The 72,089-nt window shown below is 33.8% G+C and overlaps 3 protein-coding genes across 4 annotated transcripts; 1 reads left to right on the top strand and 2 right to left on the bottom strand.

Moving 5' to 3' along the window:
- Positions 1-17,983: 17,983 nt before the first annotated feature.
- On the bottom strand, positions 17,984-19,360 carry LOC139904044 (spermidine hydroxycinnamoyl transferase-like). The gene has a single exon (XM_071885975.1). It carries the CDS (start codon positions 19,358-19,360, stop codon positions 17,984-17,986), a length of 1,377 nt encoding a protein of 458 aa, XP_071742076.1.
- A 379-nt stretch (positions 19,361-19,739) lies between these two features.
- Positions 19,740-24,572, bottom strand: LOC139904045 (omega-amidase, chloroplastic-like). The gene is made up of 10 exons (XM_071885976.1): positions 24,225-24,572; positions 23,438-23,554; positions 23,109-23,333; positions 22,530-22,623; positions 22,277-22,351; positions 21,845-21,923; positions 21,521-21,536; positions 20,619-20,699; positions 20,445-20,527; positions 19,740-20,008 (listed from the first exon to the last, which is right to left on the bottom strand). The coding sequence occupies exons 1-10, from the start codon at positions 24,531-24,533 to the stop codon at positions 19,936-19,938; spliced, it is 1,152 nt and encodes a 383-aa protein (XP_071742077.1). The 5' UTR covers positions 24,534-24,572; the 3' UTR covers positions 19,740-19,935.
- An 11,285-nt stretch (positions 24,573-35,857) lies between these two features.
- Positions 35,858-39,255, top strand: LOC139904046 (pentatricopeptide repeat-containing protein At4g19191, mitochondrial-like). Of its 2 annotated transcripts, none has more exons than XM_071885977.1 (2): positions 35,858-38,243; positions 38,659-39,255. In XM_071885977.1, exon 1 carries the CDS (start codon positions 35,868-35,870, stop codon positions 37,818-37,820), a length of 1,953 nt encoding a protein of 650 aa, XP_071742078.1. In that variant the 5' UTR covers positions 35,858-35,867; the 3' UTR covers positions 37,821-38,243; positions 38,659-39,255. The 2 variants fall into 2 exon arrangements, with proteins under 2 accessions (XP_071742078.1, XP_071742079.1); XM_071885978.1 differs by having other exon boundaries at positions 38,748-39,255.
- The last annotated feature ends 32,834 nt before the right edge of the window (positions 39,256-72,089 follow it).

Below are 72,089 nucleotides of genomic sequence, written 5' to 3' on the forward strand. Positions count from 1 at the left end.
CATCACCACCTTTGTTAAAACCCATTTAACCACTCAATACTACCACTTCTTTCTTGTACCTCTGTTGCTCTTCTTTCTATGGATTTAAATGCCACCGATCTTCCTGTTACCATCTTATTGTCGACTAAAACAACTCCCATCAACCAACCCATAGGTGAGTTAGTGTAAAACCGCTGCTTATATTCTGTTTCTTTTGTGCTTGAACACCACAAACATCCTTCTCATTTTAAATATCTGCAGCTACCTTCTTTTAATACCCCGTATTCATTTATCCCCAACTTGAAATAGGTAATATACATAAAACATAATAAAGGCAAGTAGATTTCTCCTTCTTGAATTTATGGCAGACACACGTTCACCAAATAACCCCACTCGAAAATTCCCATCGAATTATTCAAAGTGCTGCTTCCATTTTTTTTATACTATCAACCACTTGACCCACTAAAAGAGACAAAAGGATTTGGGGTTATATGAATTACGTAATTATCAAATGTTGTGGTGACTTCTTTTCCACTATCACATAAAATAATGAAATGACACATGCAAATTTGAAATAAATTATGGGTTATGATGTTGACAAGGAGGGCTGCGTTTTTTTTACCACTTCGGACGAACCCCACCACCCATTTCCTTTATACTAATTGACGGGCTAATTGAGAAAAAAAGGGATGAAGTGGAAACATTTTTTCCTTTCTTTTCAACTGCATTATTATGTGGGACAACCAATTATTTATAGCAAGTATGATTATGGATTTTGGGAAGGGACGTGGCATTAATACATGATAAAATTGGGACATGATGATGTCCTAATTACTACATGCTTCTTCGGATCCGAAATTTATATGTTATCAAGATTGAGCCAGTTAATAGAGAGGGTGATTAGATAATGAATTGATGTATTAAAGTTGATGATAAAGTTAATGAAAGAATGTTGATGATGATGCGCGGTTATTGCCTCCAGACGAAAACCCACAAAACATCAATTTAATTGAAACATGCTAGTGGGCTTTTGGATCCATATCATCATATAAATGGGTTATTGAATTGGACTTGGTTTGGTTATCAGACGAGCCCTACATACACAATCCTCGAACAAATTTTGATCATGCTATAGGGTTAGTTAGTTGGTCTAAGACAAAGGCAAATGGGTTAGTAAAACTGTTATCGGGTTAGCGGGACGTCGCGGGTTCAAACCCGGACTTGAGCATTTTATTTAAGGGACTACTTAATGAGGTAGTTTACTTATTACTTTATTGTTGTTATTATTATTATTATTTTTATTATTATTATTATCATTATTATTATTATTATTATTATTATTAGGAAAATAAGTATTATTATTAATTAAAATTACCATGTTATTAAGATTAACATTATTAGTTAAGTTATTATTTTTATCATTATTATCATAATTAGTATTATTATTACTCATTATTAGTATTAGGTATTATTAACAATATTATTGTTTTCATTATAAAAATAAAATAACTTATTAGTATTATTATTAAAGATTATCATTTATTATTAGTATTATCATTACTAAACTTATTATTACTATTAGTACTATTATCATTGTATTATTATTGATAGTATTATTATTATTATTATAAATATTGTCATTTATATTTAATATGAGTTTTCAATATTAGTATTGCCACTACTAAAAGTATTATCATTAATAGTAATTTTTACTAAAGTTATCTTTTTGTAATACTTAAAAACTATCATTTTTATTATTATCAATAATATCTATATTATTACTATTAAGATAATTATAATCATGAAAATAAGAGTTTAAAAGACATGGTTAAAGTTATAAGTATAAATTGAATGTTATATATATAAAAATACATTCAATATATACAACTTAATTATAATAATATTATTATGTACAAAAATGAAAATATATAAATAGATAATGAAACCTATAAACTAATAAATATAACAATTGCATCATTAATAATAGTATATAGATTTATAAGAGTACAAGAATATGTTTTAATATATGTACAAATGATATAGGATCGTGAATCCGAGGCCAACCCTGCATTGTTCAGTTTCGTCGTATGAATATTTTTACTACAAAATATTGTAGAGTGGGTTTCATTTGCCCTTTTACTCTTTAAGTTTTTGGGCTGAGAATACATGAAAATGCTTTATTAACTGTTTTACAATATTTATATGCGTGAGTTTCATTTGCCCTTTTACACTTTAAGTTTTTGGGCTGAGAATACATGAAAATGCTTTATTAACTGTTTTACAATATTTATATGCGTGAGTTTCATTTGCCCTTTTACTCTTTAAGTTTTTGTGCTGAGAATACATGAAAATGCTTTATTAACTGTTTTACAATATTTATATGCGTGAGTTTCATTTGCTCCCTTTTAAAATGCTTTTGCAATATATATTTTTGGGACTGAGAATACATGCGCTGCTTTTATAACTGTTTTACAAAATGGACACAAGTAATCGAAACTACATTCTATGGTTGAATTATTAAACCGAATATGCCCCTTTTTATTAAGTCTGGTAATCTAAGAATTAGGGAACAGACACCCTAATTGACGCGAACTCTAAAGATAGATCTATCGGGCCCAACAAGCCCCATCCAAAGTACCTGATGCTTTAGTACTTCGAAATTTTATATCATGTCCGAAGGAGGATCCCGGAATGATGGGGATATTCTTATATGCATATTGTGAATGTCGGTTACCAGGTGTTCAATCCATATGAATGATATTTTTGTCTCTATGCATGGGACGTATGTTTACGAGAATTGGAAATATGAAATCTTGTGGTCTATTAAAATTATGAAATGATTATTTAAGTTAAACTAATGAACTCACCAACCTTTTGGTTGACACTTTAAAGCATGTTTATTCTCAGGTATGAAAGAAATCTTCCGCTGTGCATTTGCTCATATTACAGACATTACTTGGAGTCATTCATGACATATTTCAAAAGACGTTGCATTCGAGTCGTCGAGTTCATCAAGATTATTATTAAGTCAATTATAATTAGATATATTATGAAATGGTATGCATGCCGTCAACTTGCGATGTAATGAAAGATTGTCTTTTCAAAAACGAATGCAATGTTTGTAAAATGTATCATATAGAGGTCAAGTACCTCGCGATGTAATCAACTGCTGTGAATCGTTTATAATCGATATGGACTTCGTCCGGATGGATTAGGACGGGTCTTCACAGCGACCGCATGGAAAGGTCTGACACGCCAGGTACCTTAAAGCATTAATTACGGAGTAAGTTTTATTATTAATTATTATTATTAAACCTAATTAGGGTTTAGTTATTTAATATTTAGTTTTAGTTTTTAATTAAATTTGTATTTTTAAGTTTTAATTAGTTTTATTAATTATATAGATTAATATTTTTATATAAATAATATAAAAATAATATTTTTTATATAAAATTGTATTTTTATAACTTTAAATTTTATCTTTATATTTTGTATCTTTTTATTCGTTAATTTCGTAATTTGTATATTTATCGTTCGTAATTAGTTTTAAACTTAGTTTTTGTCGTAGTATTTTATATTTCTAGATTTATAGGCTTTGTCGTAAAATCCCTTAAGTGCTTTTTCTTTAGATTAAGATTTAGGCGCTTTAGAATTTTACGACGTCACTTATCGTTTTAGTTTTAAATAAATTTTAGTGCCTTTTAAGTTAATTACCGTTTTGGATATAGAATTCTTTTAAGCTTTAATACCTTTAGACGCAAGTTTTAATATTTAGTTTTTAGACTTTTAAGTTTCGACGCTTTACTTTCTTATTATTATTTTTTGATCTTTTTATTTTTCGACATTTTTCGACGCGCTTTTTCTTTCTCATTTCTACGCTCTAGGTTTTAGGACATAGACTTTTTATTTTCTTTAAACTTCGACCGAAAAATTATTTTAAGCGGTTAAATTGATAGACATCCAAAATTTTCTGCTTCGTAGTAATAGTTGGATTTGTTAGTGGCTGAGTTGTGGATTTTCCGACTTAAAGGATCCTGGCTCCCTGCCGCATCTTTTGGCTATTCGAAACGTGGGCAAAAGCAGAAAAGTCAATTAATTTGATAACTTATATAATTTTTATCTTTATAACTAATAGGATATTCAGTGAATGTACCGAGCAAAACGTTCACCACCTTTCATACTTTCATCTCCTGTAACTCGATCAAGACATCTAGCTAATATTGCCGCTGTTGATTTTTCTTTAGAATCATCATCTAGCCGAACAAGTACTCCAATTCAAATTTCCGATAATCCATTTTTTGAACCCGACTTCACAATTGAGAACCCTGAGGATATTCAAGGACAATTCCAAGATCCTGAACCACTAATCATTCCTCCTGAACTACAAACCGTTAAATCAGAATGCTCTAGTGATTCGTATTCAACAAATTCAATTATGGAAGTAACAGAACCTCTAAGTATGGAAGACCGAATGAGAGCCACACGCACGGGCCAAGGTCACGCCATTATTAAGCTAGACATTAATGCGACAGATTATGAAATCAAAGGACAAATCCTACACATGGTAACTAATCAATGCCAATATAGTGGTACGCCAAAAGAAGATCCAAACGAACATCTTCGAACCTTTAATAGGATCTGTACTCTATTCAAAATCAGAGAAGTTGAGGATGAACAGATCTATCTCATGTTGTTTCCCTGGACTTTAAAGAGAGAAGCCAAAGATTGGTTAGAATCGTTACCCGAAGGAGCGATTGACACATAGGATGTTTTAGTTGAGAAATTTTTTAAAAGATTCTTTCCTGCATCTAAAGCAGAAATGTCCCATTCTTATTGATTAAAAACGTTCCATATTAATTGATTTCGTTGCGAGGTTTTGACCTCTATATGAGACGTTTTTCAAAGACTGCATTCATTTTTAAAACAAACCATAACCTTTATTTCATAAATAAAGGTTTAAAAAGCTTTACGTAGATTATCAAATAATGATAATCTAAAATATCCTGCTTACACACGACCATTACATAATGGTTTACAATACAAATATGTTACATCGAAATCAGTTTCTTGAATGCAGTTTTTACACAATATCATACAAACATGGACTCCAAATCTTGTCCTTATTTTAGTATGCAACAGCGGAAGCTCTTAGTATTCACCTGAGAATAAACATGATTTAAACGTCAACAAAAATGTTGGTGAGTTATAGGTTTAACCTATATATATCAAATCGTAATAATAGACGACAAGATTTCATATTTCAATACACATCCCATACATAGAGATAAAAATCATTCATATGGTGAACACCTGGTAACCGACATTAACAAGATGCATATATAAGAATATCCCCATCATTCCGGGACACCCTTCAGATATGATATAAATTTCGAAGTACTAAAGCATCCGGTACTTTGGATGGGGTTTGTTAGGCCCAATAGATCTATCTTTAGGATTCGCGTCAATTAGGGTGTCTGTTCCCTAATTCTTAGATTACCAGACTTAATAAAAAGGGGCATATTCGATTTCGATAATTCAACCATAGAATGTAGTTTCACGTACTTGTATCTATTTTGTAAATCATTTATAAAACCTGCATGTATTCTCATCCCAAAAATATTAGATTTTAAAAGTGGGACTATAACTCACTTTCACAGATTTTTACTTCGTCGGGAAGTAAGACTTGGCCACTGGTTGATTCACGAACCTATAACAATATATACATATATATCAAAGTATGTTCAAAATATATTTACAACACTTTTAATATATTTTGATGTTTTAAGTTTATTAAGTCAGCTGTCCTCGTTAGTAACCTACAACTAGTTGTCCACAGTTAGATGTACAGAAATAAATCGATAAATATTATCTTGAATCAATCCACGACCCAGTGTATACGTATCTCAGTATTGATCACAACTCAAACTATATATATTTTGGAATCAACCTCAACCCTGTATAGCTAACTCCAACATTCACATATAGAGTGTCTATGGTTGTTTCGAAATATATATAGATGTGTCGACATGATAGGTCGAAACATTGTATACGTGTATATGGTATCTCAAGATTACATAATATACAATACAAGTTGATTAAGTTATGGTTGGAATAGATTTGTTACCAATTTTCACGTAGCTAAAATGAGAAAAATTATCCAATATTGTTTTACCCATAACTTCTTCATTTTAAATCCGTTTTGAGTGAATCAAATTGCTATGGTTTCATATTGAACTATATTTTATGAATCTAAACAGATAAAGTATAGGTTTATAGTCAGAAAAATAAGTTACAAGTCGTTTTTGTAAAGGTAGTCATTTCAGTCGAAAGAACGACGTCTAGATGACCATTTTAGAAAACATACTTCCACTTTGAGTTTAACCATAATTTTTAGATATAGTTTCATGTTCATAATAAAAATCATTTTCCCAGAATAACAACTTTTAAATCAAAGTTTATCATAGTTTTTAATTAACTAACCCAAAACAGCCCGCGGTGTTACTACGACGGCGTAAATCCGGTTTTACGGTGTTTTTCGTGTTTCCAGGTTTTAAATCATTAAGTTAGCGTATCATATAGATATAGAACATGTGTTTAGTTGATTTTAAAAGTCAAGTTAGAAGGATTAACTTTTATTTGCGAACAAGTTTAGAATTAACTAAACTATGTTCTAGTGATTACAAGTTTAAACCTTCGAATAAGATAACTTTATATGTATGAATCGAATGATGTTATGAACATCATTACTACCTCAAGTTTCTTGGATAAACCTACTGAAAATGAGAAAAATAGATCTAGCTTCAAAGGATCCTTGGATGGCATGAAAGTTCTTGAAGCAGAATCATGACACGAAAACAATTTCAAGTAAGATTTCCACTCGAAATAAGATTGTTATAGTTATAGAAATTGAATTAAAGTTTGAATATGATTATTACCTTGTATTAGAAAGATAACCTACTGTAAGTAACAAAGGTTTCTTGATCTTGGATTATTACTTGGAATGGATTTAGAAAACTCGAAATAAGATTGTTATAGTTATAGAAATTGAATTAAAGTTTGAATATGATTATTACCTTGTATTAGAAAGATAACCTACTGTAAGTAACAAAGGTTTCTTGATCTTGGATGATTACTTGGAATGGATTTAGAAAACTTGGAAGTAAACTTGCAATCTTGGAAGTATTCTTGATTTTATGAATCTAGAATTTTTGGAATTTATGAACAACACTTAGAACTTGAAGATAGAACTTGAGAGAGATCAATTAGATGAAGAAAATTGAAGAATGAAAGTGTTTGTAGGTGTTTTTGGTCGTTGGTGTATGGATTAGATATAAAGGATATGTAATTTTGTTTTCATGTAAATAAGTCATGAATGATTACTCATATTTTTGTAATTTTATAAGATATTTCATGCTAGTTGCCAAATGATGGTTCCCACATGTGTTAGGTGACTCACATGAGCTGATAAGAGCTGATCATTGGAGTGTATATACCAATAGTACATACATCTAAAAGCTGTGTATTGTACGAGTACGAATACGGGTGCATACGAGTAGAATTGTTGATGAAACTGAACGAGGATGTAATTGTAAGCATTTTTGTTAAGTAGAAGTATTTTGATAAGTGTCTTGAAGTCTTTCAAAAGTGTATGAATACATATTAAAACACTACATGTATATACATTTTAACTGAGTCGTTAAGTCATCGTTAGTCGTTACATGTAAATGTTGTTTTGAAACCTTTAGGTTAACGATCTTGTTGAATGTTGTTAACCCATTGTTTATTATAACAAATGAGATGTTAAATTGTTATATTATCATGATATTATGATATATAATATATCTTAGTATGATATATATACAGTTAAATGTCGTTACAACGATAATCGTTACATATATGTCTCGTTTCTAAATCATTAAGTTAGTAGTCTTATTTTTACATATGTATTTCATTGTTAATACACTTAATAATATATTTACTTATCATTTAACATAATTAACCAAGTGTATCAATATTTTAATATGATTCATATGTACCTAGTAAGACGTTGTTATAACGATAATCGTTATATATATCGTTTTCGAGTTTCTTAAATTAATAGTCTCATTTTTATGTATATAACTCATTGTTAAAATACCTAATGAGATACATACTTATAATAAAATCATGTTAACTATATATATAACCATATATATGTCATCGTATAGTTTTTACAAGTTTTAACGTTCGTGAATCACCGGTCAACATGGGTGGTCAATTGTCTATATGAAACCTATTTCAATTAATCAAGTCTTAACAAGTTTGATTGCTTAACATGTTGGAAACACTTAATCATGTAAATAACAATTTCATTTAATATATATATAAACGTGAAAAAGTTCGGGTCACTACAGTACCTACCCGTTAAATAAATTTCGTCCCGAAATTTTAAGCAGTTGGAGGTGTTGACGTATCTTCTGGAAATAAATACGGGTATTTCTTCTTCATCTTATATTCACGCTCCCAGGTGAACTTGGGTCCTCTACGAGCATTCCATCGAACCTTAACAATCGGTATCTTGTTTTGTTTAAGTCTCTTAACCTCACGATCCATTATTTCGACGGGTTCTTCAATGAATTGAAGTTTTTCATTGATTTGGATTTTGTCCAACGGAATAGTGAGATCTTCTTTAGCAAAACATTTCTTCAAATTTGAAACGTGGAAAGTGTTATGTACAGCCGCGAGTTGTTGAGGTAGCTTCAGTTGGTAAGCTACTGGTCCGATACGATCTATAATCTTAAATGGTCCAATGTACCTTGGATTTAGTTTCCCCCGTTTACCAAATCGAGCAACGCCTTTCCAAGGTGAAACCTTAAGCTTGACCATTTCTCCAATTTCAAACTCTATATCTTTTCTTTTACTGACCGCGTAGCACTTTTGTCGACTCTGGGCGGTTTTCAATCTTTGTTGAATTTGGATGATTTTCTCGGTAGTTTCTTGTATTATCTCCGGACCCGTAATTTGTCTATCCCCCACTTCACTCCAACAAATCAGAGACATGTACTTTCTACCATAAAGTGCTTCAAACGGCGCCATCTCAATGCTTGAATGGTAGCTGTTGTTGTAGGAAAATTCTGCTAATGGTAGATGTCGATCCCAACTGTTTTCGAAATCAATAACACAAGCTCGTAGCATGTCTTCAAGTGTTTGTATCGTCCTTTTGCTCTGCCCATCAGTTTGTGGATGATAGGCAGTACTCATGTCTAGACGAGTTCCCAATGCTTGCTGTAATGTCTGCCAGAATCTTGAAATAAATCTGCCATCCCTATCAGAGATAATAGAGATTGGTATTCCATGTCTGGAGACGACTTCCTTCAAATACAGTCGTGCTAACTTCTCCATCTTGTCATCTTCTCTTATTGGCAGGAAGTGTGCTGACTTGGTGAGACGATCAACTATTACCCAAATAGTATCATAACCACTTGCAGTCCTTGGCAATTTAGTAATGAAATCCATGGTAATGTTTTCCCATTTCCATTCCGGGATTTCATGTTGTTGTAGTAGACCTGATGGTTTCTGATGTTCAGCTTTGACCTTAGAATACGTCAAACATTCTCCTACATATTTAGCAATATCGGCTTTCATACATGGCCACCAAAAATGTTTCTTAAGATCCTTGTACATCTTCCCCGTTCCAGGATGTATTGAGTATCTGGTTTTATGAGCTTCTCTAAGTACCATTTCTCTCATATCTCCAAATTTTGGTACCCAAATTCTTTCAGCCCTATACATGCTTCCGTCTTCCCGAATATTAAGATGCTTCTCCGATCCTTTGGGTATTTCATCCTTTAAATTTCCCTCTTTTAAAACTCCTTGTTGCGCCTCATTTATTTGAGTAGTAAGGTTAGTGTGAATCATTATATTCATAGATTTTACTCGAATGGGTTCTCTGTCCTTTCTGCTCAAGGCGTCGGCTACCACATTTGCCTTCCCCGGGTGGTAACGAATCTCAAAGTCGTAATCATTCAATAATTCAATCCACCTACGCTGCCTCATATTCAGTTGTTTCTGATTAAATATGTGTTGAAGACTTTTGTGGTCGGTATATATAATACTTTTGACCCCATATAAGTAGTGCCTCCAAGTCTTTAATGCAAAAACAACCGCGCCTAATTCCAAATCATGCGTCGTATAATTTTGCTCGTGAATCTTCAATTGTCTAGACGCATAAGCAATCACCTTCGTCCGTTGCATTAATACACAACCGAGACCTTGCTTTGATGCGTCACAATAAATCACAAAATCATCATTCCCTTCAGGCAATGACAATATAGGTGCCGTAGTTAGCTTTTTCTTCAATAATTGAAACGCCTTCTCTTGTTCATCCTTCCATTCAAATTTCTTCCCTTTATGCGTTAATGCAGTCAAGGGTTTTGCTATTTTGGAGAAATCTTGGATGAATCTTCTGTAGTAACCAGCCAATCCTAAAAATTGACGTATATGCTTCAGAGTTTTTGGGGTTTCCCACTTTTCAACGGTTTCGATCTTTGCCGGGTCCACCTGGATACCTTCTTTGTTCACTATGTGACCGAGGAATTGAACTTCTTCCAACCAAAATGCACACTTTGAAAACTTAGCGTACAGTTTTTCTTTCCTCAATACTTCTAGCACTTTTCTCAAATGTTCTTCGTGCTCTTGATCATTCTTTGAGTAAATAAGTATGTCATCGATGAAAACAATGACAAACTTGTCAAGATATGGCCCACACACTCGGTTCATACGGTCCATGAACACAGCTGGTGCGTTAGTCAATCCAAACGGCATAACCATAAACTCGTAATGACCATAACGCGTCCTAAAAGCAGTTTTTGGAATATCATCCTCCTTTACTCGCATTTGATGATATCCAGAACGTAAATCGATCTTCGAATAAACTGACGAGCCTTGTAGTTGATCAAATAAGTCGTCAATTCTCGGTAGTGGATAACGGTTTTTGATAAGTTTGTTCAACTCTCTGTAGTCAATACACAACCTAAATGTACCATCCTTCTTCTTGACAAACAAAACAGGAGCTCCCCATAGTGATGTGCTTGGTCGAATGAAACCACGTTCTAATAGTTCTTGCAGTTGGCTTTGCAGTTCTTTCATCTCGCTGGGTACGAGTCTATAAGGAGCACGAGCTATTGGTGCAGCTCCTGGTACAAGATCTATTTGAAATTCAACAGATCAATGTGGAGGTAGTCCCGGTAATTCTTTCGAAAATACATCGGGAAATTCTTTTGCGACGGGAACATCATTGATGCTCTTTTCTTCAGTTTGTACTTTCTCGACGTGTGCTAGAATAGCATGGCAACCTTTTCTTATTAGTTTTTGTGCCTTCAAATTACTAATAAGATGTAGCTTCATGTTGCCCTTTTCTCCGTACACCATTAAGGGTTCTCCTTCTTCTCGTACAATGCGAATTGCATTTTTATAACATACGATTTCTGCTTTCACCTTCTTCAGCCAGTCCATGCCAACTATTACATCAAAACTCCCTAACTCTACTGGTATCAAATCAATCTTAAATATTTCGCTACCCAGTTTAATTTCTCGATTCCGGCATATATTATCTGCTGAAATTAATTTACCGTTTGCTAATTCGAGTAAAAATTTACTATCCAATGGCGTCAATGGACAACTTAATTTAGCACAAAAATCTCTACTCATATAGCTTCTATCCGCACCCGAATTAAATAAAACGTAAGCAGATTTATTGTCAATAAGAAACGTACCCGTAACAAGCTCCGGGTCTTCCTGTGCCTCTGCCGCATTAATATTGAAAACTCTTCTGCGGCCTTGTCCATTCGTGTTCTCCTGGTTCGGGCAATTTCTAATAATGTGGCCCGGTTTTCCACATTTATAACAAACTACATTGGCATAACTTGCTCCGACACTACTTGCTCTGCCATTACTCGTTCCGACACCATTTGTTCCTTTCGTTCTGTTAACCTCTGGTCCGTAGACCTCACACTTCACCGCGCTATGACCATTTCTTTTACACTTGTTGCAAAATTTGGTGCAGAATCCCGAGTGATACTTTTCACACCTTTGGCATAGCTTCTTCTGATTGTTATTGTTGTTGCGGTTGTTATTGTTGTTGGGATGATTGTTGTAGTTGCTGTTGTTGTTGTTGTTGTTGTTGTTGTTGTTGTTGTTGTTGTTGTTGTTGTTGTTGTTGTTGTTGTTGGGCCGTTTGTTGTAGTTGCGATTGATGTTGCGATTGTTGGGATAATTGTTGCGATTATTATTGTAATTGCTGTTGTTGTTGTATTGGTGATTCTTATCACCGTTTTCCTCCCACTTTCTTTTGACTTGCTTTACATTGGCCTCTTCAGCCGTCTGTTCTTTAATTCTTTCCTCAATCTGGTTCACTAGTTTGTGAGCCATTCTACATGCCTGTTGTATGGAGGCGGGCTCGTGTGAACTTATATCTTCTTGGATTCTTTCCGGTAATCCTTTCACAAACGCGTCGATCTTCTCTTCCTCATCTTCGAATGCTCCCGGACACAATAGGCACAATTCTGTGAATCGTCTTTCGTACGTGGTAATATCAAATCCTTGGGTTCGTAACCCTCTAAGTTCTGTCTTGAGCTTATTGACCTCGGTTCTGGGACGGTACTTCTCGTTCATCAAGTGCTTGAATGCTGACCACGGTAGTGCGTACGCATCATCTTGTCCCACTTGCTCTAGATAGGTATTCCACCATGTTAACGCAGAACCTGTGAAGGTATGCGTAGCGTACTTCACTTTGTCCTCTTCAGTACACTTACTTATGGCAAACACCGATTCGACATTCTCGGTCCACCGTTTCAATCCGATCGGTCCTTCGATTCCATCAAATTCCAAAGGTTTGCAGGCAGTGAATTCTTTGTAGGTGCATCCTACACGATTTCCTGTACTGCTAGATCCAAGGTTATTGTTCTCCCTACCTTGTGCTAAAAATTAGTTCTCCCTACCTTGTGCTAATGACATGGAAAGTCAGAGCCGGACCTAGGGTAGGACACGAAATGAAGCCGAATTGGACATCACAAAATTAGGGGCATCAAATTATTCAAGGTCGATTTACTGAATTTTTTTAAAAGAAAAAAATAATTTAAGATGTTAGAGTAAGGTTTAATGGCAGTTAGAGGTGAGAAGAAGAAGATGATTCAGTAAGGAGAGATGTTGGTAATTGTAAGAGTAGGCCTACTAATTTCTTTCCAATCGTTTTATGTATTCTTTAAAATCATACGGAGTATGTTATTGTCATGGATGACAGGTCACTCGAGCCTCACAAGTATCTCGATGGATTATTATTTTTATTTTTATTTTTATTTTTATAATTATCATAACAAGATTTAAAACAACAGTCGTACATTTAATCCGTACATTATTATTACTACATATTTATTTATATTTATAATTTATAATTATAATGAAATTTGCTCGATAATAGGTGTTCACTTTTGAATTACTCCTAGTATAGAGTTATTATTATTATTATTATTATTATTATTATTATTATTATTATTATTATTATTATTATTATTATTATTATTTATTATTATAACGATAATTATTATTATATTATATTTACTTATCAATTATTTATTAATCAAAGAAATTCATTACTCAATATATTTTTTACTAACTTTAGAAGTATAACTACTTTTTTCCACCCGCATTTCACCGCGGGAAAAAAAGGTACTGTAGAGCTACAATGTCGGATCAGGATTCGGGTCGGACCGGGTCGATACGTTTCGAGTTCGCTTTCTACGGTGAAATTGGGTGATGTGGCGAGTTGCTATTGGTACCAAGAATACAACAATTAGAATCTATATATAATATATAATGAGGAAAATAAATATGAAACACTTGTGAAATCTTATACATACAAGATACAAAATATAACTCAATAAACATACTAAAGTTTGAACTTTTTTACTAACTTTTATTTAAATTCTACAAGACGCCGTTCAATTTAACTATAGAAGTCTATATATTTTTACGATTAATATTTTTTTGAGGTAAACAACCATTATGCACCCCTTAATTATAATAAGTTTTGAAAAAAAAAAACTTGGGATCTCTTTGAATTTTGATCCTAGATTCACCGTTGATATCTAAAGTCTATTTAATTATTATTTCAGTTAGAAACACATGCATACATCGTCTTTTGGGATCTATTTTGAGTTTGTAATTCAAAGTTTATCTTTAAAGGTTTGGGGGGCATATTTCGATTATTTCGTACTGGGCATTCAAATTGTCAGGACCGGCTATGTGGCACATCGATATGTTTTATATGTAAAATATAATTTCCAGGGATAAAGTATCTTTATAGACACATGAAAAATCGTAGTAACTCACGTTAATCAAATTTCAAATTACATGAACTTTTAGAATCAAAGTTAGAATCTCTTCATCATCGTTGGTGTAGAAATCGATCGAACGGCTAATTGGTGCCAACATGTCGTCTCTAAGAGTCGTCCTCAAGTTTTTGGTCAAACTCGTGAGAAAAAGCTGCTCAGTTTTTTGTCTTTTTGCTTGATGTGGCGGACGACTGCATGTCGTCCCTAATAGTGTCGTTCGCAATGTTAGATTTTCTTGTAGTGTGACATCTTCAAAGGCATTGAAACGACTAATGGATCGTGACTTTTTGAATGAATTTATACAATCTGTATATCTCTATTGAATAACATGGAACTGAATCATCGATCACAAGCTGTTAATATGATTTTTGGAGGGGCTGCTGGGGAGAAAGCTAGGGCTAGGGAAATGATCAGTTAGGGTTTTTGATATTCTTTTTAAAAATAATTCATAAACATCATGTTCATCTTTCTAAGAATACTTAAAGTGGTAAAATAAATCTTACTGGTAGTTTAGAGTTGTATTTTTATAAAGTCTAAATATGTTTGATATTATCAAGTCATTGCTTTGTAAACATAATAAAACACAAGTACTGTTAAGTTACGATGACAGTTCTATATATTGCTGAAAATCAGTATTCCAACTTACAAACAAGAAGAGCCTAAATACCTACATAGTATCCAAAAAAAATATACTCTAATAAACAAATCCATGAATATTGATCTTATTAGATAAATCCATAATCAGTTTATCTACATGACCTTCAAACCTTCACGCCTACAAAGAGGACACTGATTTTTCCGAACAAGCCATTTATTGATGCAATTCGGATGGTCCGCATCGTAGCTCCGAAACTTTTTCATTGTTTTCGAACTCAACATGACAAATAACCCAAATCTCTTGTCCCACCAACAAATATACAAGGCATACAACTTTCTTATAATCGAAAATAAAAAATAAAAATAAAAAACAAACAAAATAACTTACAGGAATACCCAAAGCTCAAGATTTAACAGCCGGCGGTGGTCTTCCAATTTCCAAACAAGAAGAGCCTAATTTTTTACCTACATAGAGTATCCAGAAAAAAAAAAAAAAAAAAAAAAAATCCATGAATATATTGATCTTATTAGATAAAAATACAGAATCAGTTAATCTACATGACCTTCAAAGCTACTCTCCTACAAAGAGGACACTGATTTTTTCGAACAAGCCATTTCTTGATGCAATGCGGATGGTATTGGTGTCGGCATCGTAGCTCCGAAACTTGATCATTGTTTACGAACTCAACATGACAAATAGCGCAAATCTCTTCTTCGGCTAGCTCTTCTTTTTTCATATAAGTTGCCACTTTCAAATTCTGTGCAATCACTCTTTCATTCAATCTAGTGTTGCGCCTTGAATTAAACATATATTCAGAACTTAAGCTGCGTAGGTGACGAGTAAAAGTAGAAGAAGTATCTTCTAAATTCATAACTTGGGGATCCACTTGAGGTTGTGGATATAAATTTAAATTTACACGGTGTAGTCGATTGTCATTAACATCCCTGGCCACTGCTATGCTGTTGTGACAATACCAGGTATATGGATAATCAAGAGGGTATATTTGTTGCATCGATCAACTGAAATCATCCATCCACAAATCCATCAAAAACCAAAGAAAACAAAAAAGGTAAAATTTTATAGATTAATTGTGCCGGTTGTTGTTGTTGATGACAAAAAGAAAGAAATTGGAGAAGTTTTTTGTGGGTTGTGATTTGAAATTATAGCTATCAAGTGATATATAGAGAAGGAGATATTGACGATATCGTAAATATGGAAAGTTGGATAAATTAATTTTGAATCTTAATATGGAAGTAAATTGAGTCTAAATATGGAAGTAAATCTCTACTCTATATATATTAAGTAATAAATGAAATATCTTTAGCATGAATTTCCAATGATATCTCTAATTATGGATTTATGGCAAGTAAATAGATATTTCTCTCACTATTAGGGTCAAGTAATTGCACAAAGAGACAAATAAAAAACAGGGGATAAACCAACTGTCGTATATGTAGGGATGGCAATGGATCGGATATGGATCGGGTGAGGCCGTATCCATATCCATATCCATTTATTTTTTTTACTTTTCATCCATCCATATCCATATCCGTCGGGTGAAGCGGGTTAATGGATAATTATCCATATCCGTTTAAATTTATTTTATTTTTAACAATTATAAGCGGTGGTTCACTATATACGATCAAAAGTAATATTTTTAATAGTTTATGCGACCGAAAGTCACATTTTACTAATCTATATAACAAATATTCAATAGATAACCTATTAAACGTGTAAAGATATCGACATGTAAGTTGCTTACTTTTAGTTACATGGAATCACATTTGAACCACCAAAGTACGATAAATACATTTGATTATTTAAACAAAACAAAATATAAGAAGAAAGTTATATTTTAAGAGAAAATATAAAGAAAGATGAATATGAATATAATTAATTAAATATCACTACATAAATGATACTAATATGAGTGATAAATTTATATATTTAGTTATTTCGGGTGAAAGCGGGTTCATCCATGGATGAAATTTTTTCATCCACATCCATATCCATATCCATTTAGATCATCCATATCCACGAATAATCGGATGGATCGAATGGATATCCACTGGATCGGGTATCCATTGCCATCCCTGCGTATATGTATTACTCAGATCACACCAAAACAATAATAGTGGATGAAATAGCAATACAACATGGCTTTTAAGTAAATTCACATACTCACCATAGATACATTTTCATTTTGATGCTTGCTTAAGATCAGCATTGGTAGCAGATCACCATCCAGAATGTTGTAATCGGATATAAATGGGTGAGGTTTTCCCAGTGAGTATTACAGTAGTATTTTACTCTGATGTGCGTACGTATCCTATCCGGATTCTTCCGTACGTACGTATAATTTATGTTGGTTCAATGTTATATACAGCAAAAAATGCAGAGTGGTTATCAAATTTCTGGAAACCTGTAAATGATGTTGACAACAAAATTAATTTAGTTTAAGAACGTCGTGATTATTGCTCATCATCGAAAAATTTGAGGCCGCAACCACGGTCATGACCGAGTCAAATTGCAAGCGAATTTTCTTGTTGTTTGTGAATTGAACGTGCTTATGTTTTTACTTGTATTTAAGTAAATAAATCATTTGACACACAAGAATTCAAAATTTTTGATCTATGTCGATTTGCGACCATAGCACCACTAACTTGCGAGTTGCATGACGACTTCATCGAGAGATCGCCTACCACTTTCACTGACTTCATTCAAATACACCTTCAACAATCACAACCAGTGAGCATAATGCCTGTTAATGGAGATAATGATCGTTTGAGCTTAGAAAAAAGTTGACTTCGAGTGTTGTTTAAGAGATTCATCGAAGTTACTAGCCACTATCTTTATCGAAAAAGAAAAAAAATTTACTAGCCACTACAGTGTCACACTCGCAAAATACAGAGTAAAAACAACTTGAATTTCATTTATTTATCATTTTTCCTATCATTTGTTTAACGTTAAATGTATATGTATATATAATATAATATGATAGTTTCAAATCAAATGTAAAGAAATGACTAAGCAATTTTCAATCCTCTTCAATACTTTGAAAGAACACACGCTTAAAATCTTCCATGTGTTTCACCTGTAAACATGAAGCCACAATCAATGATCCATCTTCTTCTCTTCTTGACGGAAGAATCAAGAAATCGCCATCTTCAGCATCAATAGTTCCCGGACCTGTAAAAATCTCCTTCCCCCATCCAAAATCAAAACCGTACATTGACAACGTTAACCAACTGATCACACCAAGATTCGGGTTCCCGTAAAACGCTCCTTCACAGTCATTAACCAACTGCAAATCTTGAAACTTTGATATATCTTCTTGATTCTTCAAGAAATCAATCACCGAGTTTACAAACTGGTCGTCCACCTTTTCGATTGTGTCTCTTATCTTACTACAAACGTACCCTAATGTTTCTGAAACTAGCTCACCGGATGTTCCTTTAGTGATCACATCAACTATGGCGTTTCCAAAGTAGTTTTCAGGTAACGGAGGGTTCATTCGATGTCTTAAATCGATACAAAGCCCAACTGAAGTTTTTTGCTCTGGTTCATGATTACGTATCTTGCATGCTGTTTGCCATATGTGTGCGGTTACAGCTTCATAACGTGTAAAACCACGGTCCGCTTTGTTTTTTCTGTTTTCGTTAGCTTTGTTTCGTAGTTTTGTGACTAGAGTGTCTGTTAATTTCAACATTGTTATTGCGGTTTCTTTTCTACGTTCATTTTCGTTGTTTGATTGACCTATAAGGGTGGGTGGAGGACTAAACTGTGCGTAATGTTGTTCGACGTTGTTATTAAAACGAGTTGTCATCATCGCAGGTGCACCAGCGCGCAGAACTTTTCTGTCAAGATAGGGTGGTGGGCCCAATGGTTCACCGCGACAAACTTTTGTCCACTCTGTAATAAAATGAAGCGAACTTTGGCCATCAACGGCAATATGTGATATAAAAAACCCTAAAGACCACCCTCCACAAACAAATCTTGTTACTTGCAAAAGCAACAATGGCATTTCTTCAATTGGTGTACGTCGATAATCGAATGAGGGAATGAGTTGGTCAATGATCGGATGATCTGAGAAGTTATCTAGGTCAGCTAGTCTAACGTCAGTGTTGGCTTCAGTAAATTGTACGCCAGCGCCATTGCAGATGAGTTCTAGACGACCGCCAGAAATGGACACTAGGCGGCCGGCTAAAGGGTAGAAATTGACAAGTGTGGTGGTAAGAGAAGTTTTTAGTTTTTGAATGACATTGTTCCAATTGACAGAGGGTTGGGTGTAGAAGTAGACGATCGGGACATGTGTGGTCATACCGGTTTGGTCTAGTTCAGATAGTGAGAGCCTACCAGACCATGTTCGCTCGGCTGGCTTGACCATACAAGAAGAGTTTTTCGTTACTTTCATATTTGTTGATAAGTTATTTTTCTGGAACATCTGCATAAAGAGTGGTTGAATGTTTTAGGTATTTATAAATGAAAACATAGTCATTAGAATAGTGTGAAACTAGATTTTGGCAGAAATAAAGGGTACTGTATATGATGTTTATTACTAAAGATAGTTCATTACTCTAATATTTTGGCAGAAATTGTGTTGATCACCAACAGACGTTTGTGGCCGTTAGAGTTGGTTTCCAAGTCTGAGAGTACTATAATGTTAAAAGTTGTTAACTTGCCATTATGAACTTCTCAGCACAATCTTTAGAGCCAGATAGCGCAACACCAATGATTCCAATGGACTCAATAGCCATCTGTTGGGGATCAATGGTTTACTAACGAGCCAAACATTTTAGTCAATAAGGGAAGCGTTTATTAATAACCAGCAATATAACATGGATGTTATAAGTTACAGTGGACTTATTCTTCGGCAAGTTCATGGAATGAAAACATATGCTACTAAATCAAATTGTCAACATTGCAGTAAAGATCACCACGGACATTTTGATCACCGTGCTACTTGAATCAAAATGTAGGTGTACACTACTACTCCGCCCTTTGAACGTCAAGCAAGCTGTAAAGATCACCACGTCGTTGCTTCTGTAATGGGAGATTTGTCCTGGACATTTAAAAAGATGTTATACGTAATGTAAAAAATGGTAGAGGTGTCAAAATGCACGAACTGGGTAACAGGTTTAGGTCAAAATTACAACTTTTCTATCAATTGGTAAGCCCAGGTAGATCAGAAACCTTTTCTTTTGTCTAAAACTATCATATCTTTTTATATATTTGAAGAGATAATAGGGTCAAATGAATAAAAATATGTTGATGTTTCTAATACCGCATACTAATCTAGAAGGTTTTATGCATTAAAGATGCACTTTGGGTGGCTGACCCAATTCCTTATAAGCTATTTCTTTTTTTTCTTTTTTATCGCTTGCCCAGTTAGAGATAAAGCATAGCCCGAATCAACCCAAGTGTAACTATATGGGTAGAAATTGCAAGCTCTTAATCGACCATAAAACATCTACTATGATATTGTAGTCATTTCTCACCTCCTTAGTTCGAGTTGCGAGTAATCAATTTCGGATATGATGGTTGCCTCTTCGTGTTCTGTTGTAGCCAATACTTCTCCAAACTGCCCAAAAAAAAAACATGACTTCGCTAAAAAATATGCACTAGGTTACTCTGTTGACTCTGAAAACAACTACTGAAATCTAGATTCTTACTGGTCCAACTAGAGTCGAATGGCCCCACGCCACATACCCAGATCCAGCATCTCGAGCAGGTGAGCAAGTTGCTACATATAACTGCAACAAAACTCATACTAGTTTAGAATTCAAATAAATCATCGAGTTAGCCTGACAGCCCCACAAAGAACCAGAAATAGTACTGATAATAACTAAGGTCTATAAAATTGCATCTTGTTTAAAAAAATTGATTGAATATTAAACAATTGTTTCAATAACCCTGCAATTATGATAACACAGGGGAGTCTTCTGGGTGATGATTTGTAACATACCATATATAGAGTTTTCAACTAGTTATTATAATTATGTGGATCCTATTTCTTAAATAAAAGTTATTATAACAATGATCAAATAGGTACAGGAATTATGCTTCATGAATAGGAGTTTTACAAATCTAATGAGGTGTTTTAAAGTACAGTTAGTGCATTTTCAAAAGACATTGGAAGTAGCTGATCTGATAATACATTTTCAGCTAACAAAATGGTACTGTGTAAATACCAAATAGAGATAGTAAGAATCAATTGCTGAATTACTATTTAGCTAATTGCTTCATTAAAAAAAACCATTTAGTTCATATATTCACGAGGATCCAAAAGGTTGCTCTACTGCTATAATAAAATTATAAGTTCTCTTTATCAAAACTGTATTTATATTTATATTTGAATTATTTATAAATGCTCCGAATTATACTAGTAACTGATTACACTAGGATTATCCTTTCAGATGACTTATCAACAGTCATTTTACATTGTTTAGCAAATGTAGACAGTGGCACAGGGCCTCTAATCAACACATACCTCTTATTCAGTCATTTATTATCAAACAAAGATGGAGTTTAATATCAGAGAAATCCATAGAAAGAACATGGGTTAGCGGCTTACCTGATTATCTACAGCCCTGCATATTAAAAATTAAAACGGTAAATAAAAGGGAATGGATAAATACACATCATAACAGAAAGAAAGAAAAACAAGCATACTTCATTACAATGAAACCAGGTAACTGATTGGAGTATATAGTTTCACTAGTTATAAAGTTCATTTATATATTAACCAAAATTCATTCCATCAAAATATTTGAGGACTTTCAACTATGAAGTAGGTTAACCTTAAACCTCAAAAACGGAAATAAAAATGCCAGTAAAAAGCCCAAATAACAACAAATTGTCAACGCATACACAATGAGTGCAAAATGCATCTGTATACCTTGCCCTCTGTAGTAATTCCCAATGCAGTGGACCAGTAGTCATATTGAAGGCCCCAGGATAACAAAGTAGGTGAGCACCTGATGTGCAACCAATTACCAGTTAACAGTAAGGTATTGAAATGTAATTCAAACTACTAATGAACAATTTACCACTTAAACTACACTCAGCTATGCTATAAAACTAACTTATAATTATAATACAAAGAGAAATTGAAAAGGCTAGTAACAGTAGTACATAATTTATGCTTAGCAATTCCAATTAATTAGTGTGCTAACAATCTATATGACAAGCGTATGTGTTTTTGTCGATAGATGATCCTAGTATGCTTTCTATAACGTGTAATGTAAATTTAACAAAAAGAATATGTATTAATACCCAGTATGAACATTTATCTCAAATGAAATAAGTAGACATTTGCGTTTGAACAAACCTCTAGCTGCATATAGCATGGCCAGCTCCTGAAATCGAATGTCATAGCAGATACCTATACCTATACGCCCAACATCTGCATAAATATTGGCAATGAGGATTCTCAGTGATAACAGTAGTAATATTTGAACTTATATGTATTTGTGTTTGTGTGTGCATTGTAAGTTGTAACTATCTTCAGCCTACTAAAGTAAACCAAAAAGATATGCAAATACACACATCCTCTACATCAACATATCATATAGTAAACAAACCTGTATCGACAATAGTAGGAGTTTCACCAGCAGTCAGAGTCTTTGATTCCTCAAATGTAATCTTTCCAGGAATATTGATGTCAAAAAGGTGTATCTGCCATGCAATTGTATCATATTTAATATTTAATCAGAAGTTTGTACGCATCAAACATGCATGCATGCAATCGTGGAGCTTCATATAGTATGATCTAAATCCTTCTACAGAATGGAAAATAGTATATGCTGAAATAACTTAAGTACCTTTTAGATTTCTAACCACAATCCCAGTAGTGATTCACTTTGATAAATATATATGAGACAGATCTAAAATAGTGATAGATAATCCATATATATACAGTCTGCCCTCATAGTAGTTATAATAGAAATGAGTATCAGATATGATTACAGAGAGTATATTACAAAGTTAATTTATATTGATTTGCATTTAAATACAAGTTGAGCGAATTTCAAATTGTTCGACCTATTTAACACATCCCCTTTTAAGCTGCATTTCTTTATTCGCTGTCAAATTAAGAAAAAAAAATTTGACCCATATGTACGTAATTGTCTTGGAATTACCAACTCTATCTAAAACAGTACCTTTCTGTGTTTAGCTTTCAGCTTTCCATCAGTATCAAAAACGCAACAAGTATTGTACAGCTTGTCACCGCATCTTTCTGGTATGGACCCACCAACTATTGTGATCTTTAAAGAACGTGCAACTTCAGACAACATTGTTGTGGATGGAGATAAATCCTTCCCAGCATCAATGTCCTCAGCATACACGGGAAAGCTCTCATTAGCATAAGGGCTGTTCCATATTTCCTGTAATTAAAAATCACAAAGTGTCAACCTAATGAAGATTTTCAAATTGACATAGACTATTAAGTGAATTGACTAGCAATAAAAATAAAAAATAAGATTATTACAGGCAGAAGAACAAGCTTGGCGCCCTTTTCGGCTGCGTCTTCAATTGCTTGACGAGCATGCCGAATATTCCTCTCCTTGTCCGCTGTCACAGACAATTGACATAATCCGATCTTGAACTACAAAAGCAAGTAAGAACAAATGATAATTACAAAACCACAAATGTTAAAAAAGAATCCATATACGTATACAGTTCTCTGTTTTTCATCAATTATTATTTACAGTACAAGTTACAAAGTGTGATAAACTTATCATACTTTTACTTGAAAGTTCAGATGTTTCTTAACTTTGGTATCGAAAATAACGCTTACTTTGTCCCCAATTATCAGCTGTTTTTAGAAACTTTTCAGCTCATTGTTGCCTATATGTATACCAGACACAAAAGCTGTGCAACTTCCAACTATGAAGACTTATATCATATGTATTAAACTTCCAATTATTATTTTGTATGTATCAGATCATAGTTTTGTAGAATAATCAGTATTATACTTTGCTGACATGGCAGGCAGATAAATTTTATCTGATCAGCAAAACCGGTGCCATGTCATCAGAGTACAAAGTTATAAAAATTTCTATGCATACAATAACAAATTTAGAGCTTGATACACACAACAAAAAGACATCAACATAAATTTAAGTAAAGTTTGATTTAAAAAAAAAACTAAGCCACTTCACCTAAGATATGAACATATAGTATTACGGAGTACAACTATTTAACCAAACACGCACAATTAAAAATGGAAACCCAAATTACACGTAAATATCGCAACGCATTTGAAAAAACGAAACCTTAGAGATAGAAGGGACAGGCAAATCAATAGCAGGTGGAACCCTAGCGTTCTCAGGACTAAAGGAAGACGCCATAAACGATGATGAAGCACGAGTGATTGTACGGACAGAAGGAACTTTGAATAGACTGTGACGATCGTTAATTTTATTAGAAGCTACCGGAATTTGAAAGTTGTGTTGTGGAATTTGACGGCAAGCGAACGACGGAGATGAGACGGGAGATGAGCGAGTAACGGTGGATGATCGGAGAGTAGTGAAATTCACCGGCGATGTTGCTGACAAAATTGCAATTGTTCCGATACTTCTCATATCTTTGGAACCGTCGATTGAAGTGTTGAATCGTTGGATTATTTTTGGCAGATTTGTTAAACCCTAGACTTCGTGCAAATACCATTTTTAACCTTGGACTATCGAAACACTTTATTTTGCGCAACACAAATATGTACTCTTCCGATATTGCATTTTTAACCTCTATCGACTCCTTCCATATGCCTATGCCAGTTACTTAACCAGAAAATTTTTACACCGGTGATAAAAAAAAAAAATTAAAAATATAGTAAATTTTTTTGAACAAAATATGAAAATTTTGAGGCAAAATATTGAAGTCTTTAGATCAAAATTTGGAGATTTTTTTGGACAAAATAAAATAACGTAGTGTCGGGATGATTGCGAGACGCTCATTGGATAGATATATCTTGGTGTAAACACTAGATTCCCTACTAATTGATTTCTCGATTAGCATGTCACGAGGAACTATGCTATAGTGATTCTAATCGGATGGACTATGCTCAACTCCCGACGCTCTATCCGGTTTAAGAATATAAGCGGCCCATCTTGGATGCAATGCATACCTTGGGCGCACGAATAAAGTAGCATAGCCATATATATAGAATGTCCAACCTTTCTTAACACCTTGGGTGAAGTGAATGGTTATGATTGTGTTTCGAATTCCTTTCTGTCAATGGTTTGGTAAAATCTAAGGGTTTGTAGACAAATTAGAACATCTGATAGTTCTCAGTCATCCTTAAAGAATTATAAGCTTAGCTTGTATTGCAGTGCGTTAAATTCTCATTTACGGCATATGGAGGTTTTGAGACAAAATATGGAAATGGGGGCAAATCAAAAAATTCAAAATGTTTGCACTACAAATTGCAAATTCAGTGGCGGCGTGTGCCCCCTCTGTCCCTTCTAATTTTCGCCTCTGCCTATGCCATACAATTACTTTTTGCAAAGTTTACATTGAGACCATGAACCTTTTCAAAACTTTGTAGAATTTTTATAAGTATGGTCGCATTCTTTCTACTCCATTCTTCAAAGAATATTGAATCAACTGCGTATTGTGAGTGCGAAATTGTAACCCCATCGAAACCATGTCAATTCCCTTGTATTAATTAAGCTCTATAGCCTTTTTAACTATACAATTGAGTACCTCATAGACGATAATGAACAAATATGGGGATAATGTGTCACCTTGTCGCAATCTCTTTACGAGTTGAAACTCCTTAGTCGGTGATCAATTTACTAACACCTAAAATAGACCGAAATTATAAGCCGCTCTTAGACAAAATTTTATTTATTCTCTCCATTTGGAACCAACCCAATAGAACCCAATACAAAATCAAGAAAATGCCAGTCGAGACTATCAAAAGCTTTCGCAAAATCGGCTTTAAACATTAGGCATTTCTTTTTCGCTTTCTTTAATTCTTCAACCACCTCGCTTACAATCAAAATTCCATCAAGTATTTGTCGACCCTTAATAAAAGCACTTTGTTGAGGCTCTACAATCTTATGAATAACCTTACACGAAATGCTTAGCTTCAATTATCGACAGCAAAATACTTGTACATGTAGTGACCCGTCCTAATTCATCATTTTGATAGACCACAAGATTTAAATACAGTTTACCTATCTCGTGTACAAAACCATTTTTCATAATGCTTAGCAGAGTAGGTTCGTATCCTTTTCTCCCCCGTAGGTTGCCTGCCGATTTTTAAATAATCGTGCACATATCTCGTGCACAAAACTAATACACATAACCTGTGTATAAAAATCATTCTCTCGATACATAACATTCATTTCGATTTCATTGCTCAACATGGTAACCGACCTTAACATATAATGCGCATCAATAATATCCCCAAAACAGAACATCTCGTCTGTAAAATATATAAACTTCGAAGTACTAAACACCACGCCCACGAGCTCTTCCGTCTAGTGAACATTCTGGGTGGGGGTGTTCAACCCGGTAGCTACCTTTAGGATTCGCGTGAATTATGGTCATACCCATTTCTAATTCTTAGGTTACCAAGCAATAATAATCAGGGAAAAATATTCATAACAATTAGTGGTAATTATAACGTCCAACTAATTCAATAATAATCCACAGAACTTCTGTCTGCATAATAATTCATTCGAGGAATGTTTTGCTTGTGTCTATCTCGTCAAACATTTATAAAAGCATTTCATGTATTCTCAGTTCAAAATATATTTCAAAAGCATTTAATAAAGCAGTTGTAAAACAGCGCATGTATTCTCAGTCCCAAAAATATAAAGAGTAAAAGGGAATCAAATGAACTTACTATACGATATTTTGTAGTAAAAATATGCATACGACGATACTGAACAATGCAGGGTTGGCCTCGGATTGACGAACCTATATATATATATATATATATATATATATATATATATATATATATATATATATATATATATATATATATATATATATATATATATATATATATATATATATATATATATATATATATATATATTAACACATATAATTGTAATCGAACGAATTTATATAATATTAGTGATATACTTGTTATTATGTGTTTCATTAGTAATTTAATTAAATGTATTTATTTTATATTCTCTAAATAAATAAAAATGTTAATATAGTTTAGTTGAGTATATTTATATATGACTCATTTTTATTGTAGTAATGATAATAATACTAGTAGTAATATTGATAATAATAGTAATATGATTTTTATAAAAATAATAACGATATTAGTAATAATAAAATGATAATAATAATAATAATAATAATAATAATAATAATAATAATAATAATAATAATAATAATAATAATAATAATAATAATAATAATAATAATAATAATAATAATAGTAATATTCATAAAATTAATAATAATATTAATAAAATTAATAATAATGATAATAAAAATAATGATAGTTTTAATAATATAATACTATTAATAATAATAAAAATGATAATGTTTAATAACAATAAGAAAATAATGATACTTTTAATAATAATAATAATAATGATAATTTCTATAATAATGTCAATTCTAATAATGATAATAATAATATTGATAATAATGAGGTTAATAACCTTAAATGATGACTTTTATACTAGTAGTAATAATAATAATAATAATAATAATAATAATAATAATAATAATAATAATAATAATAATAATAATAATAATAATAATAATAATAATAATAATAATAATAATAATAATACTTAGAAATGATAATCTTTATATAAAATGATAGTTTTAATAAAAGTGTTAATTCTTAAAATAATGATACTAATAATATTACTAATATCAATAATCTTAGTCGTAATACTAATAATACCTATTCTAATACTAGTTGTGTCATTAATAATACTTAGAATGGTAATAATAATAATAATAGTAGTAGTAGTAGTAGTAGTAGTAGTAGTAGTAGTAGTAGTAGTAGTAGTAGTAGTAGTAGTAGTAGTAGTAGTAGTAGTAGTAGTAATAATAATAATAATAATAATAATAATAATAATAATAATAATAATAATAATAATAATAATAATAATAATGATGATGATAAATAAGTAAACTACCTCAAAGGAGTAGCCCTTAAAAAAATGCCCAAGTCCGGGTTTGAACCCGTGACGTCCCGATAACATCCTTAACCATTACGCTATGTGTTTCAATTCTGAAATATCACCCAACTTAAATTGTTTTTAACCCTTAATTCTGTATCCTTCTTCTTCCTTTTTCTAAAAAAATTGCCCGAGCCCGGACTCAAACTCGTGACCTCTTGCTAACCCACAAACACTCTTAACCATCTGCTCCGCTGTTCCTTTTTACAATTAAACCCACGATTTATTTTATTTAACTTATTCTTCTGTTTCTCTACTTCCTCTTGTTCTCAAATTAGATCGATCAGAACTATAACAACTAATCAAATCAATTGTTTACCATTGTTGTACTTCTATTGACTTCATTATCATCATCATCTCATACATCTAACCTAATCATTGTTTGTATCTTAACTATCACATGAACCGAAAAAAAATATGTATAGCAGCTCGTGGGTTTCGTGTGTCAAAGCAGCCCATCCACAAAAATTTATTCGGCCCAAAATATATCTACTCTTCGGCCCACTTATCTTTACTATAGAATTACGGCCCAACTGGTATTCAAATGTAACTTAGCAGGAACAAAGTTTAACGTAAATGGATATCAATCATTATGTTTGTTTGGAATAGGTACACGTCATTCTCCATTACTCACCCACTAGAAAAAGATCACCGACACTTTAATAAAAAGCTTTGTATAAATCTTCAAGTAGGGTTATAAGGATCATCATATTTTATTTATTACTTCACCAAAAATATCGATATATCTCAACCATCCTTTTTCGTTTCTTTCTCAGGTATATAAAAACATATATAGTAACTTCATCAGAAAAGAAGTAGTAAGTTTAATCGGTTGTGGAGGTTTATGGTACCAATAATCTCACGTAGAATGGTGGTTTTGTTGTTGGAACATGAAACAGGAATTTTTCAAAAGTTTGAGCGATGGTGGCGAAGGTTTTGTCGACGGGTGGTGGTGACACAAGGTGGCGATGGTGGTTCAAGACAGAAACGAAGAAGAAGATCAAGATTATGAGAGAGAGAGATAGAAAGAGAGAGATGAGATGGTGGTGGTGTTCCGGTTGATGATGGTGGCGTATGAGAGATGATAAGGTGGCCGGAGGTTTATGATTTGCAATCGTGAAGAGAAAGATATATAGAGAGAAGGGTGGTGATGTGAATGAAAGGGTACTAGTTAGAAAACAGAAGAAGGTACATGGTTATGTCGTGCTTCAATTTACAATTTTTGTTTTTCCTTCCTCAATTGCAGTAATGGTTAATATTATATATCAGTTGTAATCGAATAATAGAAGCTGTAAAGATGATAAGACCCGTTTGTTTGTATTGAAAATGGATTGGACGTGTAACAAGCAGCAGACAGGGTTCTTCAAACAAGAAGAAGAAAACAAGAAAAAAATATATCAGATTATGACATGTAACAAAAGCGTACATTTCTCTGTTACTAAATTCTATCCAAATTGTTTTATAATGAAATTGAAGTTGTCAGAATGGCAAAGATCAGACAGTAAACAAAAATTGGATGGTGATGGGCAACTGCTTTGTTTCTGTTCTAAAAGTGGAATTAATCTGTAACCAGAGAAGACAAAAGTATTCGAGCAGACAAAAGAGTAATAACAAAACAAGAGAAAGAAGAAAGAAAAAGATTAAAGATGATATTGACCTTAAACAGAAACTCGATTGTATCTGATTATTAATTATGTGATTTATTTGTATTACTTATTGATAAATATATATATGTTTATTATACTTGTTACTAATATTAATAATAAAAATAAATAATAATAATATGATAATAATATACATATAATAACTATATTGAAATAGATATTATAAATTTTTATATACAATATTTATAAATTACAATACACGTATAATAATTAAGTATAGAACTTATAGCATATAAAATAATACTTACAATTGTTTATATTAAATTATGTGTTTATTAATTTCGTATTTAACTTGTTTAATATCCAACGAGATGACAAACGAGTGTTATAAATATTTAATAATTAATTTAATTATGTTCCATATATACTTTATATATGTATATATATATATATAGGTTCATTTTAATATCATATTTATATATATATATATTCATTTTACATATTTAATTTCTATTGATTAATTTATATTTTTACTATTTCACATTATTATATATACACATATATTTATAGTTATGTATATATATATATATATATATACATATATATATATATATATACATATATATATATATATATATACATATATATATATATATACATATATATATATATATACATATATATATATATATATATACATATATATATATGCACATTTATTTACAAACAATTGTTCGTGAATCGTCGGGAACAATCAAAGGTCAAATGTATATAAGAAACAGTTCGAAATTTTTGAGACTCAACATTACAAACTTTGTTTATCGTGTCAGAATCATATAAAGATCAAGTTTAAATTTGGCCGGAAATTTCGGGTCGTCACAATACAAGCGTCAAATGTGTGGGAAACTGAACTCAACAGATTATTACCTCAATCAATAAATATTTTTGTGTGGCGCGCATGGAGAAGACGTCTTCCGGTAAGAGTAGAATTGGATAATAGGGGCATTGTGAAATGTCCCGTTCATATTGATTATAAACGTTCCATATTAATTGATTTCGTTGCGAGGTTTTGACCTCTATATGAGACGTTTTTCAAAGACTGCATTCATTTTTAAAACAATCATAACCTTTATTTTATCAATAAAGGTTTTAAAAGCATTACGTATATTATCAAATAATGATAATCTAAAATATACTGTTTACACATGACCATTACATAATGGTTTACAATAGAAATATATTACATCGACATATGTTTCTTGAATGCAGTTTTTACACAATATCATACAAACATGGACTCCAAATCTTGTCCTTATTTTAGTATGCAACAGCGGAAGCTCTTAGTATTCACCTGAGAATAAACATGCTTTAAACGTCAACAAAAATGTTGGTGAGTTATAGGTTTAACCTATATATATCAAATCATAACAATAGACCACAAGATTTCATATTTCAATACACATCCCATACATAGAGATAAAAATCATTCATATGGTGAACATCTGGTAACCGACATTAACAAGATGCATATGTAAGAATATCCCCATCATTCCGGGACACCCTTCGGATATGATATAAATTTCGAAGTACTAAAGCATCCGGTACTTTGGATGGGGTTTGTTAGGCCCAATATATCTATCTTTAGGATTCGCGTCAATTAGGGTGTCTGTTCCCTAATTCTTAGATTACCAGACTTAATAAAAAGGGGCATATTCGATTTCGATAATTCAACCATAGAATGTAGTTTCACGTACTTGTGTCTATTTTGTAAATCATTTATAAAACCTGCATATATTCTCATCCCAAAAATATTAGATTTTAAAAATGGGACTATAACTCACTTTCACAGATATTTCCTTCCTCGAAAATAAGACTTGGCCACGGATCGATTCACGAACCTATACAAATATGTACATATATATCAAAGTATGATCAAAATATAATTACAACCATTTTTTATTATGTTTTACAGATTTGAGTGTATTAAATCAGCTGTCCTCGTTAGTAACCTACAACTAGTTGTCCACAGTTAGATGTACAGAAATAAATCGATATATATATTATCTTGAATCAATCCACGACCCAGTGTATACACGTCTCAGGCTAGATCACAACTCAAAGTATATATATTTTTGGAATCAACCTCAACCCTGTATAGCTAACTCCCACATTACTGCATATAGAGTGTCTATGGTTGTTCCAAATAATATATATACATGGGTCGATATGATATGTCAAAACATTTGCATACGTGTCTATGGTATCCCAAGATTACATAATATATTAGAATACATGTATAATACAATATAAGTTAGCTAGGATATGATTTGTATAGATTTGTTAAACATTGCTAGTAGCTAAAATAATCAAAAAATATCCAAACTTGTTTTACCCATAACTTCTTCATTTTAAATACGTTTTGAGTGAATCAAATTGCTATGGTTTCATATTGAACTATAATTTAAGAATCTAAACAGAAAAAGTATAGGTTTATAGTCGGAAATTTAAGTTATATGTCAATTACTAAAGAGGTAGTCATTTCCGTCGAAAAAACGACATCTTGATGACCATTTTGGAAAACATACTTTCACTTTGAGTTTAACCATAATTTTTGGATATAGTTTCATGTTCATAAGAAAAATCATTTTCCTAGAAGAACAACTTTTAAATCAAAGTTTATCATAGTTATAATTAACTAACCCAAAACAACCCGCGGTGTTACTACGACGGCGTATGTCCGGTTTTACGGTGTTCTTCGTATTTCCAGGTTTTAAATCATTAAGTTAGCATATCATATAGATATAGAACATGTGTTTAGTTGATTTTAAAAGTCAAGTTAGAAGGATTAACTTTTGTTTGCGAACAAGTTTAGAATTAACTAAACTATGTTCTAGTGATTACAAGTTTAAACCTTCGAATAAGATAGCTTTATATGTATGAATCGAATGATGTTATGAACATCATTACTACCTCAAGTTTTCTGGATAAAGCTACTGGAAATGAGAAAAATGGATCTAGCTTCAAAGGATCCTTGGATGGCTTGAAAGTTCTTGAAGCAGAATCATGACACGAAAACAGTTCAAGTAAGATTTTCACTCGAAATAAGATTGTTATAGTTGTAGAAATTTAATCAAAGTTTGAATATAAATATTACCTTGAATTAGAAAGATAACCTACTGTAAATAACAAAAGTTCCTTGATCTTAGATGATTACTTAAAATGGATTAGAAAGCTTGGAAGTAGACTTGCAAACTTGGAAGTATTCTTGATTTTTATGAAACTATACTTATGGAATTTATGAAGAACACTTAGAACTTGAAGATGGAACTTGAGAGAGATCAATTAGATGAAGAAAATTGAAGAATGAAAGTGTTTGTATGTGTTTTTGGTCGTTGGTATATGGATTAGATATAAAGGATATGTAATTTTGTTTTCATGTAAATAAGTCATGAATGATTACTCATATTTTTGTAATTTTATGAGATATTTCATGCTAGTTGCCAAATGATGGTTCTCACATGTGTTAGGTGACTCACATGGGCTGCTAAGAGCTGATCATTGGAGTGTATATACTAATAGTACATACATCTAAAAGCTGTGTATTGTACGAGTACGAATACGGGTGCATACGAGTAGAATTGTTGATGAAACTGAACGATGATGTAATTGTAAGCATTTTTGTTAAGTAGAAGTATTTTGATATGTGTCTTGAAGTCTTTTAAAAGTGTTAGAATACATATCAAAACATAACATGTATATACATTCTAATGGAGTCGTTAAGTCTTCGTTAGTCGTTACATGTAAGTGTTGTTTTGAAACCTTTAAGTTAACGATCTCAATTAATGTTGTTAACCCAATGTTTATTATATCAAATGAGATGTTAAATTATTATATTATCATGATATTATGATGTATGAATATCTCTTAATATGATATATACATTAAAATATCGTTACAACGATAATCGTTACATATAAGTCTCGTTTCGTAATTCTTGAGTTAGTAGTCTTGTTTTTACATATGTAGTTCATTGTTAACACACTTAATGATACATTTAAATATCATTTTATCATGTTAAATATAGTGTATCAATATCTTAATATGATACATATGTAATTAGTAGACGTTATCATAAAGATAATCGTTATATATATCCTTTCGAGTTTCTTAACTTAGTAATCTCATTTCTTATGTATATCACACATTGTTAATATACTTAGTGAGATACTTACTCATCATAATCTTATGTCAACCATATATATATGTTTATATATATACACCACAACATGTAATTTTTACAATTTTGTAACGTTCGTGAATCGCCAGTCAACTTGGGTGATTAATTGTCTATATGAAACTTATTTCATTTAATCAAGTCTTAACAAGTTTGATTGCTTAACACGTTGGAAACATTTAGTCATGTAAATATCAATCTCAATTAATAAATATAAACATGGAAAAGTTCGGGTCACTACACATTGACCTTCATACGACACGTTTTCCCATGTGTGGTGATGATGTTGAATCCACGGATCATGCTCTTGTTTTGTACGAATACACGTTTGAGATTTGGGAGAATATTTTTAGGTGGTAGGGGTTAGGAAATTTTGCGTTAACAAGTGTAGATGAGATTTTTAATGGGGATGGTCCTCATGTTAATGATGCGAAAGGGAAGTTGTTGTGGCAAGCCGTACAATGGGTAAGTGGATATTTAATTTGGAAGAATCGAAACGAAAAGATATTCCATAATTCGTCCCGCTAGTGTTCCACATTAGTAAACGATATTCAATTAAAAACATTCGAATGGATCTTGAGGAGGGCGAAAAAATATAACATCGAGTGGCATCAATGGTTGATCAATCCTTCATATTATACGGGCGACTGAGGCACAAGGAGTGGAGTTGGATAGTCTTATATTACGGTTCCTTTTCATTATTCGAGTAAAGTATATTTTGTATTAGAGTGATATAATGTGTAAATAGTTGTGAAGGGAGGCATCCCAATATGTATGTAAATTTTATAGTTAATAACTAGTGTTCGAACCCTCGCTTCGCGCCGGGGGTTCGGTTTTTAATGTATTTTATTGCGTTTAGTTTGTAAAAAGTTTTTGTGGCTAACGATGATGTTGTTGAAACGCAACTCGAGTCGAACTAAAAGGTATAACCCGTGAAAGATTTAAATGTTATTTAAAACTAACAATATATGTGCATCTCCGCGTTTCGCTATGGAGTTGTCGACTTTTAAAAATTTAACGGGGAATTAACGTGTATGAAAAGTACCCCAAATATTTAGCGTTTTTTAAAAAGCGCCCGTTTTGCGTATAGCTAGTGACATTGTGTTCCTAAAATTATTTCGAGTTTAACGATGGTGGCGGAAAAATTTAACTCGTTGCGAGTGCGAAGATATGGCCTGTTGAATATTTGGGTGGAGTTTGTTTAAGATTTTTTATGAGAATGGTTAATTGACACTTTACCCCCCTGTTTGGGGGTGGATTTGTTTTTTTGGATAAAGTGTGGGGTGATTTGTGGTTGAATTTGAAAAAAAAAAACAAAAGTCGAAAATACCCCGGGAACTATTCACTTGGACTATGTCTTTTAGAATATAGGTATAATATAATAATCTTGGCTTTACAAAAAAAAAAAAACTTTTGCAATTATTTTATAATAGTTCCCTAACAAACTAATAAGGCGATCAGTCATTCAAACCCGAAGCATCTTTCTTTTTAGGTATCAATGAAAGGAACGATGCGTTACATCTTTAGAGATTGAGTTCTTCTCGTAAAATCAATCAACCGCTTTCATCCCACCAAAAGTATGTGGATATGATTAAAGGAGAAAGAAAAAATAAGGGTAAAACTGAAAGTAATACAAAGTATATTTATATGATATTTAGTTGAACTTTTGTATTTATGCGAGAACAATTAAATTCAACAACCAACTTGTTTGACAAATAATTTTATAAACTTCATTTAAAAGATCTTTTGTAAGTCTTTACGGAGTATTTTTTTATATTTATTTATTTTTTAAATATTTTTGCTTTTTTTATTACTAAAATTGCTATTGCTATCTTAAATACTTTGTTTATGTATCCATACCTATACCTATTTGAATTTTCAGAAGCCTTTGATTTTTATTTCTATTCTATGATAAAGGCGAAAATTTCATCGATTTCACATCAATTGTCAAACATATCAACGGTTAGCCAATGGAACTACACTATCAGACAAGCCGTAAACCAAGCTCAATATCAAACAGCCCTTTTACTGTTTTGCCAAATGATGCGAAACACCTTACAACCCAACCATTTAACCTTCCCAATCATCGCAAAAGCATGTGGGAAACTGAATAATATATGTTACTCGAAAATCATTCATACACACATCATGAAATCCCCGTTTAATGTGGATATATATGTGCAGACAGCAACGATGGACATGTATATAAAATGTGACCGTATAGATATCGCACACAAGGTGTTTGATAGAATGCCTCAGAGAGACATTGCGTCTTGGAATGCAATGCTTTTAGGATTTGCTCAATTGGGTTTAGTTGATCAAGTGGTGGCACTTTTTAAGCAAATGAGAGTTGAAAATATTCAGCCCGATTCGGTCACAGTGATCGGGATATTGCAGTTGATTACAAGTAGGGTCAAAGTTACGCTTTTGACGGCTATTCATTCTTTTGGGATTCGAACTGGGGTTGATGTTGACGTTTCTGTTTCCAACACGTTGGTGTCTTGTTATGCAAAAGTTAGAGACTTAGAGTCAGCGGAGAAAGTTTTTCATGAGACCGAACCATGTTTTGTAACGGTTGTTTCGTGGAATTCTATGATAGCGGGATATGCGTATTTTCATAAGTATATGAAGGCTCTTAGTTTCTATCGAAAGATGCTTTACGATGGATTTAGGCCTGACTTGAGTACTATTCTTAATTTGCTTTCTTCGATCAACCAACATGAAGCACTTTTTCACGGTAAATTGATCCATTGTCATGGAGTTAAGACGGGTTGCGATTCGGAAATATCTATACTTAACACCCTAGTTTCGATGTACTCAAAGTGTGACGATCTTACTGCTGCAAGACTTATATTCGACGACATGATGGATACAAGAACTTGTGTTTCGTGGACGGCTATGATTGGTGGGTATGCTGAGAAAGGTGACCTAGATGTGGCTTTGACTTTGTTTGACTCTATGGAAGCCACGGGTTTAAAACCTGATTTAGTTACGATACTTAATCTAATTGCTGGTTGTGGAGAAATAGGAGCACTTGAAACAGGAAGATGGGTTGATAACTGTGCTGTTTTTTACGGATTCAGGAGCAATATAATGGTCTTAAATGCTTTGATAGACATGTATGCAAAATGTGGAAGCTTAAATGAAGCTCGTGAGATCTTTTATAAAATGCGTGAAACAACTGTTGTTTCATGGACTTCAATGATTTCCGGGTGTGCTTTAAATGGAGAATTTGAAGAATCTTTGACACTTTTTTTTCGTATGTTGGATTTAGGAATAAAACCAAACCACATAACGTTTCTTGCTGCTTTTCAAGCTTGTAATCATGGTGGTTTTATTGAAAAGGGATGGGAGATTTACAATCTTATGATGAAAATTTATAAAATCATCCCGGGATTAGACCATTACGCTTCCATGGCTGATCTTCTTGCACGTGTTGGAAAGATAAAAGAAGCTTTGAATTTGATTCGAAATATGCCAATGAAACCTGATTTTGGCATATGGTCATCGTTGCTTAGTGCTTGTAAAGTTCATCGTAATATGGAGATTGGTCAAATTGCGGCTCGTCATCTTTTTGAAATGGACCCACAAGCTGCAGCTCCTTATGTAGAAATGGCTAACATTTATGCCTCAGTGGATCGTTGGGATGGCGTTATTGCTGTTAGAAAATTAATGAGAAAGAATCAAGTAAAGAAGTTTCCCGGAGAAAGCGTAGTTCAAGTAAATAGGAAGAATTATAAGTTTACAGTTGAAGATCGGTGTCATCCTAAAGGGACAGTTATATATGAAGTGTTAGACGGTTTAGGTTTACAGTCAAAAGACGAATTGGATTTAGTAAGTTCACATGACGTTTTACCATGACACTAGACTTGGTTTACAACTACAGCTTAAGTACAAGTAACGAACTAGAGAGAACTATTATTGAAGAAACACAGAAAGAAAATAGTTTAACCGATCAAGACAAGTATTCAACCTACGAGCAATAAAACCTTTGATTAATGCTTCTTTCGGAACAATTCCAGTGCGTGTTGTACTACAAAGCTTACTATTGGGGTGATTGGAGGTTTATGTGAAGTTGCTAGCTCTGATGTTCAAGATAACATCAATGCTACTTTTCGTAAGGATCTAAACAACTTCAAGGAAATAGTTATCGACGTATGTTCCTCTGAATCAGAAGATGAAAACGACTCATGTAGTGATAAAATATTTCATAAACAATTGGTGCTTTATGATCCTTCTGTTAACACTGAAGACGTGACTGAAACCTTCCGAGATCCCGTACAGGTACCAATATGTGAAATTCGGGGAATGGGGTAAATCGGTAGTTTCTCACTTCTTTGTGGTAAACTGAACCAGTAAAGAAAACTATGAATATTTCATTTGGGATCTTATATCTGGAGGCAACCATTAATAAAACTCTGTTCATTAAGGCCAACATTGTATTAAACCAATTTTATAGGCCACCCAAGTAGGCCAAGTTTAAATTTACTCACTTATGCCAAATCCGGCTAAAACCTTGGTGAAAATCATAAAAAGAGAAAAATGCCCCTAACAATCTAGTGTTATGGATAAAATGATTTAGGGTATTGTATGAATTAAAAAATCTGTTTGACCTTTTAGAGATTGCACCCCAACCTGCACCTAGCATTCATATGTAAATGGGTCTCAATTGCCACCTGTTACTTGTATCCTTTTTCAGACGCTGTCTTCAGTACATTAGCATGATTGTTGTGATGGCTTTATCAACTTTGTATTGCTGTTTGATGCGAAATACCAATATTCTTGCAGCTAGGCCAATGCCCTTTACCTGGTCTAGAGCAGAACATTTGCACTTGCAACTTGGTATGCCAGGTTCCTTGATCAGCTTCCTTCTATGTGCCCGTCACCCAAGAAGGCAACTAGTGCACCAGGTAAAAGGTTCAATCCATCATAGAAGGTTCTTTTAACGGATCATCATATCACGTATTCATGTTAATACAGTTTATTTATTAGTACACGCAAACACAAACACACACTCCAAACGTAGTCTTTTGGAATACTATGTCGTTTGACTCTCAAAAAGTTAGAATATGTTAGGAACCAAAAATACATGTTAAAAGCCGTGGTCCAAAAAGTACATTGACTCAAGGAAAGGGCCTTGTAACCACTTAAGATGGACCACTCTTTTAAGAATTACGCGTTATCTTTGTGATACGTGTTAAGCATGTATTATAATATATGTATATATATATAATTTTATTATTAAACGTGTGCATCCAAAATTGAAAGTTTATAGTGTATGAATCAAGCAAACGGATTCCTCATGTAATTGTTTTTTCACTTCATTATATTCATTTAGGATACCATGTTTTCTTTGACTTCATTAAACCCGCTTTACGTCTACAAGTTATTTTTTTTTTTTGAAAAGCAAGAAGAATATATTAATCAACGAAAGTACAAGGATATTGCAGTGGGAAATAGACCTCCCAAAGCACAAAGAAACGAAACACGACAAAAAAAAACTAGCTAGCTAAAATTGCTTGCGGAGTTAGCAAAACAAACAACCACGAAAACAAAACAAATTTACACACTTGTGAGATAAATACTAGGATCACTAATCCAGTTGAACCAATTGAATTGTCTTCCTTTTGATCTTTGCGATATCCACTCGAAAGATTTGATTTGGATCTCGTTTATTGCCACCGGAACGCTCCACGATTTGTTGTGAAAGATAACATTATTTCGGTTCTTCCAAATGTAATAAGCACTAACCCATTCGACCGCTTGCCAAATTTGTTTACCGAACATTGACATGACATTTGAAGAGTTGGCATTACCACGCAAGATCTCGTTTGTACTAAAGTTTGAAAATTGACCTTGCTTCCACCATTGATGAACACGGGACCAAATTTCCAAGGAGAATTTACAAAAAACCAAACAATGATCTACACTTTCCACGTCGTCGTCACACACCGGACATCTAACGGAATGCAAATCAACGCCGCGTTTATCTAGTTCGATCCTAACCGGAATACGTTTCTTGGATGCCCTCCACACGAAGATTTCTAGCTTTCTAGGAACTAGATTGTTACGCATGGTTTCAAGATATTGTGTTGGACACGGAAGCAGCTGCTCGTCGATAATTGTTGATAGTTTCTTGACTGAAAATAGTCCGTTTGCTGACAGAGACCAATTCCAACCATCCTTGCATTCACGATTGAAATTAAAATCTGAAATCAAATTGATTAGATCCTCTAGTTCGCTACGGGTTCGGCCTGAGGGAGTATGGGTCCATTCCCAAATGAGATCTGAAGATGGAACGGCCGTATTTACACGATCGGTAATAAGTGCATCTTTATTGGCTTCCAATCGGTAAATTCTTGGGAATGTGCTGCTGAGATTGTTTTCTCCCACCTAATGATCATTCCAAAAGGAAGTCATTGAGCCGTCACCAACCTTCTTTACAAAGGAACTCTTGAACGCCACGTTTAAGTCATCTGTATAATTACCTGCACGAATAATATTATGCCAAGTACCCGAAGATGATGAGCAACATGAATTACTCCCCATCTCCAAGCCACCGTTAGCACCATGAATACTGCGAATGATTTTAACCCAAAAAGTATCGGTATCGGTTTTGAACCTCCACCACCATTTACCCAATAGGGAGAGATTTTTACTTTTTAAAGAACCCACATTTAACCCCCCAATCCCATAAGGTGACAAAATACAATCCCATTTTGTCATAACCCGACCTTAACCATAAGGACGAATACAATAACATATGATTTCATCGCTAGGTATTGACCTTTATATGCGACGTTTTTCAAAAACTGCATTCATTTTTACAATACAAACCATAACTTTTATTACAAATACAAGGTTTAAACAAGATAATAATGATTATCGTTTAGTGATAATCTTAGACTTACAAACTTTACATGTGATAATAACAATACGACTTCCAACATATTTTACATTACAAATCCTCCGATATGCAGTTTTATTTTTGACACAAATATGCATACTCAAGATCTTGCTTAAATTCAACATGTTGCAGCGGAATCTTTTAGTTATCACCTGAGAATAAACATGCTTAAAACGTCAATATAAACTTGGTGAGATATAGGTTTAATGCCGGCAGCGTTATGAATATAGACCACAAGATTTCATATATAAACGTTTTAATAAAAATATTCTAAGTTGTTGAGCACTTGATAACCATACTTAACATTTAATCAACGTCGCATATTCCCTTTATTATGAAATCTTACTACACCGTACCAAGTGTAGTCACCGAAACGAAGTACTGTGCAACCGTTGAATACTGGTCGTCCAGTCCGGTTGGGGTTGTCAGGCCCGATAGATCTATCAACAGGATTCGCGTTTACAATACCGCATGTAAATAGTAGTTACCAAGTTACAGGGAGATATGCCAGTGGTACAACTCAACGTAGAATATATAATTTTAATCACTTGTGTCCATAACGTAAATCATAAAATGCATGTATTCTCATCCCGAAATATTTAGAGTTTAAAAGTGGGACTATATACTCACCTTTTCCTTGAAGGTATTTAACTCGACTTGGTCTCCGATAGATATCACGAACCTAACCATATATATAATATATCAACATATTTTCTTTTCAAGTAATCGTTACACATATATATATATATATACTTATAATACTTTTAATATTTTCTTAGCCCGTAGTTAGCAGTCTGTTGTTAATGGTTCACAATTAGTTGCTCAATAAAATAAATAAAGACCCCATCGTATTCGTATTGATCAGAATTAATCTCGACCCATGGTACCATGTTGTCAAATGACGTGTTGCGTACATAAAGTACCGTGTTGTCAGATGACGTGTTGCGTACAATCATGAGGTCTTATGATTAATCTTCTCGTGTTGTTTACGGGTGGTCCTGAAATATATAAAATCAAATCATAAGTAAATATATATTAAATATTATGTTAATTAGCCAAGATATGATTAATCCGATTTTGTCATAATATGATATATTACAGGTTTTGAAGTGTTTTAAAAATCAAATTAGAAGGATCTATTTAGTTTGCGAACAGGTTTGAAATCATTCAAACTATGTTCTTGTTGTTAAAAATTTTATAACACAAAATAAGATAGCTATATAAATATGAATCGAATAAGATTATGAATAAGGTTACTACCTCAAGTTACTTGGATAAAGCTACTGGAAAAGATAGAAAATAATCTTGATCAAACTTTCTTATGATGATTATAGGTTGTTCATGAAGCTAGTTCTTCATGAGTATTTGCTGAGATTGTGAAGAACACTTAGAGTTCCTAAGAGTGTATTTTTGGTTAGAGAAAGATGGTTGTAAGAATGAAATGAAAAACCAAGGTGATGGTGATACTTATAGGACAGTCTGGTTGTTTGAGGGAACAAGGACAAATTTTTGTGTTGAATTTTTGAGTAATAATGTATGCTAGCTTACAAATAAGATTCCCTCTTATCTAGGGCAGATCTAAGGCTGATAAGGATATTGATTTGATGTGTATTTACCAATAGTAAATACGTATAGATGATGGGTATGATACGGTAAAAGAAGCTCAAAATTGGGCTTTTATTTTGGGTCCAACCGGGCCAAAAATAAAATTTTAAGACATTTTTAATAAAGCAATGCTAGCCCAAAAAAAAAAATTTCAAGCTGACCTGGCAGCTCGACCCCAGCCAGGGGCTGCCACCCCTTGGACCCCGCTTATCGGGGGCGCTGTCCCCGAACCCCCGTCATAATCAAGATAAGTTCAAACAAGTGTGCACTCCACACTTCCCCAAACTTGTTCGATATTTATCAAGATTATTTTGGTTACAAATTAATCCCATTACACTTAAATCATATTGGTGACATAAATCACAACACATTATAGATTGTAAGTATATATGTCAAAGAACGTTACATATAGTTATCGTTTTGAAAACTTAAGTTAGTGGTCTCAAAGTATACTTATAACTCATTGTTGTTAGTTCACAATGAAATGTTAAACCATCCTTAAATCATGTTAAATATGTATAGATATGTACATATACATAATCGTATAATTATCGTGTGTTATATAGTTCGTGATATCATCGGTCAAATTGGACGGTCAAACGTTGTGTAAAACTCTTTTCAAAAATATAAGTCTCAACAGTTTGGATTGCTTATCATGTTGGTAAGATTTAATTTATGTAAATATTAATCTCATAAGTATAGAATGATCGAAAAATTCCGGGTCGTTACACATTTAACCCACGATATTTTAGATCCCGAATCCCCCCCCCCCCCAAAAAAAAGAACGTCGCATACACTCGAGAGATTTTAAAACACATGAGGGAGCACGGTAGAGCGAGAAGAAATACAACGGTAGACTACTTAGAACCGATTTAATGAGGACTAATCTTCCTCCAAACGACATCATCCGCATTTTCCAATCCGAGAGTCGAGATTTTATTTTATCAATAACCGGGTTCCAAGCTTGTATTTTTGTCATATTTGCACCAATTGGTAGACCAAGATAATTGAACGGGAATTTTCCAACTTGACAACCAATTGAATTGGCCGCATGGTTCACCTCATCCATATTAGCACCAATTCCGTAGAGGCAACTTTTATGGTAATTAACTTTCAATCCCGATGCCAACTCAAAACATTTGAGAATATTTTGTAAATTATGTAAGTTGACCGTGCTCCATTCCCCGATAAATATGGTGTCATCGGCGTATTGAAGATGAGAGACAAGCACTTTATCATGACCAATCTCAACACCTTTGAACAAGCCTTTTTCGGTAGCCGCTTTCGTAAGAATATTGAGGCCTTCGGCCGCGAGAATGAATAAGAATGGTGATAACGGGTCTCCTTGTCTTACGCCTCGACTCATCATGAATTCGTTGGTAGGAGAGCCGTTAACGAGAATTGAAATAGATGCGGAACTTAAACAAGCTAGTATCCATTTTCGCCATTTACAACCAAAACCCATGGACTTCATAACTTCTAGGAGGAATTCCCAATTGAGACAATCAAAGGCTTTTTCAAAATCAACTTTGAATAGGATACCTTTTTGCTTTCTTGCTTTAATAAAATCGATGGATTCATTCACCACAAAGTGCCCCGTCTAAGATAAACCTACCCTTTAAGAACGCACTTTGTTCCTGACCCACAAGCGATGGCACAACCTTTCTAAGACGGTTCGAGAGGATCTTAGCAATAATTTTATAATAGCTACCGATTAGGCTAATCAGCCGGTAATCACCTAATCCCATGGGATCGGCCTTTTTTGGGATTAAGGTGACAAATGATGCATTACAACCACGAGAAAATTGCGACTTATCCCAAAACCAATTGATAGCCTCAGTAAGTTCAACTTTAATGGTGTCCCAATAACTTTTGAAAAATCGCATGTTGAACCCATCAGGACCTGGAGCTTTTGTACTCCCACAATCAAGGATAGCATTATGAATTTCTTTCTCATCGAATGGTACCTCGAGAGCATCAGCATCTTCTGGCGACAATGTAGGGTAGCTCAGTTCCTCTAAACTCGGTCTAGTGTTATCAAGCTCTTTAAAGATGTTACTGAAATGGTTAACCGCATACTCTTTCATGTCCCTTGGTGAATCATTCCACACTCCATTGATAGTTAAACCTCGTATGTTACATTTGTTGTTTTTTCTTCGAATTACAGAGTGAAAGAATTTAGTATTTTCATCACCATCAAGGATCCATCGCACTCGGGCTTTTTGTTTCATCATTTTCGTTTTGATTTTTTCTTTATCCAACCATTGCTTTCGGCACTCTTTCCACATCTGAAATTCATTGTCGTCTAACGTTCCCAATTCAGCCTTTAATTCCATGTTTAAAGCTGAGTTTTTTAGAATTTCAATTTCACTGTCTAGTTGGTAATATTTGTTGTGACTCCATGATTTCAATGCGTCTTTTACCTTCTTTAGTTTGTTGCGGAAATTGCAATCTTTTCTCGAAATCAATGGAACCGTTTCAGACCATGCATCTTTAATTACCTGATCAACATCATCTTCATCTAACCACGCGTCGAAAATTTTAAAAGGTTTTGGCCCGAAATTACAAACCTCATCTTTTAGAATTATCGGGCAATGATCTGAGTGTTTTCTCTCGAGGGCAGTAGATGTTAAATCTTTCAAGAGTGACACGAATTTATCATTTACCAAAAATCTGTCCAATTTACCGAATTTGAGGCCATCTTCACTCACCCGTGTGAAATTTCTACCACCTAAAGGAATATCTATGAGACGGTTTTTAGAAATGAAATCATTAAAACGTTTGGCTCTATACTCTATAAATTCGCAGTTTAGTCTCTCATTTTTATTTCGTACTTCGTTAAAGTCTCCGCATAATAACCATGCTTCATCACAATTGTCTAGTAAGCCCGTAAGAGAGTCCCATAGATTCGATTTTTTATGATCATCATGGGGCCGTATACGTTTACAATGTTAATTCTATCCCCTGAAAGCTTCCAAGAACCTCTTATTCCAAGTACACAATCAAAATCAATGATGCTATCAGCTTCAAATAAGGATGAGTCCCATATCAATAGTTGCCCACCCAATTTCCCGACCAATTCTTTTTAAATGAAATTACATTCACACGAATCCCAAAGGTTATAAATCCATCTGTCATTGATGAGGTGCAGTTTTGTTTCTTGTAGAGCGACAAACGTTGGATTTTCAGTTAAAATTAACCTCTTTACCCACCCAAATTTATCGACGTCTCCCCCGATTGCAAAGCTTCTGATATTTAAAGAAAGTGTCTTCATTAATAAAAGACAGATACGAACAAGAGGAAGAAGACTTACTGAGATAAGGATCTCTCCCTCCATTTCAGTCCCAGTTTAGTACCGTATTCCTTCACGTTTAAGAATTCATTGCAATTAACCGAACCCTCAATATCACGTTTAAGACTTACAGATACGTCTACAAGTTATAAGTTTGTGCATACAATAACAGATAGTTTATTACATATACGCTTTACATGACCATAGTTATAACGTTATTGATGACACCTGGGAAAAAGTAGCAGTAGAAAATAGATACAGATATTAGATATACAACAAGCACATATATAAGAAATGCTTTATTCGATAACATTTTGATGGAAAGGAAATATCTATCAAAATGTTACTCCGATTACACATATGAATACGAGGAGGGAGGTGATATTTCCACCTTCAAATTTTATTCTTCCACCATCATTTGGTGTCTTTATTCCAACAATATCCCTTGTTTGATTGTAACAAAAAATCTGTGTAACTTATCATTAAGGGTATTATAGTACATTTATGTGGATTAAGTAAAAATGGTGGTGGAAATATCTGAATAACTAACGGAATTCTTAGGATAACATATAGATGACCACACATTTAAGATATAATCAAATGGGCCGGATAAATATCTGGTACGCTCGGGATCATCAATACTAAGAAAGATGTTGCATGCAAGCCCAAAAGCAAAGGTTCTTGCTAGCCATAATTTCTTTCTTCCCATTCCATTCGTATTCAAAATATCTTTGTGCAACATCATCCATAATGAGGACATATTGTTGCAAGGCTTCCGTCTTGAGAACGTTCTAAGCAATGTTCGCAACTTAGTAGTTTCTATTTTATATAACTATCTATGGAAGCTGGAAAAATTTTAACAACTGAAGCTGTTAACCAAGCTTGCATAAGCTTGTTCTCATTTGAGAATAAGAATTTATTACCTTGAGGACCACATAAAATCGCAACATCCTCTAGCATTGGAGAAGTTCTAAAAACTTTATATTATACTATATATAAAATATAAAATATAATATAAATATAACAACAACAATAACAATACCCAATCTCGCATATGCGAAGTATGAGGGAGGTGAGATGTAGACAATCCTTCCTCTACCCTAGAATAGAAGATAAGTCGTTTCTCTAACCACGAGTCGAGAAATACTTCTCCACATAATATATTTCATATAAAATATAAACTATAATATAAATATAAATATAAATATAAATATAAATATAAATATAAATATGAATCATATGAACGTGATATTTCAAGCTTCAAGAACTATAAACTATTGCAAAGGAGAAAAACAAAGCAATATGTATATGAATATATCTAAAGAAAACAATTAACACGGGTGGCTAACTATGCAAGTCTTCGATCTTCATATCTACCGACTAAGTAACGATTGGAAAACTGGTCGGTTGGGTCAGTTTGGGTCAAAGATCAAACAGGTTAGGGTCGAAACGGATCATTGGTTGAAACAGGTTAACTTTAAAATAGGTCGAACGAGTTAGGTTAGGGCGCGGGTCGGGTTCGGTCTAGTTACATTTGGTTGGGTTGAGACCCATTTTTCATCTTACATTTTTGGGTCTGGTTGGGTCGAAACCCATTTTCAGTTTCACATTTCATTTTTTCGGTTTCACGTTCGCAATTAAGTTTCAGTTTCACGTTGCAGTTTTCATTTTCTCGTTTTAGTTTCACATGTCGATTTTAAGTTTCGTGTTTTGTTATTGTAGCATTTGTTCTCCATTTTCAACATTTACCTTTTTTTTAATTACTAACCAATAATATGAATACCTGGTAGTTGAATTTACGAAAATGCTCTTCCAGGTACAACCACATATTTATACCCACTTTCACATACTTCCAATAGAATAATGCCCCTGACCTCAGATTTTTTTTTTTTTTTTTTTGGCTAAAATAACGATAACATATAACCAAGTCTCGAAAGCAGTAAATGTTCCGTACTAGACAAAGAGCCTAAGCTAACCAAGCCCGAGCCTTGAGCAACCATAACACTAAATGCACACGGGCTACAATCATTAGGCTGGAAAGTCCCTTTGTTGTTTGGATCATGAGCCTTTTAAAACAAAGAGTTACATCATGCTAAAATAAATTATAGGCAGTGGCGAAACTACTTGGGGGCAAGGGTTGCCCGCCTCTAGTGGATTTTTTTTTTTCAGTGTAAAAATTTTGAATTTTTCGACTTTGTCCCTAGTGGATTTTTGCCCAAAACCTTAAAATTTTGCCCAAAATTCTCCAACTTTTGCTCTAAAACCTTCAAATTTTGCCCAAAAACTTCAACTTTTGCCTAAAAACCTCAATTTTTTGCCCCAAAATCTCTATATTTTGTCCAAAAAATTGCTGCCGTTTTAAATTTTCTTTTGCCATCGGTGAAAAAATCCTAGTTCCGCCACTGGTTATAGGTCTGGCCTTTTGGATTATGGCTCTTTACAAGTCTACATTTTGCATATATAAACATTCTACACGGTCGGTTCATTCGTCAAAGTAAGTTCTTTTAATGGATCATGATATCATTTTAATATATCACATTCTAAACGTAGTCTTTTGGAATACTATACCAAAAATACAAGTTAAAAGACGTGGTCCAAAAAGTACATTGACTCAAGTAAAGGGCCTTGTAACTACTTAAGATGGACCACTTTGTTTAGATTTTAGATTCTTATGTTAGATGTAAGGGTTCAACACGAAGAGAGCCGGTCTTGAGAATTTAACTACCTTGAACGAGGTTAAAAAAAGTCCTTATGCCCTAATGAACAATATAAGCTATTTAAAAAGGCTCTTTAAGTCTTAACGAATATAAACAAGCTTTAAAAAAGGCCTTTTGAGCCTTGTTAGAATGCTTGTTTCTTTAGTTCATGTTTCTTAAATCTCTCTCTCTCTCTATATATATATATATATATATATATATATATATATATATATATATATATATATATATATATATATATATATGAAAAATTGGCCCCCTAAAAACCCTGTGACCCAAACGGTCAATCGCTTTGTTTCCCTTCCGTACCTCCCCTGGACATGAAGATATCTTAATGATAGAGAATACCGTGTGGTAGAATAGAACCAACCAATGATCTAATAGTTAGTGAACATGTAAAAGGTGTAGGCATTACAAATGGATGCCGAACATTATTCAGTGGGTAGTTTGGTTATACCTTTTGCTCAAGTTCTTTCTGTCCTGATGCGTAATTAATTAATTACGATACACCTACCAGATAATGATGACGTCACCTACAAATCAAACGAGAAGACCAAAGCCAGCAAGTAGCAAGCAGTTCACGCTAAATGGTTGTATTTACACGTAAATTCAATTCAATGCAGTGTTACACGTAAGCTCTGCAGTGCGTACACATCATTGATGTGCCATGTAAGCCCGACATATCAGCCCTAAGAGGCTTGGACCCAACTCCCAATGTTGTTATAACCCCAATAAATAATGACACGTCAGTCAGACCTATGTCAACACAAACCATTGTGTTTGCCTATAAATAGCACAATGCTAGTGTCTTTTCCAAGACAAATGATAGAGACATCTCAAACATTAGACGTCATAGTAATTTATTAAGATCTAGTATTTTATCTCTCTAAGTACTTTCTTAGTACTCAACTCAGTACTCACTCATAGATTAATTACTAGCTACCCTTAGAGATCATCTCCAACAGGGTCATTAACCGGACCGGAGGTTCTAACCAGACACCTCTTCGTTAACCGGTGACCAAAATAGGCTTGATCAATAATCTCTTTGGGCGCGTCGTAGTGTTTGTTGGAAGCTTCAACGAGCCCAACACACCCACTATAGAGGACCTAGGTTATACTCACTCACTAGACCAACACTTTGACGTTGGTTAGCCTTTAATTTTATGAATCCTTAGTGCACAATAATAGTGAGGCGACAGTGTCGACCATATATAATTCAGGCGGTATAACCGACCATATATCACTTAGGCGACAGAGCCGACCATATAATAAGAACAACAAAAGTGCACTAAGAACTTAAACACAAAATTAAGACTTGATCGGGAAACTTAACAAAAACACTTATATTAATACAAAATACAATTACAATATTACTTACTTACAAGTTTTTCTTCTCTACTCACACTCTTCTCACTTCTTACTTCTTCTCTACTTCTCAACTCACTCTTTTCACAACTTCCTCACAACTCTCACAACTTACTTCACTTACTCACACCTTACACACAAATGAAATCAACACCCATATTTATACTACTCCATGGAAACTTCTACACACTAGATTTTTCATGGATAAATATCTAGATATTTTTACCACATAAAAATATCTAGATTTTTTCATTTTAACATCTAGATTTTTCTTCATATATATATATTAATATCTAGATATTTCTTTTACATTTTAATATCTAGATATTTATATACATTACTAATTCCATATTATCTAAATTTGCATTGTATTTTAACACTCCCCCTCAATGCAAATTTTCTTCCAATGATGTCTTGCAGACCATTCCAAGTGCTTCTCTGAATTTTGTAAACTTTGGTTTACTTAGGCTCTTGGTGAATATATCTGCAACTTGTTCATCTGTCTTTGTTGGCACCATCTTGATCTCCCCTTCAAGGACCTTCTCGCGAACATAGTGATAGTGTACTTCTATATGTTTTGTTCTTGCGTGAAAGACTGGATTCTCTGCTAGACGTATAGCTGATAGGTTATCACAGAAAAGCTCTACTTGATAGTCTGTTGATTGATGAAGATCTTCCATTAGTTGTTTCAACCATGTAATTTCTTGTGTTGCTGATGATGCCGATCGATATTCTGCTTCGGTGCTTGATAAGGATACAGTTGGTTGTCTCTTGCTGCACCATGATATTACTCCCGATCCAAGACTAAACATGTATCCAGTTGTTGATCGTCGTGTATCATAGTCTCCAGCGTAATCAGCGTCACAATATCCAGTCACGTGACATTCTTTTGTTTTCTTGTACAAAATGCCAAAGTTAATAGTGCCTTTAACATACCTTAAGATGCGTCGTACAACATCAAGGTGAGGCTTCTTCGGATTGCTCATGTATCGACTAACCACTCCAACTGCATAAGATATATCTGGCCGGCTTAGTGTGAGATAAATAAGACTTCCGACCATCTTTCGATACATGGTAACATCTTGAAGACTTTTTCCTTCATCTGCTCGTAGTTTTGTATTCGGATCCATCGGAGTTGAGATAGGTTTGCAATTAAGCATTCCGTACTTTTGTAAAAGATCTCGCGCATATTTCTGTTGTCCCAGAAATAATCCTTCTCTTTTCTGCTCTATTTCGAGTCCAAGAAAATGTTTGAGTTCTCCAAGCTCCTTCATATGAAATCTGATAGACAGATTCTCTCTTGTTCTTTGGATCTCCTCATAGTGATCTCCCGTGATAATTAAGTCATCCACATATACTAGCACTATGGCTAGTTTTCCTTGATCTTGTTTCACAAATAAACTAGAATCTGAAGGAGCAACTGTGAAACCACTTTGTACTAAGAACTCGCCAATCTTCCCGTACCAAGCTCTTGGAGCCTGCTTCAAGCCGTATAGTGCTTTCTTTAATTTGCAGACATGGTCAGGATGGGACTTGTTCTCAAAGCCTCTTGGTTGCTCCATATAAATTTCTTTGTCAAGTTCTCCATGTAAGAAAGCGTTCTTGACATCCATCTGCCACAGCTTCCAAGATTTGCTAGCGGCTAAAGCTAGTAGAGCTCGAATTGTTGTGATCTTCGCCACTGGACTAAACGTTTCTTCATAATCCAGCCCATATTGTTGAGAAAAACCTCTAGCAACAAGTCGAGCTTTATACCTTTCAATGGAGCCATCTGATTGAGTCTTCACCTTGTAAACCCATTTACAAGATATTGGTTTTACATCTTTTGGCTTTGGAACTAAACTCCATGTCTGGTTTTCTTTTAGTGCATTAATTTCTTCTTCCATCGCTTTCTGCCATTCTTGACTTTGTGCTGCTTCTTCATAAGTGGAAGGCTCAATAGGTATTGATTCATCCACATGAGCAGCATTGGCATACCTCGGATTAGGTTGCCTTGGCCTTGTTGATCTCCGTAATTCTTGCACATGCTCCTCGGCATCCATTTGGCTTGGACGAACCTCTTCGGATGTAGATTGATGTACCCCAGTTTTCCATGGACTCGTTTCCTTAGAGTACGATCCATCTCCTTCTTTAATTGGATCCGATATGTGCTCTTTATGTTCTTCTTTCTGTTCTGGAACTTCTTCTAATCCATGAGATTCTGGAAGCTCTATCTTTTGAGGTGACCACCATGAAGAAGCTTCATCAAATACCACATTTCTTGAAGTATGACACTTTCCGGTATTTGGATCACATCTCCATCCTTTTCTTGATTCATCATAACCGACAAAAATGCACCGAATTGCCTTTTTATCAAATTTGCTTCTTAGATGATCTGGCACGAAGACATAGCATACACATCCAAAAACCTTGAGATGGTTGACGGCTGGCTTGATCTTCCATAATCTTTCATATGGTGAAATATATCCCAACTTTGTTTGTGGGAGTCTATTAATCACGTACGACGCCGTCCTCATACATTCGGCCCAAAATCTTCCTGGTACATTCTTACCATGAAGCATACTTCGACAAGTTTCAGCAAGGTGACGATTCTTGCGTTCTGCCACTCCATTCTGTTGTGGAGTATTTGGGCAAGTTAATTGCCTTCTGATCTTGTGCTTCTCAAGATAGATATTGAACTCGGTTGATAAATATTCTCCTCCATTATCTGTGCGTAAGCATCGAATCTTATAATTGAGCTCACTTTCTATCTTCTTCTTGAACTCTTTAAACTTCAGAAAAGTCTCTGACTTTTCTTTCATGAAGTAAACCCACACATACCTTGAGAAGTCATCAATGAATGTCACCATATACTTCATACCTCCAAGTGATGTTTGTTTTACTGGGCCAAAGACGTCTGAGTGTATGAGCTCTAGTGGTGTCTTGGACTGATGTTGTGACTCCTTGAATGGCAATTGGTGAGCTTTGCCAAATTGACATCCAGCACATATTGTATCTGTTCGGATATCAATTTGAGGAAGCCCATTTACTACGTGTTTCACCATCATCTCCTTTAACTTGTTGTAGCCCACATGCCCAAGACGTTCATGCCAAAGATCAGCCGTCTCATTTTTTCGAGTCTTATCCACATATGCTGTTTCAGCAGATAGTACATAGACCGACTCTATTCTTCTTTCTTGCATAATTGGATTGCCAACCACCTTCACTCTCTTGAATACGGACACATCTTCTGGTCCAAAGAGCACATAGTTTCCTTCTGCTGTTAATTGTGGTACTGACAGTAAATTCTTCTTTAGGCCAGGGACAAGATACACCTTCTCGAGTTGGAGCTTATGAGAGTCGCCTTCACTTGGAATTATTGTCTTTCCAATGTGAGAAATAGACAACCTTGAATTGTTGGCTGTCAACACGACTCTCTTTCCTTTGTAATCCTCCATTTCTTGCAGCTTTGTCCCATCGTTGGTCATATGATTTGAGCACCCAGAATCGATGATCCAATCATCTTTGTAGTTTATTTTTAACTTTAAAGTTGTTGTAAGAGCTTGATCATCTATGTCAGCTTCAACAGAGAGTCCAGCTTCTGCATCCCATGTTTCCTCATTAATGGTTGCTTCGAATGTGACCTCTTTCTTCTCATCTCTTATGGCGGCCACATTTCCTTCGAAAGTTCGCCTTTTGGGGAATCTACAATCTCGAGCAAAATGACCCTTCTTGCCACAATCGAAGCATTCACCATTCTTTCTCTTATCATTTTCCCCGTATTGTTGGCGATGATCTCTTCTTCCTTGTTGAGCACCCCCTGAAGCGTTGCCTTTTGATTTTGGGTGACCCTTCCACCCATATGTCTTACTTTCTTTCATCGCCTCTTGTCTTCGAGATGTTGCTTTCTTCTTATTGGTGAAAAGTGCATCTTCTCCGTCTTTTATGGTTACTTCATTCATCTGCTTGGCTAATGCCTCTTGATTATCCAATAGATTCTCCAGCTCTATTAATGATGGTTGAGTAGGCCATCCTCTCACAGCGGCTATAAATCCATTATACTCGGATCTTAAGCCATGGATGATAATTCTCTTCATCCTTGCATCACTCACTTTCTCTTCAGGAGCAAGCTGAGATATCTCACGGCAAATAGATTTCACCTTGGTGAAATACTGGGAAATAGACAAACTTCCTTGTGAGATACATGCGAGCTCATTTTCCAAGAGCTGGAGGCGTGCTTCATTCTTCTTTGAAAATAACTTGTCAAAAGTTTCCCAAGCTGCCTTCGGTGTTTTCTCGTCACGGATGTGCTCCAATAGATCCTCCTCGATTGTAGTCTTCAGTATAAATAAAGCCTTTCCGGCCTTAATGTTCCATTTTCTCAAGGCTTCGGCATTTTCTTTCGGTGGAGGCATTGTGTCACTACCAGCAACTATTTCTCATAAATCCTGTCCTTGTAGGTAAGATTCTATACAAGTTCGCCAATAACCATAGTTGTGGTTATTGAGACTCTTGATTCCACTGCTCGTACTAGCAAGATCTGCCATCATGACGTCCAACGTCCAATAAGCTTGGTCCCTGACCGATGAGCTTTCACAGTTCCTAACTGTGCTCCGACAGAATCTCCCTTAGAGCCTTGGTGAAAACAAGTCGATGTAAACGTCCAACGTTTACCGATTTCCTCCACTAGAAATGGTCCCGAACGACCCGCTCTAATACCAATTGTTGGAAGCTTCAACGAGCCCAACACACCCACTATAGAGGACCTAGGTTATACTCACTCACTAGACCAACACTTTGACGTTGGTTAGCCTTTAATTTTATGAATCCTTAGTGCACAATAATAGTGAGGCGACAGTGTCGACCATATATAATTCAGGCGGTATAACCGACCATATATCACTTAGGCGACAGAGCCGACCATATAATAAGAACAACAAAAGTGCACTAAGAACTTAAACACAAAATTAAGACTTGATCGGGAAACTTAACAAAAACACTTATATTAATACAAAATACAATTACAATATTACTTACTTACAAGTTTTTCTTCTCTACTCACACTCTTCTCACTTCTTACTTCTTCTCTACTTCTCAACTCACTCTTTTCACAACTTCCTCACAACTCTCACAACTTACTTCACTTACTCACACCTTACACACAAATGAAATCAACACCCATATTTATACTACTCCATGAAAACTTCTACACACTAGATTTTTCATGGATAAATATCTAGATATTTTTACCACATAAAAATATCTAGATTTTTTCATTTTAACATCTAGATTTTTCTTCATATATATATTAATATCTAGATATTTCTTTTACATTTTAATATCTAGATATTTATATACATTACTAATTCCATATTATCTAAATTTGCATTGTATTTTAACAGTGTTGACACGACATACGTCATCCACCTTGCTAGAGTCGACCACAATCGGGCCAAGTTTTTCGATGCACGTTCATGTTCTGACATTGTGACATCCTCAACTCGGAGGAGTGCTTTTTTGTATTCAGCGATCGTGTGAGACGCGGTTGTTTTCCTTGTGATGTGCTCACCTTCTAGACTCGTCACAGACTCTTTGTGGAGCCCATGCATGTATTGGCCGAGACTCATCATAGACTCTTCGTGGAGCCCATGTATTGGCCGAGCTGGGAGTAATATTAGGCTACGCCACTTGTGAATTTGAGATGTGCATTTATTAGCTTATCGTGATGTGATTCCGTGATGGGAATGATAGATACCGTAGCCAGCTACTACGCGTGTCAATATAGAACTAAAGTAAACAATTAACACGGTGGATAATAGCTTTCCAAGTCTTCAATCTTCATATCTACGTTAAGTAATGATTAATCAATGATAAATAATTTTATGTAAACGATTATCTATTTTCCACGGAGGACTTTAATTAGATAATATTTAAAGTGGTCAGTTTAAGTGTTTTTATTCGAAATGTATGGATCTTTAGTGTAATATGGTACATTGATTAAGGGTAAACCATATAATAATGCCATATATAGGATACCCTACTTAGAACATGAGTTGTCTTCCATCACTAACACAAGGCATTAATGGATGTGTGTATATGCATGATGGGTTGTCTTTGTATCCAACAAATCCAAAAAAGTATGTTCTACACTTCATTTAGTTGATTAGTTTTATGATCAAACAAGATTTCAATAAACTTAACTACAAACATATTAACAATTAGATTAAATCCTATATATCATCGTGCATTCATAGCTCGAGGACGCTTGATCGATAAACAGTATCAAGCTACGTTTAACTTGTTTTAATCTCTTGATTGACGTAGTTTGAACTTTGAACTATGAAAGCGAAACATGGTTGTTGGATTTCTAGAGGCGCCTAATGTAAACCACATCCTCTTAGACAGAGGCTCGTGTACTTCGAGCTAGAGGTGGGTCTACCTTTCGTGTTGTCTTTAAAATCATATTTCGTATACATATTTAGTTTATTGAACATATATAACGATGTATATGTATATATTGTGACATGACATAGATATAAAATAAAGAAGCTATTATTGCATTTAATGCTTTTTGTTTGGTTTATCTTCAAAATGCCAAATCCATAATGGTGAATTGGTGATATCTCCTCTCTACCTTCTTTGTATTTGTGTGGCTTTCTTTCTTTTCAATCAATCTTGGTTGTGGTTTGTGGCTCCACTTGAAGAGAGAATTCGATGCTCTTCATTTCACCATAGGATGTCTACAAAAGTCTCATTAAAGTCCCTTCACAAATATATAAATTTTGTCTTATCACTAAAAGTTGAATAAGTTTCGATAATAATCCTAAATCACATGTATAACAGGCACTTCTTGATTTACAAACTCCGAGGTTTGATTCTGGCCAAAAAGTTGATAACCTGCAACTCCGATCGGCACATAATCAGCTACAACTGTGAAGTGTAAATTTAGGATTCTAAAGCTACTTCAAACACATCATAACCACTTAAGAAGGTTGAAGTGTTGAACCCAACGAATAGGAATAAAGTGAATCAAGTATATCAAATGGATTTGATATGAACTTTTAGTGCTTTTCATAGGGAGGATGTGGAATATGCTTATACTTTATATTTTTGGTTAGATTTTTTCAAAGTTGTAAAACATTTATAATCGTTTTTTAATTAATTTGAATTGATTTACTCCGTAATAAACAACAAATTTGGATGCAAAAGATTATGTCTACATAAAAATGGATATGCAAATAGTAACAAATTTACATTTCTGTATTTAGTGACAGCTCGACTACATTACAAGAATAATAGAAATTATAAATATATAAGGTCAAATTTGCTACTCCTTGGAGGCTGAATTGTAAGTATGCTTTATGAAATTAGGCATGTAGCCATTATTAATTAATTATCTCAATCAACCAATAAAACAAGTGAGAATCTCTTAATGGGCCATCAAAATTTTAATGTCGGCCATCCAATACCTTTATTATTCTTGTAATTAGTCATTAGTCATGGTGCTATCACCAAAATCGGCCTCAAAACCTACAGTAATGATACATACAAGCCTCACATGCTTAAATCACTAAAGGCTAAAGTATATGACTGGAGTCAGTTAGTACACTTAGAGAGTTACTCTCGTAAAGACAGAATCGTTGTGGGTTTGAGCTCAAACTCGATTACTTTTTATCCATCTCGAACTTTTTTGACCTCTAATATCAAAATATCATAACGGCTAAGTTTAGTTTTTCACTTTATAAAATTTCTTGTTAAGTTTTCATACATGTAAGTTAAACATGTCAAACTCATATTAAATTATTTGAAGTTGCTTAACTGATATTATTAAAAACATTTTACCCTCTCTTGAATTAGGTTCGGGTCTTCCTCAATCCAACCCAACTCAACTTACGCCATGATGTTTTTTGATAACAGCAAAAAATGACCATTATGTTCGAATTATCTCTAGAAAATATGTTAAGTATTTCAAATTGTTTTCTTAGCTGGTTTCATTAGTTTTAATTTTTAATTGAATAATATCACTCATTTACTAAAAATATTATTCAACTATAGTATCGATAAAACCTTAAACCAATACCATTGTTGGGTGTCATCTTTGGCACAAAACTTTTACTTTCAAGGAAATTCTTAATGAGAATCACATCAAACAATTTGGATTCGAAAAGGTCAAAGGAAATTTATTCAAATAGAATTGTTTTCAATGATAATTAAATAAAAACAAATAAAGTTGTTACATCGGCCCAACTGGGGACCACTACTACCCAAATATGTTGACCTTTTATGGGACATAACGACCCAATTCATTCGATCCATATTTTAATGGATAGGCCCAATACGAAAAAAAATATATATTACAAGACAAATGTTATGAAACATTAATACGAAAAAAGAAAAATAATATTACAAGGATACAAGACAAATGTTATTAAACATTAAGAAGAAATTGCAGATCATAATACAAAAATAGTTAATAACAAGAGGGGTAGTAGGCAAATATTGGAATTAGTATATTAGAATAATAATGCCGAGGGGAAAAGGCATATATGTCTCGTAAATAAACAGTACTAAACAATAAATAATAAATAAAACAAATAATACAACAAACCTTTCAACAGCTACGAAGTATTAATTTAGTATCACTATCAGTATTAGTACTAGTATAAGGATATTGTTGGACATAGTCTAAATTATTGACAAACATTTATGTTGTCAAATTGAAATTGAAGTTTGCATGCTAAACAAGTGGCTATGACTATTATATGCTTGCCTAACTTTGTTGAAGTCAAAGGAAAAGTTTGATTTGTATTTTGCATCTCCACATGTCAAGTTGGTTATTGGTTTCACATATAGTTTTCACATGTATATGTTGATCTATAAATACATAGCATGAAGAGATGAGAAGATCATCCAAGAGTGGGATCAAGTGATCCAAAAGAGAGAGAGGATCAAGATATCACAAATGAAAGAAAAACATAGTTGATAGGGTTTATCAACGGAGTGTGTTTATTTGTGAGGGTATCACAAAGTAGATAGGGAGTTGATCGGTAATATCAACGGAAACCTTTCTTTGTGAGGTTGAGAGTTTTATTCTTGTAAGGAGTGTAAAAGAGTGTACGAGAAACTAAGATTTTATACTAAAATCTAAGGGGTTTGGGTTTAACTCATAGTGTACTTTTTCTTGTACCGGGTACTTTTATATTATAAGAATAAAGGAGACTCTTGGGGTGGATGTAGGCAGGGTTTTGCCGAACCACGTTAAATCGTCGTGTTATCAGTTACTTTATTTTGCATTCTATTATTTCTCGCAAGTTTGCCTCAAACAATTATATCCACGCTTCCGCTGGTGTGGGTGCGCTAGGCAAATTGTCATAACAAGTGGTATCAGAGCGTATCCAGGTTTATCGGATAGTTTTTGTTTGGAGATGGCGAGAAACGGCGGTATGCAATTTAAGGTGGAGCCATTTGAGATGGCGGATGACGATTGAGATATTATTGAACACATGAATGTGTTTAATGGTCCGGTGGATCAACTTGGAAAAGTTGAAGTTTATGTTGAGGAAGAAGATAAGACCCTTATTCTTCTTGCCTCTTTACCCAGTTCGTATGATATTTTGGTCACTACTATTCTTTACGGAAAGGCTACTGTAAAGATGGAGGATGTAGTACAGGTAATCTTATCACAAGATTAGAGACGAAGATTCAGTGACCATTTTGAGCATGGGTTTGCTATGGTTGGTCATGGAAGGGGAAGGTTTGCCGAGAAGAGATCTAGTGATAACGGTAGGTCTAGATCTGGAGACGGCGTGAAGGGTTTTCAGTGCTTCAAATGTCAAGAGTGGGGTCACTACAAGAAGGGTTGTTCACTCTGGAATAATGGTGAAGATAAATCTGGGGGTTCATTAGCTGTACTAACAGTTAATGAATCGGTTAATTTGGGAGATGTTCTCACAATCTCCAAAAGTTCTACTTCTGCTCAAGATGAATGGATTTTAGATTCTGATTGTACGATGCATGTGTGTTCCAAGGAAGCTTATTTTGATAAGCTTATGTTAAAGAAAGCGGGGTGCTGACTTTAGGTGATGGTTCAACATGTGATGTTGAGGGTGTTTGTATGGTGAAAATAAAATTGTTTCACGGAGTTGCTTACGCTTTTGGTGGTGTGGCGTACACACCAAGGATGTGCAAGAATCTAATTTCCTTATGCGTGTTGGATTCTCAAGGATACAGTTATTAGGCCGTAGGTGGAGTTATGAAAATCACACGTGGCGTGAAGGTGCTGATGAAGCGAGAGAAGTATGAGGGTTTATATCGTCTGGTGGCGAGTACAAAATGTACTCGTGTCTCGAAGGTTTAGAAAGCGTGCACGCTGGAAACAGGTCGGGAACATGTTGGGACATGTTTGACCAAGGTAGACGATGGTGAGAAGGAAAATTCTACTGTGGTGGAAGAGGTGATTCGAGACTCCTCTTCGGTGTCAACTAGGTAAGTTGAAAGGGTTAGCTGCACATGATTATTGGCCAGTTTATTTGAATCGGGGTTCAGGACCGAGGTGATTCAAGGTGTGTGCAGCGGTAATAAGGAGGCCAATGGTGAAAGTACTAAGCGATAGTATTTTCGGTGACGAAGAAGATAAATGTTCGTCAAGGTGGAGATTGTTGGACATAGTCTAAATTATTGACAAACATTTATGTTGTCAAATTGGAATTGAAGTTTGCATGCTAAACAAGTGGCTATGACTATTATATGCTTTCACATGCTTGCCTAACTTTGTTGAAGTCAAAGGAAAAGTTTGATTTGTATTTTGCATCTTCACATGTCAAGTTGGTTATTGGTTTCACATATAGTTTTCACATGTATATGTTGATCTATAAATACATAGCATGAAGAGATGAGAAGATCATCCAAGAGTGGGATCAAGTGATCCAAAAGAGATAGTTGATAGGGTTTATCAACGGAGTGTGTTTATTTGTGAGGGTATCACAAAGTTGATAGGGAGTTGATCGGTAATATCAACGGAAACCTTTCTTTGTGAGGTTGAGAGTTTTATTCTTGTAAGGAGTGTAAAAGAGTGTACGTGAAACTTAGATTTTATACTAAAATCTAAGGGGTTTGGGTTTAACTCATAGTGTACTTTTTCTTGTACCGGGTACTTTTATATTATAAGAATAAAGGAGACTCTTGGGGTGGATGTAGGCACGGTTTTGCCGAACCACGTTAAATCGTCTTGTTATCAGTTACTTTATTTTGCATTCTATTATTTCTCGCAAGTTTGCCTCAAACAATTATATCCACGCTTCCGCTGGTGTGGGTGCGCTAGGCAAATTGTCATAACAGATATTATACAAAATAATATATATATATAATTTTATACCTTTAACTGTACATCTAAATACAAAGATCAGAATTTATAAATTATTTTTAATTTTTAATTTCTATTAAAATAAATGTAAGTATGCTGTAACGTTATTTTAAGTCAATAGGTTGTAAAGTTGTACTACGTCATTAAGTTTGAACTTTACGATTATGTGTGTATTTTTAATGTCATTTTCATTTTACGTAAACTATGGAACAATTAACAAGCATAATGTCAAATTGAGATCTAACTTACCATTATACTCCGCATACATACTTGACTTTTTATTTAGTTTCGTGTTAAAATAAAACAAATATGATATTTTATGTTCAGGTTACTTGGAGAGCAAAAGTATTTTTAATGATTTAAGTGAATTATCCCATGATTGCTTTCATCTTTTACCCTGGTCATCATAGAATATAAGGAGTTTTAGACCACTCTCAACGGTCCACCGTTGAGGCCGCCGTTGAGAGTTTTCACCAACGGCGCGGATATTAGCACGGCCGCCGTTGATCCGCCGTTGGTGACCGCCCTTCAATTTTTCACTCGATGATTGAACCAAGGACGGGAAAAAGCTGCGAATTTTGCATGTTAACGTTTGGAATTTGAATGTTTGAGTTTAAATTTGAATGTTTGCATGTTAACGTATACATTACAGTAACAATTTAATCTCTATATATATACCCATGAACTGATATGCATGTATACACACACTTCCAGTTTCATATACACACACTGCATACACACACAACAATTTTATTCAGTTTCAGTTTGATAAACTCGATCATGGCACGTTTAACTTGTTCGATGGATATTTGGCACGGGGGGTTGTTGAGCGGAGACCGGAAGGTTTATGAAAACGGGCAGTGTAAATCGTTCGAGAATCTCGATATCACTTACTGGGACACGGGCCGTTTGTTCGACTACATACGCGAACACGTCGACTTTGAGGCCTCGGATTTCGCGTACCTTGATCCCGAGACCGATAAGTTCGAGTTCCTCACGACCGAGCTAGAATGGGAAAGAATTGTCGGGCGAGCCAAACTCAAATGCAACCGAATCGAGTTGTATTGTATTGGTATTTGAGACCGACAATTTTGCCGTCGTCCTCAGCCTGACTACCCGCACACCAACCAGGGGTACGTGAGTGACGATACGATCGGCTCATATTAAACACGTTTAATGTCTTTTTTTTAATAATGCATGTAGTTTTTTTTTTTAGGAATTTCTAATGTTTTTTTTTTTTTTTTTTTTTTTGTATTTTTAGGAATTTGTAATTTTTTTTTATTTTTAGGAATTTGTAATGGTTTTATTTTTAGGAATTTGTAATGTTTTGTTTTTTATTTTTAGGAATTTGTAATATATTGTTTTTATTAATAAAAGTTTAATTTGTAGGAATTTTAATTTTATATATAAGTTATTATATAAGTTTAAGAAAAAAAATAAAAATTATGATGATGACGGCCGTCATGAATGTTAGTAATTTATTGATGGGAAAGAGGTGCTGATGTGGCACTGATGTGGCAGTCAGTGATCCCATAACGGACTGTCATGGTTGAGAGTGGTCTTAGTAAGGTTTGAACTTAACACTTGTGATAATATCAAGATCTCAACATCTTGAATAATGAATATTGAATGCTTACATAGTAAATTAGAGACCGCAAAGTTAATGTAACCAACCTTTTAGAGTGGTACAATAATTTGAGTTTGAGCATTTTTTTGTTCTGAGTTTCAATACTTTGTATACTAATACTAAACCTTATAAATTTGGCAATTAAAACAAAATTTTATCTTATTTTCAATACCTCATTACATGACACATACAACTAAGAGTTAAGACATGTTTTGACTATTTGTGAAGTTTTTTTTTATTTGTCTGGAATCATCATTCATCATTCAACATATTGATTTATAAACAAAATTCAAAAGAAATAATATTAGTCCGCAGATCAAATGCGTCACAACTAATAGTTTCTTTTCGACGTTAATCACGGTCATATAAAATAGGGCAAATGACCCGAAAAAATAATTTAAGTGGTTAAAAGTTATCCAATTTAACAATTAAGGTAACCTCAATTAGCTTAAGACCGAAATTGATTTCGATTTTTAATTTGGTACAGAAAAGGACTACAATTTGAAAAGGTGTGAAATTGATGTAATCATCGTCAAATTCATTAACGATCATTAGTTAAAAATACACGATTGGTCACCGAAGTTTCTTAAAAATTGCACACATCGTCCTCTTTATCATCTTCATTCCCACAATTTAGTACTAGTATATAGTTTATTTTGCTACGAAAAAAAAATAACAGTGCACAGAAGATAAGTCCTTAACAAATCAACTACCTTCAACAGTAATATTTAACCAATCAACTACCTTAAATTACCTTAAAATAAGGTAGTGATATATCCAACAACATTTTTGATAAGTCACTCACTTTATGTATTGACATATTGTACAAGACAATATGTCAATGCATAAAGTGAGTGGATTTATCAAAAATGTTATTGAAAATATCATCACCCAATTAATAAACTATTGTAACTAATAATTCCTCATAATCGGACAACTTATATCTGATTCCCTACTAGCAAATCAAACTAGAAAACATTAACAAAACATAATTATTAATAAAACGTTAAATATTAAATGCTAATTTAATAAAACCAACTTATATTAAACTGAAAACCTAAAAACGAATTTGGAAATTAATCGTGTATTTTTAAGAAACTTCAGGAACCAATCGTGTATTTTTAACTAACGATCGTTAATAGATTTGATGATGATTACCTCAATTTCACACTTTTTAAATCGTATTCCTTTTTTGTGCCAAACTAAAAATCGAAATCCTTTTCGGACTTAATCAAAATGAGGGTAGAGTTACTTTGATTATCAAATTGAATAACTTAAATTACCTTTTCGAGTCATTACCCTATTAAGTATTGTTTACATTTAAATTTAATCTCTAAGACGTATTGAAAAAAGTGATGTGATAGTGAAGTAATTATCATAAATACCACCACCAGCCATGTGGATTAGTTTGGCAAGAAAACCATGAATGAGTTGGATAAGCTTGGAGGATAACATATTATTTATTTTAGTACTGTAACTATTAAAATTAAAATATTAATAAGACTTCATTGCAGTGATCTCGATTATTGTACGTAGGCGAGCGATGTAAGATTAGAATTAACTAGTTGTGGAGCCCTCGCTTCGCGCCGGGGGCTCCGTTTTGAATGCGAGTTAAAGAAAAAGTCTTTTCTTTTGTAGATCTATTTTGTAAAAAAGAATTTTTTCGACATCTAACATTGAAGGGTTGTTCCTTTTGTGAAAGTTGCTTCTTTTAGCGTTAAAGTTAGTTGATCTATTTTGTAAAAAAAAAATATTTTTCGACATCTTTTGGTAGCATTGAACGGTTGTTCCTTTTAAGAAAGTTGCTTCTTTTATCGTTGGAGACAAAAATAGGGCAATGGTTTGGTGGGATACGGTTATTTCTAGTATACCGAAAGAGCAAGTGAACATGATTACTTGGGAACAATTTTATAGTAAAGTTTGTGAGCAGTATTGTTCGTCTTATGACCTTAATCGAATTAAGACGAAATTTCTGGCAATGAAAATGACACCTCAGATGACGATAGATGAGGTGATTGAGCAGTATATGGATAAATTAAGGTTTGTGCAACAGTGGGTTCCAGATGAGCAGTCCAGAATTCAGCACTTTGTTAATATAATTCTATCAGAGTACAGAACAATGGTTAGGATGGCTACGACGTTATCGCAAGCGTTTGTTATGGCTAAGATGGTAGAGGATGACGTAAAAGCAGCAAGGAATAGAATAGTAGGTTATGAGATGCCACAACAAGATCAGGTGATGAGTCATTCGGACTCTAGGTCAAAGAAGTCTGTTAAGTTGAAACAGAAAAGTGGGTCAGAACATAGTGGGTCAGCATCAAGTCAGAATTCTTGGTGTTATAGTTGCAGATCATCTCATAGTGGTCCTTGTTCAGATTCAACCAAAAGATGTTTGAGATGTGGTATTGTGGGACACGAGATTCGGATGTGTTCGTTCCAAGAGGATGTATGTTGGAGATGTCATCAAGTGGGGCATAGGTCAGCTCAGTGTCCATATGTAAGAGGATCAGGTTCTGGGGCGGGGCCAGGAGCGCAGTCGGGATCAGTAGGTGGATCTTCTGGTTCTCCAGTTGGGCAGAAAAGAAAGAATCCACCTACGGCAACAGCAAGAGCTTATCAGATGGTTGCCGATGTAGATGTTGAATATGATGTGAATACAGGTATGCTTCAAAATCCTCGTATTATTTAGTTATATACATGTATATGATTGGGTGTATATATATGTATGGTAGATTAGTAGATCTTGATAGTAGTGTAAAGATTTATTTTGTTGTGTTATGTGTCGTATGTCTGGTCGCGACCCTTGTGTGCTATGTGGGGTAAGGGTGATCCTTAGGTTGACTTTTTGAGATTGAGGACCGTGACTTGGATAGAGATGCGTTGAGTATGTTTGTATAGTGGACTTTTGGACGACATGAAGTTGTTGGATAGTGGCATGAGTATGATTGTTATGATGGTATTGCCTATGCTTGTTGGATGTATGATCTGGTTGATAGATTATATTTGGATGATTGATAGACAAGATTTGAGTAACTATGGTTGGACAGATGTTGTGATTGATTAGTCATAAAGTAGTTAAATTAATTACCGATGCTTATTGAGGAGATTGATTGGACATTAGTTAGTGAATGAGACAAGTAGAATTTTTCCATTTCGAACAACTCAGAATGAAGGTATGATTTAGGATAATATGCTTGTGCCTTGCCAACAGAAGTATATTGTGATAAATCATACGGAATTTCTGGGAAGCTGAAGAAAAAATTAGGCGGCCTGTGCTATATTGGATTGTGATGTGACTGGATATGAGATGAATAACCTGTGAAGTCCTGTTGACTTACGAGACAATTTCGTGGACATAGGTATAGATTTTAGCATGATGACTAATTCCATTGCCTAAGCTTTGGATATTGGGAAAAGTGGAAAGTATAAAGAGTTGAATTGGATGACAGATCGTGAAATTTATGATACGGAATGGCGAAGAAACACGAATTTGACTCTGATTATTTGACTTGATCGTGTAATTTGTTGGCTTAAGTGGATTAACGGGCGTTGATCGATGAAGATGATGACAACTTATTTTGTACCGGGAGTGTATTGACATCAAGAATCTCTTTTCCCTATGCAATTGTGGTGGATATTGTCGGTATCGGGGATAAGATCGATAAATTTAACCGAGTGTTTTGGCGGTGCGAGTAACAATTTTTGGGTTTGTTGACCATAGTTGACCCGATTCCGAGGACGGAATCTCTTTTAAGGAGGGTAGATTTGTAACACCCGCGTTTTGGGCCTAGATTGAAATGTCCCGTTCTTATTGATTAAAAACGTTCCATATTAATTGATTTCGTTGCGAGGTTTTGACCTCTATATGAGACGTTTTTCAAAGACTGCATTCATTTTAAAACAAACCATAACCTTTATTTCATCAATAAAGGTTTAAAAAGCTTTACGTAGATTATCAAATAATGATAATCTAAAATATCATGTTTACACACGACCATTACATAATGGTTTACAATACAAATATGTTACAACAAAATAAGTTTCTTGAATGCAGTTTTTACACAATATCATACAAGCATGGACTCCAAATCTCGTCCTTATTTAATTATGCGACAGCGGAAGCTCTTAATAATCACCTGAGAATAAACATGCTTAAAACGTCAACAAAAATGTTGGTGAGTTATAGGTTTAACCTATATATATCAAATCATAATAATAGATCACAAGATTTCATATTTCAATACACATCCCATACATAGAGATAAAAATCATTCATATGGTAAACACCTGGTAACCGACAATAACAAGATGCATATATAAGAATATCCCCATCATTCCGGGACACCCTTCGGATATGATATAAATTTCGAAGTACTAAAGCATCCGGTACTTTGGATGGGGTTTGTTAGGCCCAATAGATCTATCTTTAGGATTCGCGTCAATTAGGGTGTCTGTTCCCTAATTCTTAGATTACCAGACTTAATAAAAAGGGGCATATTCGATTTCGATAATTCAACCATAGAATGTAGTTTCACGTACTTGTGTCTATTTTGTAAATCATTTATAAAACCTGCATATATTCTCATCCCAAAAATATTAGATTTTAAAAGTGAGACTATAACTCACTTTCACAGATTTTTACTTCGTCGGGAAGTAAGACTTGACCACCGGTTGATTCACGAACCTATAACAATATATACATATATATCAAAGTATGTTTAAAATATATTTACGACACTTTTAATATATTTTGATGTTTTAAGTTTATTAAGTCAGCTGTCCTCGTTAGTAACCTACAACTAGTTGTCCACAGTTAGATGTACAGAAATAAATCGATAAATATTATCTTTAATCAATCCACGAACCAGTGTATACGTATCTCAGTATTGATCACAACTCAAACTATATATATTTTGGAATCAACCTCAACCCTGTATAGCTAACTCCAACATTCACATATAGAGTGTCTATGGTTGTTCCGAAATATATATAGATGTGTCGACATGATAGGTCGAAACATTGTATACGTGTCTATGGTATCTCAAGATTACATAATATACAATACAAGTTGATTAAGTTACGGTTGGAATAGATTTGTTACCAATTTTCACGTAGCTAAAATGAGAAAAATTATCCAATCTTGTTTTACCCATAACTTCTTCATTTTAAATCCGTTTTGAGTGAATCAAATTGCTATGGTTTCATATTGAACTCTATTTTATGAATCTAAACAGAAAAGTTTAGGTTTATAGTCGGAGAAATAAGTTACAAGTCATTTTTGTAAAGGTAGTCATTTCAGTCGAAAGAACGACGTCTAGATGACCATTTTAGAAAACATACTTCCACTTTGAGTTTAACCATAATTTTTGGATATAGTTTCATGTTCATAATAAAAATCATTTTCTCAGAATAACAACTTTTAAATCAAAGTTTATCATAGTTTTTAATTAACTAACCCAAAACAGCCCGCGGTGTTACTACGACGGCGTAAATCCGGTTTTACGGTGTTTTTCGTGTTTTCAGGTTTTAAATCATTAAGTTAGCATATCATATAGATATAGAACATGTGTTTAGTTGATTTTAAAAGTCAAGTTAGAAGGATTAACTTTTGTTTGCGAACAAGTTTAGAATTAACTAAACTATGTTCTAGTGATTACAAGTTTAAACCTTCGAATAAGATAGCTTTATATGTATGAATCGAATGATGTTATGAACATCATTACTACCTTAAGTTCCTTGGATAAACCTACTGGAAAAGAGAAAAATGGATCTAGCTTCAACGGATCCTTGGATGGCTCGAAGTTCTTGAAGTAGAATCATGACACGAAAATAAGTTCAAGTAAGATCATCACTTGAAATAAGATTGTTATAGTTATAGAAATTGAACCAAAGTTTGAATATGATTATTACCTTGTATTAGAATGATAACCTACTGTAAGAAACAAAGATTTCTTGAGGTTGGATGATCACCTTACAAGATTGGAAGTGAGCTAGCAAACTTGAAAGTATTCTTGATTTTATGAAACTAGAACTTTTGGAATTTATGAAGAACACTTAGAACTTGAAGATAGAACTTGAGAGAGATCAATTAGATGAAGAAAATTGAAGAATGAAAGTGTTTTTAGGTGTTTTTGGTCGTTGGTGTATGGATTAGATATAAAGGATATGTAATTTTGTTTTCATGTAAATAAGTCATGAATGATTACTCATATTTTTGTAATTTTATGAGATATTTCATGCTAGTTGCCAAATGATGGTTCCCACATGTGTTAGGTGACTCACATGGGCTGCTAAGAGCTGATCATTGGAGTGTATATACCAATAGTACATACATCTAAAAGCTGTGTATTGTACGAGTACGAATACGGGTGCATACGAGTAGAATTGTTGATGAAACTGAACGAGGATGTAATTGTAAGCATTTTTGTTAAGTAGAAGTATTTTGATAAGTGTCTTGAAGTCTTTCAAAAGTGTATGAATACATATTAAAACACTACATGTATATACATTTTAACTGAGTCGTTAAGTCATCGTTAGTCGTTACATGTAAATGTTATTTTGAAACCTTTAGGTTAACGATCTTGTTAAATGTTGTTAACCCAATATTTATAATATCAAAAGAGATTTTAAATTATTATATTATCATGATATTATGATGTACAAATATCTCTTAATATGATATATATACATTAAATGTCGTTACAACGATAATCGTTACATATATGTCTCGTTTCAAAATCATTAATTTAGTAGTCTTGTTTTTACATATGTAGTTCATTGTTAATATACTTAATGATATGTTTACTTATCATAATATCATGTTAACTATATATATAACCATATATATGTCATCATATAGTTTTTACAAGTTTTAACGTTCGTGAATCACCGGTCAACTTGGGTAGTCAATTGTCTATATGAAACCTATTTCAATTAATCAAGTCTTAACAAGTTTGATTGCTTAATATGTTGGAAACATTTAATCATGTAAATATCAATCTCAATTAATATATATAAACATGAAAAAGTTCGGGTCACTACAGTACCTACCCGTTAAATAAATTTCGTCCCGAAATTTTAAGCTGTTGAAGGTGTTGACGAATCTTCTGGAAAGAGATGCGGGTATTTCTTCTTCATCTGATCTTCACGCTCCCAGGTGAACTCGGGTCCTCTATGAGCATTCCATCGAACCTTAACAATTGGTATCTTGTTTTGCTTAAGTCTTTTAACCTCACGATCCATTATTTCGACGGGTTCTTCGATGAATTGAAGTTTTTCGTTGATTTGGATTTCATCTAACGGAATAGTGAGATCTTCTTTAGCAAAACATTTCTTCAAATTCGAGACGTGGAAAGTGTTATGTACAGCCGCGAGTTGTTGAGGTAACTCAAGTCGGTAAGCTAATGGTGTAACGACCCGCACTTTTTCGATCGTTCTATACTTATAAGATTAATATTTACATAAATTAAACCTTACCAACATGATAAGCAATCCAAATTGTTGAGATTTATGTTTCCGAAAAGAGATTTACACAACGTTTGACCGTCTAGTTTGACCGATGATATCACGAACTATACAATATATGATAATTATACGTTTGTGTATATATATGTATATATACATATTTAACATGATTAATGAATGTTTTAATATCTCATTTTGTATTAATAACAATAAGTTATAAGTATATTTTGAAACTACTAACTTAAGTTTTCAAAACGATAACCATACGTAACGTTATTTGACATAAATACTTATAACCTATAATGTTTATACATATATCGTATATGTAATGTATTTAATCACTTTTAAGGACTTAAATACATAAAATCATATAAGTGTATTCACAAAAGATAGCTATATTTGAATCCTCATTCTATTTTTCACAAGATTTCTATACGTATATCTAGAGTATATGTACTCGTATCATACCTAACTTCTATACGTATTTACTATTGGTATATACACATCAAATCACCACCTAACTAGCCCTTGTTACTGCCCTAAGGTAGAGGTAATTGCTTTTGTATGATTGTTTGACAAATACACAAGATTACAAGCTTAAAAATTTTGTCCTTGCTCCCCCCTTTGTCACGTTTTTAAGGACCAACACCAAACCATTTTTAGCTCACCATTCTTACTCTTAAACCACTCTATAATTCACCTACTTACAAGTTCTAAGAACTCCATAATCATTCAGCAAGAAACCTTGAAGATCTAGCCATAGAAACAAGCTTTAAACACCATAAGAAAACCCTTACAAAAACACTTCAAGAATTCTTCCAAGAACACAAACTTACTTCCAATCTTTCATCCAATTCCATCACCCTTTTGGTTCTAGGTTCTTACTCCTCTTTTACAGCAACCTTGTCCAAGGAACTTGAGGTAGTAACTATGTTCATAACCTTATTCGATTCATATATATATAGCTATCTTATTTTGTGGTATAAAATTTTAACAACAAGAACATAGTTTGAATGTTTTCAAACTTGTTTGCAAACTAAATAGATCCTTCTAACTTAACTTTTAAAATACTTCAAGACCTGTAATATATCTTAAATATATGCTAATTTAACAAGGTTTAACTTGGTTTTTCAAAGAACACCTTAAAAACTGTTTTTACGACGTCGGAGTGTAACCGGGAGCTGTTTTGGGTTGGATAATTAAAAACCATCTTAAACTTTGAATTGGAGGTTTATTTTCTGGAAAAATGATTTTTACTATGAATATGTTAACGCATAAAAATTTTATGATTTAACTCAAAGTATAAGTATTTTTAGAAAAATAATCATTTAAGGTTGTTTACATGATGGAAAATGATTAACTTCATAAGTTTCACCAAAGTTTGACCTATGACCTGTGATTTCGAATACAAACTAAGGTATTTACAGTTCATATTCTTAAAGAGGGACTCGATCCAAGGAAGTGGCAAGTTGAACCAATGAAAACGGAGTTGTAACGAAGAAACTATGACCAAAACGAAATCGGATATCCAAGACTAATTTAGCTACGTGATTAATTGGAAAAAAATTAAATAAATCGCATCTTTCTAAAATAACATGATATTTTATATATATGTACTCATAATTTAATTTTATATGGTTCAGGATCACCCGTAAACAATACGAGAAGATTAATCATAAGATCCTATGATTGTACGCAACACGTCATTTGACAACACCGGTACTTTATGTACGCAACACGTCATTTGACAACACCGGTACCGTGGGTCAAGATTAATCTCGACCAATACATATACGATGGGGTTTTTATTTA

This window comes from Rutidosis leptorrhynchoides, chromosome 4 (assembly GCF_046630445.1).
Source record: "Rutidosis leptorrhynchoides isolate AG116_Rl617_1_P2 chromosome 4, CSIRO_AGI_Rlap_v1, whole genome shotgun sequence".
NCBI lineage: Eukaryota > Viridiplantae > Streptophyta > Magnoliopsida > Asterales > Asteraceae > Rutidosis > Rutidosis leptorrhynchoides.

What these genes read in the sequence shown, in the direction of transcription:
- LOC139904046 (XM_071885977.1), top strand. Translation starts at nt 35,868, where the DNA reads ATGATAAAGGCGAAAATTTCATCGATTTCACATCAATTGTCAAACATA.
- LOC139904044 (XM_071885975.1), bottom strand. Translation starts at nt 19,360, where the DNA reads ATGAAAGTAACGAAAAACTCTTCTTGTATGGTCAAGCCAGCCGAGCGA.
- LOC139904045 (XM_071885976.1), bottom strand. Translation starts at nt 24,533, where the DNA reads ATGAGAAGTATCGGAACAATTGCAATTTTGTCAGCAACATCGCCGGTG. An exon ending in CCAAGCTTGTTCTTCTGCCT is followed by an intron (nt 23,334 to 23,437) that starts GTAATAATCTTA and finishes TTTTAATTACAG; the next exon opens with GAAATATGGAACAGCCCTTA. An exon ending in TCGCAACTCGAACTAAGGAG is followed by an intron (nt 20,009 to 20,444) that starts GTGAGAAATGAC and finishes TTAAATGTCCAG; the next exon opens with GACAAATCTCCCATTACAGA.